This window comes from Nipponia nippon, unplaced genomic scaffold, assembly GCF_047370975.1.
Source record: "Nipponia nippon isolate SJK-2023a ecotype South Korea unplaced genomic scaffold, ASM4737097v1 scaffold_7, whole genome shotgun sequence".
Classification (NCBI taxonomy): Eukaryota; Metazoa; Chordata; class Aves; order Pelecaniformes; family Threskiornithidae; genus Nipponia; species Nipponia nippon.
Window position 1 is genome coordinate 34,054,286 of NW_028262391.1, and position 72,089 is coordinate 34,126,374.

Sequence of the window (72,089 nt, forward strand, 5' to 3'; positions counted from 1 at the left end):
GGGAACTAGACATTCCACACTTATTTCTCATTTGTTGATCTGAATGACCACAAAGTAAATTAGTCTTAAAACAAAGGAAACTATTAAGCTAGAACTTTGGAGGAAAACTGTAATTCAAGCAAAAGAGAAAGTCAACAGAATTTCTCAAAACTGTAATCCCATTGTTAAAGTAGGCATTTAAGATAGCACAGCAAAATAGCATCAGGCAATATGAAACTATAACTTTATTATTTGAAAGATGCACAACCCGAACTAGCACCAGTGTTACATCAATATTCTAGCATTACACAGGACACCAGTCTTTCACATGGTTTAGCACCACTCTAGCCAGGCTCCATTGTCATTCTGTCCTCCCTTCCCTGTGCTCTCAGCCTTCCCAGCTTCTTCCAAGAACTGGCACAGTGCTTTAGTACAGGACTTTTCCCCATTTTAATAGGGAGCTGGAAGAAGGCCACATTCCCCCTGTTCTCCTGCAATCATACAGGGTCAATGAACCTTCAGGAAGGCATAAACAAGAACTGTACTGGGACAAGATGTCCCATTAATAGGGATCTGGGGCACAGACAGGAGCAGCAGTCACTAGAGCTCATCTTTTATTACAGTCTTTATCATTTGAAAAAAAAGCCCTCACAAGGCAAGTTTCAGCCTCATCATTTTTTCTTCTTTCTCAAGAGTTATAAGCAATTATTTGTACTATAGGTTAGTACAAATCCAGGCCAACCACCACAGGACTTATGCTTGTCCAACAGGCTTTTAGATTACTTTGATAAGGGAGATAATTTCCAGAGTTTTTTGCCCTACAGAATCATCATCTACCATTAAAGTTTCTTCAGAGCCGCAATGCACTGTTTTTAACTGCAAAAAGATTGTTTCATACAGCCATGAAACTGTATAGTCAACATGCATGTGTTTGTGGATCAGTTTGGAAACCAACAGCATAAAGGCAACTGCAAGCACTTAGGATACTTCAGGACTGAGGAACTAATTTCAAAATTATTACCTGAACAGAAGCATCAGGCATCCCAAGAACTTTTTTTTTTTAATGCAAGATGAGCAAGAAAACAAAAGAAATTGAGTAATCTCAGTCCCACATCTCCATAAATTCAAGAACAATTAACAGAGAACTCCAAATGTACCACAAGACAGTAGGCGCATTTGGAAGATGAACCAAGAAGCAATTACTCTGAGAAAATGAGACACCAAGAACCCATGGGGAAGAAAAACAGCAACAAGTTGACATTCCATCTCAGCAGTGAGACAACACAGTATTCACAACAGGAGACAAGCTGTATTAGATCAACTTTATTATGTTATCAAAGTTTGACAATAAAATATTCAAAATCTATTGAATACATTCATACACAAAAAGAGCATATAAAATGCTAGGTCTCAGAATATGTTCCATACAAAATACTGTTAAGTGTAGAGCAGCAAAGTCATTGCCAAACATTCCCTGAATTTCACGGGGCCTTGAACACACTGTGCTCCAAGAACTACCTTAATACCAAACATTCCTTCCTTTGGTCTGCAAGTCCTTTGCAATTATTGCTAGTTATTGAAGCCTTCTGTTTTTAAACAGAATCACATAGTGACTCTGAACCTCTTCAGAAGTATTACAATGACAGCTGAAAGCTTCTTCAGCATTTTCTATACACTTTGTCAAAAATAAGAAACACATTTGGTCCCCAAGACTATTTTTGGTTTCTGAAAATATCCTGGAAGAATAAAACCAAGTAAGAACTATGGAAAGAGAGAGACATGATCAATATGTCTTAAGTATAACAAAGATATGTCAGTAAATTCAAACATTTCAACTGTGCAGTGTGGCAAAGCACCTGAGTTTCTCTTAAGTGCCACATTCTCCTCTCCTTAAAGATTTATTTCTTCAGACCACTCCCCCAAGAATCTAGAATACTCAAGTGCACGTGGCTCTAGCAGGCCTGTAACAGTAATGCTAAATACTCTTGCCATATAGAGGAACATGCCGTAGTGAGTAAGCACTTTCAACATGCCGAGTGAAGTGGTTCAGTTTCAACAACTAGAGTAATATAGTTTACTTGCTGCATTCACTTTTCAATGAAAAGTCCATCCTAATATGCAAGAAACTGAAAATGAAAGGGCTGAAGATGATTTGGCAGAAAAATCACAACTTTTGGATGTAAAACAGAACTATAGCCTGCAGAACGATCACACCAATCAAAATCTCACCAGAAGCACTGTGCTTGCTCTAACACAGTACTTGAACTCAGGTACACACATTCTTGCACAACAAGGCTTTGTAGTGACAAACAACATAAAAACAAACAAACAAAAAAGCCCTGAAAAAACTTTCAGCTTCATTTTACCAAGTTAACTAACACAAGCTTATTTAAACAGACACACTCTAGGGCTTGTCTACTAATGGAGAGCCGATTTACCAATCTTTAGGGTAAGAGATACAGTCAGCTGATCTCAAACAGTACTAGATTGCCAAAATTAGAAAAGAACAAGAGATTTCTTTTTTCTTTTGGTGCACAAAAAGTAGTATTAAGAAAGTAGTAAAGGAAAAAATGAATTAAAAAAAGGAAGAGCATCTTTTGGAATCATGTCTTTTAGAACTTCAAATCACAAAAACCCCTGAAGCTAAACTCTGGGTATGACACTGAAAAGGCCACCAATTAATGGGTAAGGATCTAATGAAGCTTAGAAACATTCTCCAGTTCAGGTTAAGAACTGTTTACCTATGTTCTTTTCCCATTTTTTCAGCCCTTGATGCCCATGTTGGTATAGAGCCTCCAGCTCCACTCATTCCAGTGCTTATTAACAGACATTCTACTTCAGCAAGAAATACAGATTGCGATAAGCTGTTTCCTGTAATTTCTTTCTGTTGTAAATGAGTAACATAGCAATTTATTCAAAAATTGAGTCAGACCACAGGAAGAGCTTTATCTTTGAGCAGTCTTGGAACACCAGCCTGAAGCTTGTCCAGCTGACAGCCCTGCATAAAATAGAACACTTGGCTAAAGGACTTTTTTTTTTTTTTTTGGAGGGGGGGGTTGGTAGTGTTTTTTTGTTTGTGGGGTGTTGGGGTGGGTTGTTCCCCCCCTTCCCCCATTTCAACAGTTACCAATTCCAAATGGCTTGGGGCAACTCAGTACTTACTCTGGAAAAGTCTAGGCAATATTGCTGCTGAACTGTAGGTTCCTGGACAACTGAGGACAAGATAAATGTTCCATTTTAAAAATCAGGAAAATGTGTACTCTCCCTCAACAAAAAGTAATAGGGAAAATGCAGGGAGAAATTGAAGCTACATAAGGAAGTTAAAACCTAGGAAGATATTTAGCTTATCCATGACCCTAGTTCAAGTTGTTCTGGATTTACAAGTCATTTCTGAATTAAAACTTAAAGCCTTAAACCTACCTCCTGTGCCAAAGTGTTTGCATTCCACAGTAACAAGAGTTCAAGCCTGTCATTTCAACACATCTTATTGATACGTTTAATGGCAGCAAACATTTTATGCTTGCTACCAAAATAGTTAGAAACTTTACCCTTTAGACAACTTCAGTTTCTTAAGTAATGAATCCTCAATAGTTCTGACAAGTTTCTGAAACTCTTAAAACATTTTTCTTGGAGGACCTAGCATTTTTAAAGCATTCAAAATTGTGTTTTCAGAAAACTAAGTGCAGTCTAACTGGGTGACTGGTTTTAAAGCAAGCAAAAGAGAATCTTCAGGTGAAACTATTTCTCCAACAGGACATCTGTAATCAAGGTCATTACATATAATGGCCTTTAGGCTATCATTTCTGTGGAGTTCAGAGTTGACTTTTTTTTAAACATTGAGTAAAACAATACTGTAGGAAATTAACAGAATTGCATATTCAGCAATTTATAGAAACATTTAAGGAACAGTGTATCCCAACTGCTTGAACAGCAATAATGAAACTTTTAATCTATGGGAAATGAATTTTAGTCTTAAAACAGAAAGTTTCTTTTCAGCTGAATGCAATGTTGATCCAGTCACTACTTGGTCAGTAACTGGATCAGAGCCTAAGTATTTGACTGAGAACAAGGTCTATACCTCGTACTGTATTATGCTGGCTTCCATTCCCCACCCCATTGCTGGAAGTTCACTTTTCTTTTTGAATTAAAGCCCACCATCCATTATCATTTCCACTACAGGAGATCATTTTTCACCCAGAAATGCAATTCTGCACTGTATGGATTGTTTGCCAGTATTCAATTCAATTAGCTTTAATTTATGTGCTACTCCACACAGCTACGGTTATGGCAAGCACCAGCCACTGTTTAGCTTCTTTCCCTCATTGATAAATAAAGCACAAGGTTAGAATCCCTCAGACTCCAGATTGTATGTAATCAGGTTCTACAAGTTGATGAGCAAACAATTTCTTCTTCTTTAAAAAAAAAAGAAAAACAAGATGATACCTAATAAGAAGCTTCAAGTAATTCACACATCCATCTTTTTTCCCCAAAAGCTGTAATAAAAGAAAGGCTGGATTATGACAAAGGTAGTACAGTACCAGGCAGACCTCTTCCCTATCTTACCTAGTAGATATGCACATTTACAAACTAAGGTACTGGGAACTGTGAATCAGAATATGCAAGACCCTTTAAAAAGTTTGCTGTGCTTCCCAAATTAATATCATGCCCTTGTTTTATGGGCATCTGAAATTGCAATCCTTCCTAGCCCTCCCACTCTGAACCCTGCAAAGGCCACACAAAGGAACTCAGGTATCTATGATTCTATGCAGTATGTGCCAAGGGGCCGCACAATCTCCAAACAAAAGTCTGTATGAATATTGGACACAACACCAAAGGCACCAAAACGCATATTTGACCAAATCTGCAGAATGTGAAAATACCATGAAGTATCATAAACACAAACCAGAGACAAACGATCATTTAGGACACCAAACAACTTCTTGAACACAGCCTTAAAAAAAAAAACAATGAAATAAATAATATCTAAATATCAAGGGATTAAAAAGCATTTTCCCATATTTAAGGGAAGGCATCACAGGTGAGGAAAATAACTGTCAACACAAGGTATCACAAATCAAAAAGCAGCTTTTTCACATAGGAGATAGTAGTATCATTGGATAGCATTTGAATATGTTCATTTCCTGAAAGCTCAAAGATCACCACTTCCTGTTTTTGCATGTCCACCCACTTTTGACATTGCAAGGCACTCTGTAAGTTCACTGTACCGTCCCCATCGCTGTAAAGAATCTTGGGTTCTTTGTCAGGAAAACTTTCATAATAGAAGGAATCAGGTGTTTCCACGCCAGTACCATAAAGGCAGTGTATGCGCACACCAGGCGGTGTCATCTGGTAGACCAGGGGTTCAGTGTCTTGTCTCATGAGCCAGCCATCTTCAAAATTGATGTCCCTGTAGAATTTTTGGTAATCCCGAAGAGTGTAGTTAGCTGTAGGTGTGCTTACAAAGACCTTATCTGGAGGCCATGTGTAGTTGTAGGGAAGCATCCAATTTGTGGAAACCGCTGATCTCTGCTGGTCTCTAATCTTGAGTGAACTGATAACAGGTATTCTATTATTGTCACCTTAAAAAAAAAAAATAAAGTGGAATTCCATTATACAGAAAGCAATGCATGAATCTCAACCAGCAGCAATTATTACCACGCACAGTGATAACATGAATAAAAAGATTACTCCCTTTGCTTACAGTGACAATTTGAGAAGTTTTTCCTCATCTATGATTGTCTTGACAATTAACTTCTGCAAACTAACTTCTGATAACTTACAAATTTAAATACAAGTTCACGAATGAATGACTGACAAACCAAAGAACACTTCTCGTTTTAAAGGAGAAAATATTTCCTATATTAGCCAAGAAATCAGCTTTTATTATGCGTTATTTATACTATTTGCAAGTTTTGTCTTAAATGCTCTTCTGGAAATGTGTTTTACAGTGATTCTGGTACCTAGATCATGTTTTTGCTTAAAGAACAGATAAATACTGCTAACCACACACAACTCATGAAGAGACTTTATAGTTTTGCACCTTCAAAACAAGCAGAGTAGCAGTACTTCATTCAGGATAGCTATAAAAATTACTATATGGTTTATTTACCATTTGGCATAGTGTTTTACCAGTTTATGCACTCCCTTCATAATGAAGCCTACCAGAACATGCCTACAATTGAAAGAAAATGGCAGACTCTTAATAGTTACCTAAAAAGATAACTTGTCATAAATGGTGACAGAAGCAAAGCAAGTATTACTGTCTCTGCTTATGCTATCATGTAAGAATGCTGCACTCAATCACCAATTCAGTCTCTACAGGTAGTACTTTGGCAAAAGAAAAGGTAGAGCTTGCTAGCTTCTGGTGGGAGCCATGGGAAGTTGCCAATATCAGCATCTTCCCTTCCAGTCAGCATTTCAAGACCGCTAAAATACTTGTGTTGCTCAGAACACGGGTTTTCTCTAATGTAGCACTAACATTTTCTAGCAGCTCTGGTAACCTAAAGTACATCTTTGCGGGGGGAGGGCGGCAGGGTGCGCATAGACAAAACCAACAATTCTTGAAAGACCAGTTGATAACTGCTATACTTGGGAAATGTTTTAAGGTGGCCAAGCTTTTCCGAAGCATTATATTTTCTTAATATAATATAAATCTAGAGAGCTAGAGCTTATTATCAATAAAGGTTTTAAATTATCCAATATTGAATAAACCACAAAATTGCTAAACTTTACCAAATTTAGACTTACTCTTTTTACAGAACTAGTGTTTGACCAAAATATTTCAAGAATTTTTTTGTAGATATCAAGTCCATTGTTTTCTTAGCAGTTGTTCCAAAGATGGCTCAAACTAACACATGACTAAGTTATAATTTATATGCATCTTCCTTCATATTTTAACCATTGTTCTTGCATCTTCACAAAATTAAAAGCTGCTTAATAAATGGCAGTTATAGTGATTATTAGAAACAAATTAAAAAAAGGCCCTGAGACAGATGAGTTTATATTCATGGTGACTGTCTGATCAGACCTATTTTCCATTATCACAATGGCTGGCACACCTCAATTCTTTTGTCAGCTGAACCTTGAATCAAGTTTTCCATTATTAGGTGCAGGTGGTTACAGCATAGAGTGATACAGGTCAACCACACCACAAAAATTGAAATACTGAAACCAAAACCGCTATTCCTGAAATAGCTCCAAAGTATATTTTTCAATTCCATAAGGTGGCACTATTGCTTCAGCAAGGAGACCTAAAGCACAGTCTTTAATGCTGTCTTTAGGAGGACTATATGGAGACATTGCTAGTATAAGTCTGAAACAGATAACAAGGAAATTGAAAAGAACACAGCAAGAATCACAAAGGTCCTGAAAAATGGGTTTCATATTACTGTGTGGTATAAATACTTAACTGTGCACGCTCACCACTAAGCTACTCAATACTACTTGGCAGTTTTCAGCAACGAAAGCCCGAGTTCTGAATTGAACAATGAGATGAATGTGTACAAAATTTATTTCCAGTAGAATAATCAAACACAGAACCTGCCTATTCCAGCCTTCTCTTACAGAACTGTTACAAAATGCTTATCAAATCCTTTACTTTTCTCTGAAGTGCAGAAGTACCATATGGCCAAGACCACGCTTAAGTCAGCAGGCACAAAACTCATTGACATTATAGTGAACAAAACATTAGGTCTCAGGAAGACACTGCTAGCATCTCAAGCTGACAAAAGAAAAAAACCAAACCAAAAACCAACCACCACAGTGAACTTTATCTTTGCTCACTGTAGTGGGAAGAACACCCTCACTTTATTTGCCTGGAATTGTAACGATACAAGTATTGATCCTGCAAAGCACATCAATAAGTAGCAGAAAGTATCACAGAAGGGCTAGAGAAAATAATTCCACCTGTGTACTGTTTACCACTTTGATAACACAGCTGTGGATTTGACATGAAGTTCCTAGCCATTACCATATTATGAACAGGAATGGGAACACAAAGAATGCATTTGTAGCTTCTCTTGTCTTTCCTGCAGCAATGTATTATTTTTCTTTAAAGCAACAATTCTTCTGCATACTAACACACTGATAATGTCAATTTTAGAAACTCTTTAATTGACTAATGTAATCCAAGTGTTAAGGCCTGATGATGGTGATTTACTACAAATATTTGAGTCTGAACGAGCCTAAAAATGTGCATTCTGGTATTATGTTCTGCCCATTTAACTTTCCGACACGATTCTTAAATTTCTGCTCTGAAACACAGAGTTTAGTACAACAGACATACAGATTAAAAGATGACTACATTTTAGTAGAAATTTAACTATTTGTTATGCATTTGTATAGCTAGCCACTTTGGATGAGCTGCATTATAAGGATAAACAAGTACGAAGCACAAAAGGTTAATCCAACAGAACTCTGGGACTGTGGAATTTTGTTTAATCATGTGGAATTTTATGAAGGTGATATTAACATTGATCACTTCCTGACATTTCTGTAGCATGCCAACTTGTCAGACAAAGCCTGTGGGAAAAGGGAAATCAATTTTCACAGTGCCATTGCAATAGATTTAACAACATATAACTCAATACAAACATCCAATTTAAGTCTTCTAATTAGTAACTGAGCTGTGCACTACTATTCAGAATCAAATGCCTTTGCTAAGCAAAGTATTCTTCCATCTGTCCACGCACGGCTGGCACTTGCTGTGTGTTCTGCATTTTGATCAAGTCCAGTTTCTGATGTCAGCTTTGTTTAGGAAGAAGATAGTGATATCCAAAGCTAGCAAGTCAGAAACAAGCTAAAATAGCAAGCCAGAAACATCACAAACTAAATGCCAAAGCACATGAAATAATTATGGTATCACATGATGGGGTAAGTGAACCTTTTTCCATCAGTCATTTGCCATTACTTAGTGAAATACGTTATGCTTTATTCATTTTTTTTTTTAGTCTCAGGCATATCCAGTATGCTAAACCCAAGATCTCAAAGATTCACTTTCCTTATCTGTAGAGTTACAACTTTAGACAGGCATTTGTGCTATGGGCAACGCTTCACCAACCATGTCTGCAAGTTTCCCTTAATGTTAACCTCAAGCAGCCGTATGATCTTTAATCAAAGGAAACTACTGAATGCTCTGGAGTCCCTATTAGCTTTGCAATGCTGAACAGAGAGCAATCAGGCTGGAGGCATAAAAGCGATAGAAATAGCAGACACCAGGCCAAACAGCAGATGACAACAATCTGCTGAAAAGAGGTTAGTAGAGGTCAAGAGGGGACACAGCTCCTGGTTAAGGCATATAAAAACCTGAGTCCGCTGCCATGAACATAAAGAATGGCAGTCTGGTCACAAGGCTTGAAACATCAAGTTGCCATCACTTATGAAAAAGTTATGTTTAACTTCACAGTACCTTAAACTCTCATCCTCCAGTCTTACAGTTAAAAGTCTAGTTAGTATCTTGCACTACTAACAAAATACATTACAAACCCTCAAATTACCTACCTGAAGCCAGCACACGGAGAGTTTTAGCCACTCCTCCCCATGGAGCGCCTAATGACACATAATCCTTTATGTACTTGTCTTTCCAATCCTGACTCTGATGGTTGAGGAAGTAGAGGGTGTACATATTACCCATACTGTGGGCAATTAAGACAACAGGACTTCCATACTGCTCATACATTAACTCTATCATCTTGCGAAGGGCCACAAAATAGTCTCTGTTCTCATCTAAAAGTAAATATACACAGGTTACAGAGTTATAATTATTGTGAATGCTGAACTTCAACACAATTCCTTAAAAAGTTATTTTTTGAAACTGTCTGTGGAATTAATAATGCAGAGCTTAGAAATTCCAGTATTAAGGGGGGTGTGGGAATGTGTTTTGGTGGTGTGGGTTTTTTGTTGTTGTTTTGGTTTTAAGCAAGTCTTAAGTAGCAAGTTGTTTAAAGCAAAAAAAAAAAAACCAAAAACACCACACCACAGAGCTTTCATCTGGGTCTTTAAGTATAATTGTACAGGTGGGATGGGAGAAGGGACCCAAAACATTATTTGCTGGCTGGGAAGAGTCAAAATTTTGTTCAAGTAACAATGTTATTTACTTGGTGCCTTTCGCCAGTCATAAGGTGCTCCTCTTACATCTTCATCACGTTTGTAGCCCCAGTCCACTAAACTTTGCACCAGCATATAAAAGTAACTGCCTGTAGACATCAGATAAGAGAGAAACAGAACAGTGAGAAGATCAGCGTTAGAAGCAGCTATCAGACACTATCGTGAAACAAACTAGTTCTGGAGGCATTATCTCTGATACTATATATAGACATGAAAACTGTAGTCTTAGTCTTTGACAATCTAGAAAGCTGCGTATTAAACAACATGAGTTATGCTTGCTGTCCCCTAACAGTGAGAGAATACCATCATTAAAACTTCTTACTAGTTGGCTGATCTATCAAACAAGTGTGGGAGCAAAACATGGCATACAGGAAACGGGTAAATTTTCCTCAGCAGAAACGTGTCTTACCCTTGAACTGTAAAGAATACAGCTCGGAATTACTACATCGGAGTCCTAGCTTTTGTTCATTGCCAATTAACTTCAGGTAGGGTATATAATGCATTCATAAAGGTTGGCCTGGACTTCACCAACATTTATTCTTGGAAACAAATGCTTACAGTGTACCCCAGGGCAAAATTCTGGGAACTACCTCAAAACTATTTTTCTGTCTATCAGGTAGTGGATGAAGACTTAAGTAATTGAACCTAATGCTTTAATAGCAAAGAACAGAAACATTTGCAGACTGGCCATATATTGAAAGATGTTACATATTACAAGCTTTCACTCATAGGATGTAAAAGTATTACCACTATTAAATGCATCTAGTAACAGCTTGAAAAATTAAGTGTCAAAACCTCCTATTGAACATGGCAGTCATATTGAAGTTTTGAGCAGAACCTCACTCATTAGTCTTGGATGCTTATCATATAGTCCCTGAAGTGACCATAGGCAATTTTAAACATGGCCCTGTTCTAGTTATAAGTCATCTAGTGATGATTGTTAAGCACATTACTGCCCTTTTGGGGATTGCTCCCTACAGAAAAGACAAAGAAATCCATGCTGTGAAGCATGTGAAGCTCAGTGCATTACTAACTATTAAATTACTTAAGTCTTCAGCCACAGCTAACAACAACTCACAAAAGCTTATTAGATTCAGTGTTTTCTGAAAGATGACTTCTACAAAAACACTAAACAAAAAACCTGCAAACAATTAATGAAGAAGTCTTTTGCAGCAAAAATGTAATTATATGATTATTCCCACGCTGACAAAAGACAGGGAACTACAGAATGTGGTACCATATCTCCCAAGCCCATTAACTCATTCTTAAGGACAAAGAACATCTTACTCAGAACTAAGCTGAAATGAAGTGGTTTTGTTTTGTTTTTGCTTGTCAAGCTTCAGTCAGAATTTTTAACTCATCTCATTTTCCAAAAGTGTCCATCTTCAAAGTACCTACTCAAGTTTCATCCAGAGAACTTAAATTTGGCACAAGACTAAATAACATGGAATCGTCTTGTCTCAGTTTATCAGGCCAAACAACAGACAAAACAATACAATGCAATGGAAACACTTAAAAGCAAAGTGAGCCATGTGCTACCCTACTACTACAAAAAACACCAACCTGGTTTTCTACTTCTAAACAGAACTGCAATTTGAAATCACATTTCAGTAGCTTGTTGTATAAAGACACACTAGAAAAATCCTACAAGTGACAAAGCACTTCAGACACAACTTGTACATACCAACACTCCTTTTACTTGGGTCAAGGAATTCCAAGGAAAATGTCTGCCCAAAACCTGGGACTCTGATATCCACTCCATCTGGTGGTTCTGTGGTCTTACTTGTTCGATTATATACCAGCCTGGGGGGGGGAGAGAAAAAAGAGAGAAAAACATGAAACGTTGTATTACCACAACTCTGAGCTACACTGGGTCTTACATTCTGAGAGCAGTAACAAGAACTTTAAGTGCTATTACCCAGAAAGAAAAAAAAAAAGCAGACACAATAAAGAGTTACACAATGCAAACAATCATTTTAATTAGTTTAATGGTTTACATGCAGATTCTGAGACTTATCTTCTCTATAAAACTGAGTATACAGAATTGCGGCTGAACTTCAACTTTAGAATATAAGGTACTTTATACAGTTCTATACCATTTCACTTTGCATCAAGTCACATAATGGAGAAAACTTGTCAAGAACATAAGAATGCAGTAGTAGAAAATAATACCTGTAAAATCAGATATCAGAAAAATTCAAGAAAAAATAATTCATTTCTGTTTAACTAGAAAACCAATACCAGCATAACGAAATACTTGATATTTCTTGACTAATAACAGTTGGTACCTCAGGAAACACACAGAGATACTGAGTGTTTTATAGATACTTCTCAAATCAGTTTGAGATATGAAGAATTTGGAACATTGAGTCAGGGTTGGTTTTTTTTTTTTTTAATTATTGTTGTTGGGGTTTTGTTTGGTTTTAATACCATATCAATACAATTGCCATTTCTGAATGCAAGTTTTTACCCCTAGATGGAGTCTTAGAATCTGAACTGATACTCAAATCTTCACACACCAAAAATATGTCTAACCTGTAAGGCATGTAGCAAGACTTAAAGCAGAGGTACAACTACACAACAGCTTGATATATTCACGTAAAGAGCAACATGCCAATACAGTATTTTTAAATTGCACAAGCTAAATATTTCTTGTTTTCATAGAGATACTTACATGATTTTTTATGGGAACATTAGTGAAGCAGATTGAACAATGAAATATTCTGGAAGCTTTAAGTTAGGCAATGTTTTAAACCAAAATAATTCTGGAGAGAGACTTCCAGACTGCCCTTGAAGGACCCCATGTGTCTCAGCTGCGCATGACACTGCTCTCTAACGACACACCGCCAGCAAAAGTGCAAGCTGATGTTCCTCCTGCCTGTCCCTTCTGTGCTGCCTGATGTACTCCTTCCCCCTTGCCTCATTAAAGCTTAACTCATCAAAAAAGCAGAAAGTGTTCTGCTTTAGATAAGCCTAGAGTTGTCTGGTAAGTGCCCAAAACAACACTGGGTAACTGGTAGGAGAGAAAGTGGAATAAACTAAGAACCTCTGCTTTTCATTGGTGATGAACAGCTACCTCAGATGCAACAGAGCCACATCTTCTGATTCATCCTGTTGCTCTACCTAGCAGAATTCCAAGTCATTTCTCTCACTGGTCTTGAATCAGAAAAGAAAGTTTAAGGCGGCCATTCTGTACAAGGCATGTCAGGCTAAGGAAAGGAGGTAACTGCGAAGAGCAACATTTCTGGTCTTACCTGATATTATCAATCCAGCAGTCAATGATGACAGGCAGAAGCAATTCTAAATTCAGCCAGAGTGTAAAATAACTGTCTGTCTTCTTAGAGCAGAGATAGTGCACTACTGATGGCTTATCTAACTTTGCTTCCAACTGATTGCCTAAGTCCCCTGGAACTGTAAGATATAAAAAGGAGACACTTAAAATTAAAGTGTATAACATTTTGCATTCCAATATACACATCTTAATACTGTAGCCCTCATGTGCAGCATCACTGCATCCAGAGATACCATTAGGTTTTGTAACTGGATAAAAAAAATATTACATAAGAACCAAGTACCACATGCACATTTTCCACTGAAAATATTTAGATTTTCAAAAATCAATAGCTGAGGAACCACCATGTAGAATAATTCTGGATCACCAGTTCATAACTTCAAAGAGCAGACTATATAGGAACAGGTCACATTAGGCCATGGGTATGAAAAACAGATGGTCTCAGACATTATCAAAATTAACTGTGTTTTAAAGTGCGAACTGCATCTTTCTGAAAGAATTTTTTCTGCAGAGTATTACAACTGCACATGCAAGTCTTCCCGTTCTCCTTAAACAGTTGCCTGCAAACTATCAATTTGACATAAAAAAAGTGAAAAGTGAAAGCAGCTCTATTTATGTTTTTTTATTTTCACTTCTTCACCTCCAACCACACTTTCACCACACAAGATTTAGTTGGCTAGCATAATAATCCAATACATAGTTTCCTGTCTTTTCCATTCAGGTTTGGATGCAACAACAGTTTTAATGTTCACTTTCTTTTTTTGATACATTATATCAGTAATACTTGGAGGGAAGGGTCTTGTATTTGCACCCTCTCTGAAGTGCACTGTTCTTAAGGCATATACTAAGTGCCAGTAGTCCTTTGATGAAGTTTTGTTTTCCTTTATTTATTTTAAACACTAGATGGAGACAGGAATATTATTTCTAAATTAGAACCAAGCTTAAAAAAACGCTCTTCCAATTTTCAGCAGCAAGTTTCCAGAGAAACTTCTTACATTCTGTATTCTGTTAATTGTTTTTTTCCTCAAGAACCAGAAAGGCAAAGATACTTCAGTAACTGAGAAGTTTCTCTGTATTAGAAAAATTTAGGAGTTAGGCACTTCTTAAGGGTTCCCCCTGCCCCTTTCAGCTCCACACACCCCCACCTTTTTTGGGTGTGCATAACTGTATCCTATTTACTTGTCAATATTTAATTTTGAAGTTCTTTTAATGCAGGCCTACCCATACGGTTCCTTCCCCCCTTCAGTAAATTATTTAATCAAAACAGTTTTAAGCTCTATAGAACACTGATTCTTTGCAATGGCTTAAAGAAAGAGATAATAACCTTTACTGGAACACCTAATTTACCTGGACCCCTAGATACGCTTTCAGAGAAACACTTATTGCAGAACTGAAAAAGGAGAGAACTTCAGACTAAATACATACCTGGACAAACACAGTCTTAAAGCCTTCAACCACTGCAGGTTATGTCCCACCACAAAAGATACACATCAGGATTTCTTTATTAACTACCCCTACTTTCTCGTTAGGTTTTTAGTGTTCTTATTGCTGCAGTCTTAAGTGAAACGTTAAAAGACCCAGTAGCTGACCACAGTTTATTTTAGGTTATATTTCAAGGACTCTGATATACTGGAAAGCATAGTAAGCGAGATTATAGTATTGCATCACACCCTAGAAAGAGTTTACTGAAGTTCAGTCTTGTAACCTCATGAAATGCCGTTTAGTTATTGCTTATTGAACTATAAGGCAACAGCTAGTTCCACAGTCTCGTGCCTGTGCTGTATCAGCGCTCTTAATTAGAAAAGGAACAGAATGTAATTCTATTTATATCAATCATTCATGGCTGGCCAGTTTCAGTAGCAGACCTGCCAAGGACAGAACAGGTTGATTTTGTCTTCAGTGTCAATGCAAAACAAAGTAGAAGAGTGACATTCTGTTCTACCCTGGAATCTCATTTTCTTGGGTAAAAATCAAGTTCTTCCAGCAAAGATACCTTTCAAAAACCTTAGATAAACATCTGGAGTATCAGAGTTTTAGGAACTTGCTGAGGCTTCCAAATAGCACTGAATCATAAGCACTCCCGCTCAGAGTAGGAAGACTCACAACTGAAGAAGTTTAAGATTATAATCAAGATACATTTATCAGCAAGAGTACTGAAAGCAGGAAACTGTACGAAGTCTCACTTAGACTTAATGGAGTGATCTTAGATTAACTGCAAGTTTAATTTAGTTAAGACATTTTATCCTCAAGCTTCTTGAGGACAGAGGCTGTGCTCCTGTGTCCAATTCAGAGCAGAAGATGAGAAACATTACACATTAATTTTTACCCAAGGGATGACAAAGAACAAGTTGAAAAGTGGTAATTAATTTAATTCTAAACAAAAGATAAGGGGCAAGTTCCACCTGTGCCAAGATACAGTACTGCAGTTAAAAAATAAAGTCACATGTACAGATGTGATGTCTGTTTGTTTATAAAGCAGGGATTAACAAAAAAGTTTCAGGTTTACATTTCCATATTAACAGCGAAACTACTAATCACCAATTCACAACTCATGTTTTATTTTCCGAAGTGTATTCGGCAGGCTGAAGAGGGTTCATGATGAAGCTATAGGGAACAAAATGTAAATTTTGATTTTTCAGATTATGGAAAGAAACATGCAAGATCTTCAATCCTCACCCCACCCAATTTAAGTGTTAATGATTTACATTTTGGCTGGAGAACTACTTAGTGGCTTTTTGATAAGTTACAGGTTAAAAAAAAAATCACATTGAAGATTAATTCTGTAGGATAAGGACATACCTTTCTGAATTTTCTGTGATGGAATTTGAAAGCAGTAGAAAAACGTATTTCCTTTTGCCATACAAAAGACCATACACAGAAAGCATCTGTGGGCAGGGTAATCAATAAGTAATTCTTCTCCTCATCCTCTCATCTACCAGTATCTGTAGTTTCTAAGCCTTTTTGCTGGGAACATTATAGAAAGTTCTTACTTTTTAAAGCCTGCAGACTGACCCCATAAATGCACAAAATAACTGACAAGTGAAGTTCTGCAAAATACATCAGCACTGGTTAAAACTGGATGTCCAAGAAAAGACCTCAAGCAGAACCCTTGCTTCCCTTATTTGCAGTTGTGTAATATGCGTATTGACTTCTGAACTGTGTCATTTGGAAATACGATGAGATTTCATATCCAGCAGAAAAAATTGTTTTCATCAGATTTGATGATGTATCAGTTCTAGCATATTCTCATTTTTCACAAAGATGGTAATCCCAACAGAACTCATTCTAACACATCGATGAGCCCAATTCACTTCCAATATTATAGTATCCTTTGCCTTTTTTTTTTCCTCAACTGCCATGACAAAACTGGTAGATCTCCTTCTGGGATGTGTTCTTGTTTGATTAAAATGTATGCAAAGCACATTTACAAGTTTCATTTGAGAGTTTAAAAGAGGTCACAGACCTTTCCAAGTGTAGGAACTACAATAGCAAGCTTTAGGATACACTGGTACTCCTGCCTATCACTAGCCTTAAGTCTTAATGACTGATTCACAGTTCCCAGCAGAAGACAATAAGCAAATTGCACCCTGGAAAGTGACTTGCCTTAATACTCCTGAGGAAACAAAGAGAAAAGAACATTCAACAAAAGCCTTAAATAGGGGGATTTTAAATTTCATTTGGAAAAAAGAAAATATAATACCTATATAGTAATGGGGGGGGGGGGGGATATGCTATTGTTTGTGTGGCAAAGAGGCCATCAATTAGTACTTTTTTTACTACTTTTATCTGAAATGCAAACGCCTTTGGATATATAGCAACTATCTTAACTTTTTTACTGGTATAATTTCCTCAAATAACTGACATCATCTTTTTGGTTCTATAAATTAGCCTTCCTTCAAAATGAACCAAGTTTTCTGGAAAATTAATTTTAAACTCTGACCACAGTTCTCTAAGGAAAATGTCTCAAAGTAGGCAGACTCAGTGACAGACTGCCACAGAAAAGGGTTGTGTTTAAAATTAGAAACAAGAAAGCAAACAACTTCTCACATGATACTCCTAGATACCTCAGATCACATGAGGCATAAACATTTAAATCACTCCTGACATCTAGCCAGCTGACCATACAAACACGCACACCTCAATTAGCAGTCAGCAGGAATTCACAGACAAACCTCTTTTGCATGAAAATCAATTATTAACAAACTTCATTTAGGTGTCTTTCTAGAAAACTTTAGCCAAGTATCTAACAAATTGTTTGCAGAAGGTATCAGAACATTGATATAGTAATTGTGTTGAGTCAGCTCTAAAAGGTAAAGAGTTCAGTGAATCCACCGCTGATCTTATAAGGACAGGTTATCAACTTCCAAAATTGATAAGACATGAGATAGTATGCAGTGATTATCGATGGACTATATGAGAAAATGGAGAAGAACAGTCACAAAATACAGGAACTTCTTATTGCGAGCATTAGAAGACAAGCATGTTGAATATATAACCAAACTGATAAGAGAAGTGCAAAAATACCATAATTGCATGTAAACATGAAGCAGATATCCAGAAATACTTATACAGAATATTATACGTATATTTTTATAGATGTTGTCAGTAGAGCAGAGGTATTCAGTAGGTTGTCCTGGTTCTTAAAGGAGACTTTCCTCTATGAATATATTGTCCTGGCTGAATAGGAAACTCTTAAAAAAAAAAAGGCCTGAAGGCAATTCAGTATCTTAAGTAGTCCCCTTTTCCCCAAAAACACTTGAGAGAGGAACTCCAAGACAATCACCTTACATTTTAATGAGCATTGTGTCTTCGATATCAAGCCTTTGGACAGGACTCTGGAAGTAAAGTTTTGACTTTTACCTCATATTTCTTCTCTAGTGCCACTATTATATGAATACCCTTTGATGCTTTGTTATTTAAATCTCAGGGAAAAATGAGCAATTGCATTGCAGTATTTTGCTGTCAATTACTACCCATGTCAAGTCTGGTCCCTGATCGTGCTCCCTTGGTATGCACAAACATGATCTTCAGATAAGTAGCTCCTGCTACTAAGGCACCATTTGATGATGCACAAGCCAGCTTAAAAAATAACCTAATCCAAATGGCACATTCCTTGTGCCAGCTCCTCCATTAAGGTAATTCACCCACAAAATTAATCACTTCTTCCTAACGGGTTAATTTTCTCATGCTTTACCAAGACAAATGACTCCACAAAGTGGCCAATAAGCAGGCACAAGGAAAGCTGGGGGAGCACTAATGAGCTATTAGATTGGCTTGGCTGTTTCACAGAACCACACTTCACCTAAGCCAGTTAGGGGGCTCTACAAACCTGCGATCTGTTGCCACCACAACTACAGCAGATAGTTACAAGGTTGTACTGAAGCAGCTCATCTGTTTTTGGATTTGATATTCCTAGAAGCAGTATTTTTGTTAGTACCTACGGAGCAGAACAAAGTTACCCATATATAAGCAACGTCCTATATTTGCAAAATACCGCTCTACTTCCTCCTCCATTACTTGGGTAAGCACAGGTTGCAACTGCAAGTGTGGTCATTACACAAAAAATTTGAGAGCAAGTTACACTGGGTCTTGCAACTATCACTGGTCTAACACATTTATGCAGTGATCGTTATGTTGATGACATTGCTTTAAACAGCATTCCCTCTTTCTTTATTCCTTAAGATCAGATGGCCAACTTGCCATGCACAGAATAAGACCAAACTTGTTAACCCCCCTTTCTGTTTATGGGTTTTAACTTCCAAACAGACCAAGAGTGAAAGCTTAGATCATGAGACCACATTTACTACAAGATAAAAACATATTTAAAATCTGAACACATATGAGGAATTAAGGGTCTAGATGCCAGCCTGATAAGTCAGGAGGATGAACTCTGTATTTTCCCCTCTCGTATGGGCTCCAAAACCATCTCGGGCTTGTACAGGCCTGTATAATGCAGCCTTGCATGCACCTCCCAATCTCCTTTTGCATTTGTGATTCCAGGGCAACATGTGTTTTTCCTCCCCTCTCCCCAACACCTGTGCTAAGCCAGCACTTAGAATTCCTCTCTAAATAATTCTCCTAAACCCTTCTACCATCCTCATCGCAGTAATTCCTAAAAAGCTTATCTTAAACATGTCACATATGCAAGAAGGGTGAAGAAAAGGTCATGAAAAGTTAACTAGAATCGAGGTGAGAACATGTCATACAGCACCAGTGAGTGACCGACAGTCACTCCTTCCTCTCCTTTATTTGTTTGACCTTCACTGCCCATGTCACATCTAATTGAAGCTAAGCGCTTAGTGCAGGTGTTTTTACAGCGACAGTCATTTCTATACACCAAAAAAACATGGTATTTTACAATAGTGAGTTACAGCAAATCACTCCCTAAGAGCGCCTACTTTCTCAAACATACAGACAACCCAGAAAAATTATTTCTGTTAAAAACCCATTTACTCTTCACTTTCTGAACAGGCCAGGACTGGGCAGCAGCAAACAGCAAGTTTTAAAATGCAGACACTGACTAGAAGAGTAAGAGATGCAAGTTCTGTAGTGTTCGATGAAAATTCACTTTAGCAGCAAGAAAGTCTGTATTTTAAACCACTCACTGATGAATGTGTGCTCAGCCACGCAGTATTTACCAGAATCCCTTAGGAAAACAAAACGTAGGTCAGCCATGGTTTTTAAAAGCATCCTTAAGGAACACACATACTTAGAGTAGTTCCATCAATAGTAACTCCATACTTCTATAATCACTGTCCCTTTATCCCAATTGCTTTTAAGTTTTCTTTGATTCCTTCATAGCTGGAGTTGAACACGGGATCAGCAACTAAAACACTATCACCTTTTTCATCAAAAAGTTTGCACTCGAATAAGTGCAAACCTAATTGCAAAAATAAGCTAAAGCTTATTGCTAAAACCCATCACTAGAGCGGAGAGATGGGTTAAAGATTGCTTCTAACCTTCAGACAGAAAGAACTTTTGTTCACGTTTTAACTCCAGCCCTGAGGACATCCTTTTGCAGTTTCTTCTTTCAACTCTACATCCTCTCAGTTAGTTCAGCCATCTATAAAGAACTGTGAATTTGTACCCGGTGGTCCCGAGATACACAGCATCTTTTTAAGAGTTCTTGTTCCGCATTTACCCTTCTATGTCAGAAGTTTGTAACAGTAGTAATAAAGTCAACAGCAGAGCCTAAATTATTATAAATAAATGGAGCTTAAACTGAATGACATGCCAGTGATTATCCTTTTCCCGGTATTTTTCCCATTTTCTTACTTTTTCTTCCCCCTTTATCATCAAGGTTAATTACATAATAAGAACACCCAGCATACTGAATACATTCACAGGACTGACTGCAGTATCACCAAATGCACTTAATTAATGTATCGGAATGCTTAGGAATTACAATTTCAGTAGACAAGTTACTAAAGCCTTTAAAATTTATTCATGATTCTTCTTATTGATGGACACAAAAAGCATCTAACAAATATTACGTAGCAACCATTATTATATGAATACTTTCTACATATTTGTTACAAACTATTTTGTGTTAACAGGTAAAGCCACAGGCCAGTAATCAGCGTTCATCTCCTGCGTTGTGAGAAAATAAGCCTATTCTTTTTAAAGTGCTTGTCATTTGTCTGCTGTAACATCCACTCACTCCTCTTCCCACACCGAGTCCAGCCTCTTTTATGGAAAGTTCTTATAGAGTAAAAACTTGAGAAGCGAGGGTCTGGTGTAGTTAACGAGCCAAGAACGTACTTTATCGAGCCCTGCTTTCCCGTGCCCGCTGACAGCAAAGGCAGCCCGACACTTCCAGCACGTTCCTGCCCCCCGTGCGGTGCGAGGGGCCCGGCCCCCCCTCCCCGGGCCTGTATTTTTCGCTTTCGCGGCCGGGCCAGGGACGGGGCAGAGTTACGGAGAAGACGCTCCGCGCCCAGGGCCGGCGCCCCCCGGTGCCCACAGCAACCGGAGCGCTCGCAAAGCGAGACACCCGGGAGAGCAGGGGCGGCGGCGGCCGGGCGGGGCGCGCACCCCCGCGGCTGTGCCCGCCGCGCTGCGCGCCGCCCCAGGCCTCCCGCCGCCCCCCTGCCAGGGGCGCAACGGCAGAGGCAGCGGGGCTCGACCAGGCTCCGCGGCGCCAGACGCACGCACCGCCGCCCCCCGCCTCTTACCGAGCACCACGGGCGGCCCCGCGGGCCGGCGGCGCGGCAGGCACCCGCCGCCGGGGCAGAGCAGCAGCAGGAGAAGGAGGATGAGGAAGGGGCTGCCTCCCGAGCGCGGGAGGAGCCTAGCGCCGGCCGGCGGCACCATCACCCCAGCGCATAACCCCGCAGCCGGGAGCCACCGCCGGACGCACCGCTCCACTGGGGCTGCCGCCGTTGTGCAGCCCCGCCGCCCGGCCCGGCCAGAAAAAGGGCCGCGCCGCCCCGCCCCGCCCCGCCGGCAGCCGGCCCCGCCCTCGCAGGCGTCACCAGCCGACTGCGGAGAGCCCGAGCTGCCGCGGGGCCTCGCTTCGTGTGGCGGCCCCCGGTCGCTGGGCCGGGCGGCCTCGCCTCAGGCTGCGCCGGCGGGAGCCCGCGCTCCCGGCAGCGGCCCGCCCGCCGCCCCCCAGCCGCAACGGCCCAGCGCCGCAGAAACCTCTGTAAATGTGGCGGCTCCCCCTGCCTTTCGGAGGCCCCCGGCTGCCGCGGGCCTGGCCCGGCCGGTGTGAGGCAGAGCCGACAGGTAGGGCGCCCCGCAGGTGCGGGCAAGAGGCCTGTGGTCCCGGCTGGCAGTACGCACGTCGGGAGGGAGGCGTGCTGCGGCAGGAGTGCGTTCGTCCCACGTTACTCCATCTACAGCTGTGTGATCGTGAAGATTTCTAAAAGTGAAGTAAGGGGCGTTTGCTAGAAAGCTTACGCATAAAAACAGGTAGCGCATAAGGAGCGTGGTCAGAATGGTTTAAGGAAAAACAAAAATACTTAGCAGAGCTGGGAATTTTAGCATTACACTGTCAAGGGACTGGGCATCCGATATAAAAGCTTGTGGGCATAGCTGTACTTCAGGCAACACCTGACTAATGTGACAGCTAATTGGTACGGAGTATCACTGAGGTCAGGCATTTGGCAATACTAAAAAAACAAAAATCATTAGATCTTTATACACATAGCAAGAACAGGCTCGTAATTACAGTAATTTAAAACCAGAAGGGATATAAGCCTTTGTGCTTCAGCAGTACCAGTTAGTAGGAGTTACATGCTCAGTTTGAAGCGCGCGTTGTTTGGTGGGTGTCTGGTTGTCGGAGGGGAGAAAGAAGGGTATACAGAAGCAGAAACTAACCGGAGAAAAAAAATGGTACTTGGAACCAATGTAATCACATCTCGTGATCAGTCATGACTGTGCTGATGGGCACGACAAGGTTTCCTTGGTTCGCTCATATTATCTACTGGTGTGGACACACACTTTCTAAGCCAGGTGTTATCAATTCATGCTCAAGGTAAAGCTTTTTCTGACAGGGTTACTTTGCAACAAGGGCACTACAGTGTCTGCTTCACAGCTTCCTATCTCCCTCAGTGTGTCTACTATTTTTCAGAAATATTCCTACCTTTAACAGTTAGTACATTACCATGAACAATATCACAAATGGAGACATGGGAGTGAGAGACAAGTAGAAGTAGAAAACTACTTCTCACTGACTTGGTAACTCCTACCAGCTATACGCACTGTAAGGTATAAAATTGAAGCTGTTCTCACCTCACCAAATTCAGTATTGAACAACATTTGTACTTCCTGCAGAAAGACGTCAAAAAGGTCTGTGCGTGAAGGCAGAATCTGGTATAACAGATACACAGCCTATTGACAGGAGTTTAGAAAAGTGATGGGGCTGGCTTGGCCTTGACATAGAAGGAGGAGGACACATCTTATTTCAGACAGAGGAAGAAAATGCAACAAATCACTCAAGGAAGCTAAGGCTAAGTCTAAATCTAGACTTGCCTTTTTCAAGGCAGCTGCCACGCCTTGTATATTTACAATGCAATGGGAAGGTGTCAACATCCAGCAAACCCAAAGGCCTGTCCCAAAGCCAGGTGCTTAGTCACCATGCAAGTGTTGACTTGAAATGACCTGCTGAAACAAACTACAGGGTGTGCAAGTATGACTGTAAAACTGATTGCAGTGTTGATCCTAGTGTAGGAATGAAATGTTACAAAATGCAGCGAAAGACCTTATGGAAGGGTAAAACAATATTTAAAGAAAACTGATTTCAGTCACTCACAGTCATTCTCTCATACTCCTGTATTGAAAAGTCCCAAAATGCACATGTCCAAATAGTCAAGCCAGGATCACTTCTGCTATGACACGAGGTTCAAGGAATGCCAGCTGTCAAGTCCTCACTACATCTCTTGGGTTGCCTTGAGCAGCAGCAAAGCAGTTTTTGTACAGATTTTCTATGCCTTTTAGGAGTGGGTTATGATGATGTGATTTTTTTGTCTCAGTCTCTTATTTCACCCTCTGTAAATTTTGGGCAAGCTCACTGCCTGTTGTCTGTGTTCCCTCCTTTTGAAGTATCTGTCTGTCTTCCTGCTGAGCTAGCAGAAAGAGGAATGGCCTGTATGACTTACTGTAAACTTGTCTCTATCTTCCTGTTAGCAGAAGGCAGGTCTTCTGCTGATAAGGCATTTCTGCTGTAGGCCTCTCAGAGCACAGGCCTTTTGGTCTTGATGTAAACACTGCATTTGTTAGCGTCTACCAGTTTGATTGCTCTTATTTCTGTCCTTGATTATCACATATGTGTCATTTTTGTGACCCTTGCCTTATTGATTCTACTCATGGTATCACACAGAGACATTTCCATACTCAATTCAAACCAATTTTAATATTTCTTTTACAAGTCTCTATGCTGTTCTGGCAGCTGGGAGTATCTTCACACTTCACTAAAAACCTTTCCATCTTCTTCTTCTCCAGGGAAAGCCTGCTAAGCACATAATGGCTATTCCTCCTGCTCTGCAAGCCCAGGCCCTTTAGATAATGGTCTGTCAGCTGATGAATCAAGTAGTGTATGTTAGTTATTTCTTTTGTTGTTTCCTTTTGGGAGATCAGGACCATTCACATCCAAAACCCAAGTAAATTAAGCTCTTTGCCTTTGTAAGGTTGTTTAAATATGCACAGCAAATTTCTGTTTTCGTACTGAGCGCCTGGTCCTATCGTCACTTGCACCAGCAAACTCGAGGAACCATGACACTCTGAAGAGTCCCTTAGCATTGCTTTACAGTTGATGATACCCTGCTATTAATCAGTCAGTGTAAGTATTTCTAAGTGCTGTTTTGTTAGAAGGGCAATCCAGCTCTTTCTCCACAGAGAATGACTTGACAGGGAGGCATTTGTAGATTAACAGCAATTCGGGAGCCTGACCATGTGTAGCCACGGGACAGAATGCTACTAGTCATCATCCAAGGCAAATTCAAGAAATAACAGAACCAACTACAAGTCTGAACTACCAGTAAAATGCCAGCAAGCTTATTATTATACAAAGTATATGCTATATACTGCTTCCTTCACATGTTTTGTATCCAAAGCTGGCCAGAAATGAAAAAGGAAGATGTTACAGTTGAAACTACTGATAAAAGCAGTACTTTTCACTTATATATGAGGTGAAAAAAATCATTATACATACTCCAGAGGCCAGTTTGTTACCACTGTAAAGAATTTTTTTTAATGTGCATAATCAGTCTTCTAAGAAAATATTCTTTACTTCTTTCAAAAAACCCCACCAGAAATAAACTATATTAAACACTAGAAACTACAATATCAGTAGCGCTATCTTTGTTTAAGACTCCTTGAGGGCTTGCACTGGCAACTTGACAAAAACCATGAATTGGACATGAGTTTGCACACTGGTTATTTGAAAGACACAATCCTTTCCAGAAATCTAATATTTGCTTAAACATCTTTTATTTGATCGAACAGAATTCTCTGTTTGCTTCTGATCCTTGCCATTTAAGTAGTGTTTGTATTGGCTCACATACCCCCAAACACAATTGTGCTGAGCTAGACACACTAGTAGAAAAGCAGCAAGTTTCAAAGACAAGACGTGAAGGCAACCAAAGTGTTGGCACAGATCTACACTGTAGGCAGAAGCCCATGTCAGCACTTCCCCATTGTTAATGTGTTTCATTCAGGAATTTACCAAGTTCAGGATATGTTAACACAATCATCATCAGTCGTATCTTTCAGAAACTTTACCACCTCACAAGATTTTACCAGCCATCCTAATTTTTGCGTTTGAATTTGCACCAATACAAGTTATCCCTGAGACCCAGAATCCAACCTTAATGAAAATGAGAATAGTGAAATACAGACACTCGCAGAAGCCTCTTAGACAAGAAAGAAGGTAAAAGATTTTGTAAGATGCTTATTGCTATGTATACAAAAAGTAGCATTTGGATCAATTTGCAGTGTTTTGCTTTAATCATCTTCCTTGTTACTGAGCGTATAGACAGCATCTGCTACCCGTTTCATTTTTTCCTGCAGACATCAGTATGACATCTCTTCTTGAATTCCCAAAAATTCTCTTTGTCTTTGGAAAATATTACAATACAGATCTGTGATATTTCTTTCCTTCCAACCCCCAAACATCACAGACCAGCCCAAGTATTCAGCTTTAAATAAGTTATGTTCATATGCACAATTTTGAACTGGTGCCCAAGGCCAGGAAGGAATCAACTAGTGAGAATAAGTCAGGCCTACCCAGAAACCTACATAAGCCTATGCATTGCTAAAAACTAACATATACACAGGTATAAGGAACTCAGGAAGACTAGAGTGATACATTTTGGTTTAGTTTGCCACAAGTAGTCAGATTCCACAAAGTTCACCTTAAGAAGAGCACACTTGTTCAGTTTAAAGCTTCATTAGACAATACGGATTTTTTTAAAGAAGCCGGGAATTTTTTTCCCCCTAATAATTCTTCTATCTGTACCACAAAGATTTCCAGTGCTCCTTGACATAACAGATTTACCCTTATAAGTTTTCCTCCATCAATAGGAATCCTGGCCATTGTTTAAGCATGACTTATTTTGAAAAAGCATCACTAAAATAAAATCATACAACACCACTATGATCTTTCTTCACTATCTATAGATCAAGATAATTGGTTTGTTGGGTTTTTTTTAAACAAATATTACCCCTTAAAACTCAACTCAGGAGGCAAAAAGCAAGTTTAATCCCTTCCTTCTGAAGAATGGTTTGAGGCCAGTTGAAGTCAGTCATACCTGTACAATCTATTTTGGTTTTAGTACACTTGTGACTGACCTGTAATAATACTTACATGTTGCAGCTGACCTGAAAGGGGGACAGTCATAAACATGTATTTTTCTTAAGAGCTGAGTGTGCATTGGAAGGAGGCTTTTTTTTTTTTGCCTTTTTTTTTTTTTTTTAAATAGCAACACTGGGTTATGTAATAATATTTCTTCAGAGTAAAACTTTAAATATAGAAGATTCCATAAATATACCAGACTTTCCATTCAATTTATAGCCCAGTGTTGTTAAATTAGCCAGAGGGGGGTTCCACTTCTGGACTGCCTGAAGGGGTTATTGATTTCTTACCTTTAGCAAAGATTTTTTTTTTTTTTTTTACATCCACTGTTGGACACGTTAGCAGACTTTTTAGAAAGTCACTGTGCTTGTTAAACAACGCTTGTTAAACTCAAGCTGTACTTGCATATAAGCACATCACATAGTTCCCAGAACACAATCTGACATGCATGTGAACCAGGGCTGCAAATATGCTTTCCTTCTCCCTGCTTCCTCAGCACTTCACATTCACTTCCATATTGTTCCCCATGCTCACCAGCATTAGGACAGTAAACAAGACTTGAAATTAGTTCCTCAGTCTCTTTCAGGCTGAATTTGGTTACAGTGCTGTCCCAGTTTTGGCTGGGATAGAGTTAATTTTCTTCCTACCAGCTGGTATAGTGCTGTGTTTTGGATTTAGGATGAGAATAATGTTGATAACACAAGTTATCAAGTTTTAGTGGTTGCTAAGCAGTGCTTACACTAGTCAAGGACTTTTCACCTTCCTGTGCTCTGCCCAGTCCACGAGAAGCTGGGAGGGGGCACAGCCAGGAGAGCTGACCCAGACTGGCCAAAGGGCTACGCCATACCTTATGACGTCACGCTCAGTATATGAACTGGGGGGAGTTGGCCGTGATGGAGGACTGCTGGTCAGGGACAGGCTGGGCATCGGTCAGCAGGTGGTGAGCAATTGCATCGTGCATCACTTGCTTTGTATATTATTATTATTATTATTATTATTATTATTATTATTATTATTATTATTATTACTACTACTACTACTACTACTACTACTACTACTACTACTATTTTACTTTATTTCAATTATTAAACTGTTCTTATCTCAACCCATGAGTTTTCTCACTTTTACTCTTCTGATTCTCTTCCCCATTCCACCAGGGAGGGGGGAGTGAGCGAGCGGCTGTGTCGTGCTTAGTTGCTGGCTGAGGTTAAACCACAACAAGTGCAGAACAGGGCCAGAAAGAAGGGAAAGAGGGCAGTTGGCTAGTGGGAGTACAGAAATGCAGGTTTACATGAATGTCAACCTAGAACATCAGAGCTTAGCCATTTGCCAAGGTAGGATATCCACAATTAATAGATCCTGTGACTGTCATCTCTCCTATGTTGAAACCTTTAATCTGTATAATAGAGATCATATTACTCTTTTGGCTCACGTTTTGCTAAAGCAAATCAATTTGTGCTTGTAAACCATCCACATAATAGAGCTTCATAGTAAATTGTAAGGATCTAGTGACTAACAGGCTGAATTGCAGAATTCCTGCTCAGTTAAAGAGAATTTTGTTAGAATCTGGGAGCGAGAAATTCTTAGCAGGAATGCTGAGACTTAAGGTACTGGGAGTTTTACTTAAGATTTACTCAGAGTTTGTTTTCTGGGTTGGACCACTGAAGAATTTTGAAATTGAAGCTAGGCAAAATATGGAATTAAAAAAAAATAATAAAAGGCGGCACAGGAAGAGGGAAAGGGGAGATGATACAATTTTGTGTAGGATGTATATATGAGGAAAAGAGTTGAAAATATGATCTATGTTGTGATGAAAACTGAGGAGGTTGAACCCTCAGGGACAGCTTATGTCTTGCACAAGTTCCCGTGAATTACAACAACTTCCCAGCACATTGCGTGAGTGGTAGAACCTGACATTTTTTGCTGTACAGAGAAACTGTTTGCACAGTCTGAGGTAGAAAGCTAACAAGGTGGTTTTGATCTGCAGGCAAGATACTTTTCAGGTGAAGAGAAGATTTAGAGAAAAAGCAGAATTCAGCATGCTGTTATTGTAAGGCTAACATGTCTTACGAGACTGTAAGAGGGGCTAGCGCACAGTGACATACTTGTCAAAGAAAGCAAAAGAAATCTTGTTTGTCATGTGGCATGAGTCAAACTGCAGCATTTCAGGATTCTAGCCCACATATAATGAAAAGGTAAGGAGAGCACTATTCTTCTGTTTAATAAGCAATTTCATCCAGTGTCACACCTTGTTTGGTATCCCAGTTGGGCAGGGTGTCAGGGAAGTTGCTGAGAAATACAGGGCTTAGGAAATTTGCTAGCTAGCTCAAAGTTACTTCTAAAAAGACACAACACTGCTATTGCTAGATCCAACTGATTACTGACAAAAGTGAATCCATTTCTGGAAACACAAGTGTGTCCAGAAGAACTGAAACTGATGTCAGTTATTTAGTAATTTATTGAGGGGAATGTTGGTCTTTATCTAGTCTCATTAAGGTTTCACTCACTCATTTGCAGTGCTAAATTGTTCAAACACCGAAGTATGGAAAAAAATCTGACTGATCATATTTGTTGAGACACTTCATTTCAGCCTATAAGAAACAATCTGAGTTCCTCTTTAGTGGGTGCATTAAAAAATGAACTGATGAGAGTTTAACTTAGTGTAAGGGATATATAAAGATTTTTTTTTCGTCATTTTATAATTATTGTTCTTTGGATCTGAAACATGGGTGCAGTCCCACTAAAAGATGCATCTATAAAGCAAATGGTGGTCTTGGATGTGGAGATGTAATGTACATAGACCGTTAAGGTACATTAACATTAAAAAACAAAGAAAATCAACAAGATTAACCAAACAAATTGTTCAGATCTGAGTTTTGACGGTCAGTGCATGTGAAAATAAATGCCTGATCTGCTGTTTGGCTGATACGACTTTCCAAAGAAAGAAGTAGAAAGCCTACAAATGCATCTAGATTGTGCACAGACACTTACTATCCCATCCCTTGGGCATGTTAAGTTAAAAAGTACTGCTTGATGATTCCTGTAAGGACGTAGTTCCCTTTTAGGCTGAGGGACGCAGGCAGTTAGGAATGGTTAATCATGGGAAAATGGTTTCATCAGCAGCATCGTGAGTAGCATTGTGTCAGGCAGTCTCAAACATGTCAGTGCAAAAATATAGGAAAATTAAGGTTGGAAGGGCCTTTTGAAGGTCATTATTCTAATCCTTTTGTTCAAATCATAGCTAGGATCAAACTTAGATCAGGACAGTTATTCTGATAGTTCTATTGGGCAAATAATACAAGGAGAACATGGAATGAGAATTCTAATAAAATTCCACCATTTCATTTAACCCATTTCTGGGATTAACACTGAGTGAAGGGCATTTTGAACAGGGGACAGTGAACTAACCTGTCATGTTTTAAACTGCAAAATGATACTTTAGAGACATTCGAGCACTTGTGAGAAAGGGGAAGCTTGTCAAAGACTGCCTGGACACAGTACTTTGAGAAAGTGGATTTAGTGGAACAACTTTTTTTTAATTAATATGCTATAAAAAGTTTGAGATGCTTTAAATATTGCTACCATGCTACATGGCCAATATGTTACTAGAATAACACTCCTAAGAGTTTCTTCATGGTGTGGTGAAAATCATTTGGCTATCAGTGTTTAGCAGCTGGAAGTGAAGCTGCTCAGATTACAAGCCGAAGAAGTGGTAGAAAATGAGTACTGCTATCATGTGTCATAAAAACAAATTTTCTGCTGAAAGCAAGAAATATATGAGCCTTCATGTGGCATTTCATTTTTAAATTGGTCTCATGATTTTCTGTTAAAGGATGTACTATTATGAGGCAATTTCAGCTATTCTACCTGGAGCTCACCCTAACATGATCTGTGAAAACAGTTTTGCTGTGTTTCTGGGCTGCAAAGATGCCTTGATTAGCTGGAGAAAACAATTCTTTCAAAGCTTGTATCTTACTCTATTTTGTTGGATATTTCCTCATTTTGGCAAGCTGCTAGACAGTACTGATTTTTTTCTGTTGTGCTTACAGAAGATGACTGTTCTCAGATAACATAGAAAGGCTAACAATTTTCAAAATTTAAGTTCTATTTAAATGTCTGGTTTTATATGCTTTAGAGTTGTCTTCTTGATATCTGTATAAACTTGTCTAGAAGATAGTATTGATATGATGATAAACAATAACCTAGCAAACCTCCTGAACTATAGATTCAGCCTAACATTGTTCAAAACCTGAATCAGAGAAGTAGAACTTGGATAAAGTTTGTGACTGGATCTGTGATTTGTCATGGGGGGGGACCCCTAGTAATTTGATCAGCTGATACTCGGCAGCACTGTCTAGCAAGAGCCCTAGCCATGTTTTCCCTACTATGATGTAGTCCGTTTTTTCACTCAGTAACAGACCTCAAAACGTGTTGAAAACCAGCACTCTGTATCAGGATATATTGCATATATAGTAAACATTTTGCTATACCAACGTGAAGTACATCCAGCTAATACAGAGGGAAACCAAGGCAGCGGAGCTGTAGCAATGGTTTCAGTAATATTGTGGTCGGATGCCACACAGCATGGTTAATACGTAGCAACTCAGAAGCCAGGAAAACAGCCATCATGAAAAAAGTGGTCACGCATTTGCTGTGTAGGGGAAGAACAGATATTAAAGAGGTGCCATTCAATACCATCAAGGACTAAATGCTTCCCACACAGATAGGCTTAACAAGACACAAAGCTACCAAGAAATAATGGCATATTTAAATCCTACTTGACTCTTAATTGTTTAAGCACAGACTAGGACATACAGCAAACGGAGACACAAAGCTCTGCCAGACAGAGAACAACCTATGGTTTAAGGATTACAAGGTAATTGCATCACATGAGGATTTCTATGATTGTGGAGCATCTGGAGTAAATGAAGGAAGAATGACACAGTGACCTTTGGAACAAAGTCTGCTAAATGCTAGAGCACAGAGTGGCATTGAAGAAAAAAAAAGCTAATTACTATTTTTGTGATTTGAATGTAAACTAATCCCCAATTTTCAAAAGATAAGGACATTTTTGACAGTAGTTTAAGTATAGACAGCCAAGCTATGCTCCTTTTTACACTGTAGCAGGGTGAAACAGACTTGAGAAGAGGGATCTTAGACCTCCATGTAACTTGGTTTCTTTCATTCTCCCTCTGCAGCACACTGCAGTTTAATTGAACTCTTAAACTTCAGAACTAGTCTGTTCCTCTGTCTCAAAGAGGCTGTAAAAGAACTGAATGAAGGGAGAAAGGCAACAGGGATGATGACAAGTGTAGAATGGTTTCTATATAAGGATTGATCCTGTATGCAAGAACTCTTCAGTCTGGAAATAAGAAATGACTGACAGATGTAGTGTTTAGTCAAATAAGGACTATGGAAAGGATGAACAGGGAGCAGCTATTCACTGTTTCTTCCAACATAAAAACTGTGGGGAGCCAGATGAAGCTAACAGGAGACCAGCAAACAAATGGAGGTGGTTCTTCACACAGCATGTATCACAACTGCAGTGCTAGAAGTTTACATGAGTTCAAGGATAGACTTAGGACACCTGCAGAGTAAATGTCCGCAAAGCTTTATTAAACACACAAACCCATACCTGGCTCAGGAAACTCCTCAGCTGTAATTGGCTAAATGCCAGAGAATATGTGGGGCAAGTATAGTCACACATGGCTTGTTCTTATATTCTTCCCTAGGCACCTGCTTTTGGCTGCCATCAGAGACAAGATACTGGGCTAAAAGTACTTCTTGGTCTGACTCAACACTAGAACATTAGAAATAAGAATGCCTAAACCCAGATCATGTTATTGGGCTCAAGAGTCAAATGTAAGAATAATATGCAATCAGATGACTTTAGAGTCTGTTAGCCTTACATTCTATTAAAATCCGTAAGTAATTGGATTTTTAACTAAGAAAATGGTGCTAGCACTTTCTGCCAGTGAAAACACTTGCTTCATTTAATGGAGAAGTCATCATTATTCACAGCCATTTCTAATATTAAATAAAAATTCTACAGAAGCAATAGATCACATTACAGAATGATAGAAAATTACCTGTGCCTGAAGATTGCATATCTTACCCTTTTTCCATACAATGTATCATGTGTGCATTTAGTAAATAGCTGTTACCATAGCTGTGTGTGGCACCTCAGAATCAATCCTGACTACTTTTTATTTCAGATTAAAAATGCTTGGACAAGATAATTCTGAATAGCAACACAGTACAGTGCGCTAGCCTCTCTAGCTATGCAGAACAACATGCCAAGTATGCTAATTACTAGGTGACTGAGGGCGTAGGCGTTCCTCTACAAGTTTCTTTAGGTAACTCACCTGTGGTGGCTGCTACAGAGCAGGAGAAAATCCTTGTATTCCTCATAAAATTAGTACAGTCTTTCTACCTTCAGCACAGTTAACCCATCTCCTGATGTAAGGCCACAAAACCAAGTCTTCATGTCACACTAGAGCCCAAGATAGTGGCTCAATCTCAATGCTTGTGTGTTAAAGGAATTAACTAAGACTCGGAAGCTGCTCAAGTCTGCTGAGCAGGGTTGTTTCACAACATGAGAGATCACAATTTGATCTGCTTTTCAAAGAAATTACAAGAACACACTAATGGAAACTACACTGAAGGAACGATTGTTAATATCCTTGCCAAACTTTCCAAACGTTCTTAGTTCAGAGGCATAGAAAATTAAATCAGATTCCAAGTTATTTTTGTTGCGGAGGGAGCTGCCCTTATTGTGTTAGTTACAGCAGAATGTAACATGGGAAATGGACATATATCAAAACATAACTAAGAGAGCTAGAAATAGGAGTATTTAGGAAATAACGTGATCTGCAAGACAGAAAAGACATTGTGATTTTTATCTATAAAGTTATCAATAAATTAGAAACAATATTGAAATTTAAGTCACAGTCATCTAATCTGCTTATGCAAAAGAATCAGTTCTATGGGTCTCGGCCTCCCACGCGGTGCGCCACGAGCAGAGAAAGCCTACACCTCCATGGCCTGCAGGCCTAGCCACAAAACCAATAGATGGTTCCCCAGTGCCGCCCTGTGTTCAAAATCCATAACTACGACGGACTGATCCTTTTACGTAAGACTATGCTATAGGAAATAGTGTATGCCTGGTTTATGTGCAAAACAACAGCTACCATCTGTTGCTGCAGCACGTGCACAGCAAAGTATGGGTTTGTGGCTTTTTTTTTTTAATCACAGGTCCTTCACTAAGAGATGCACTGCTAAAGCCTTTCTTTCATTACACTGCTGAAAAACAGAGACGTTGATCCTATAGTAGTATAATATTTACATATGATCCCAGCAAACGAGGTAGGAATGGCAGTAGGTTTAGCTAAACAATAAAGAAAAATCAAGTAACTTTTGGCAGCAAATCATCTATTTGACATCAGTAATTTATTACTCTAAAGGAAGAGTATGTAAACAATGTATTTGATTTACCCAGTAGCAATGGTGGTGCCAGATATGGCTTGTGTAGATAAGGATTTTGGCTAGCAACAGTTTGTGTACATACAAATAGCAACTTAGTGATAGCTGATTTAGAACAGGCCAAAGTCTCACCCTAAATTGTAACAAATCTATACATTTACTGTCTAAAAGCTTGTACTATGAAGAATAGGAAATTAAAACTATATACATTCATAATAATGTTGAGAAAAGATATTTTTAAGTTTTTCCATAATCTCTGCCTAGTTGTTATTCATCCTGCTTGTAGTCAGAATTATAAATATAGTGCCTTGTAAGCACTCCTCCTATCACAAGTTCTAAAGCAGTTTTCCCTGAACATAACAAACAGGAAATCTTTTCTCTGGCCAGTCATGTAAAACTATCGTTATTTGCTACTCAGCTGGGTAAGGTATATAAGTTCGCGACATTATTAGAAGACTTCTTAACAACAATGCACACAGCACAGAATATTTCAAACTTTCTATTTACAGTGCACGGTACACATCTTTTATTATGTTCTGGAACTGATCCCAGGGTAGCTCTTCACTAAGTTATTTTCTCTGGTGGTAAAGAAGCACTGAGACTGTTCTCATTTGTACTTGCTATCTCGTGGGCTGCTGTCACAAACAGTGTTTGTAAGAGCTTAGAAGTGTTGGTACGTGTCTTTTCCTACACTTTTCCTTTGCAGTAGTTGCAGAGCAGAGACGTTATTAGCTTCTGCGCACCACCATGAGATCCCATTTATATAGGAGACCCTCCTGTAATCAAGAAAGCAACATTTAGATCAACTATGAACTAGCCCATAATTCTCTGATCAAGGCGAAGTGTGCCGCTTTCACACTGTCGTTAATAGCACCATTGAATTGAGTTTGTTGTAAGACTGCTATACCAATCCTGCAAATACTACCTTGTTTCAATGGCTGAAGAACTAAGAGGTTTAGACCAGTAACTTCCTCCCTTCAGCATTAGCAGGCAAACAAGGTTACTAACATCAGTTTACAGCATCTCAGCAGATATGTGATACTTGGTGGTCATTATTCTACAGTCACTTACTAAACAGACATCCAGGGGACCCTTCTGAAGACAAAAATTAGAGAGGATTTTAAAAGTCTTTTTGGTACAGCTATTCATACAAGTTACATGGTATGGATTTCCCATGCATCAGCTACTCTTTAAATTGTTACAGGTATGCTCTTACTGCATGGAGGGGTGGATGCACTTTGAGCAGAGGCTGTTAGCCCAAAGACTCCCAGCATCTTGAAGTGAAATTCTGATTCTCAGAATATATATGCAAAAGCTGGAAATATCAATTATAATTTACATTTAGTGGTCCAAACACAGCTGTCTGAAAGTGCTCAGTGGTAGTGTAAATTACAGACCATCCACCAGAGGGAAGCTGATGCACGCACACAAAGAAAAAGAAAGAATGAGTGAAATACCCCCCTAATATTGAAGCCAAACCAAATTCTATTGAAGATGTTTCTTAGCAGTAGCGTAGACTTCTTGAGCTTGGAAAGTTTTCAGAAGTTGTTTGCCAATCTAAAGGTAACAGACTTAACAGAAAGTTTCCCATGTTAATGACTGAATTGTCGCACTATATATAATATGCATGCATACAAAAAACTTCACAAATTTAGACTTTTTTTTAAAAAACACAGAAATGCAGCCTGATGTCACTGCTTTTAATAGAATTAGACCAGAGCTTATGTGATCAGAAGTCCAGCTGCGTGTTCATACGTTAAAAGCCCCACCCACATTTGGTCACTAGAATGACTAAGATACAGAGTTGTTTAGCCACTGTTGTGTTTAGCATGTTATTGAACATACTACACTGCTCCCCTTGTTAATGGAAATATTTGTTAAATTTCCCATAAAGTTTGTGTACTACTAGTGTAAATTTGACAGATAACAGTCAGACACTTTTAGAGAATATTAAAGACAGCTTACAAACAGTCTGAAGTTTTTGTAGTGATCCAACAGTTACACCAAGCTCTTCAGAAACATGCTCCCTAGCTAATGTTAACTCTAATATCTGTGATATTAAGTAAGTCTAATGGCCTGTCTTCAGAGTCTTGTTTAAGGAAGTCTTAGCATTTCAACACTTGTCTGGGATCGCTTTTGAAACAGAAATCCCAGGCTGTTGCTGCAATTCTGAGATTCGTTTTCTTGTTTAAATGAAAGATACAGCCAGAGGCAGAGGCCATCTGGCAAGCAAACTTCGACCGAAGTGGAGAAACATGTTGCTGAAAAATGTAAGGACAGATGCTTCAGAAGTTCAACCAGATCCATACACCACTGGATTAGAACTATACTAATACCGATACCAATAGTTGTACAGACAACTGCTCTTTGCCAGCAAAAGTAAAGTTTTAAAGAGGAAAGTCTTACAGAGGTGTCACCCAATGCTACAGGAACATACAGGTTCTTTTGGGGATCCTTGGTAGAATGAGGACTGGCCACAGGGTTGTAATTACAATTAGAGCTGTACTATGACATAAAAATTTTAATTATCAGCATAGCTTATTGTTATCTACAATTTCTAGCAGTTAGCATAGCTTATTGTTACACAGAATTTTTAGTAATTATCATAGCTTTCAGTTAAGCAGAATTTCTAGTCATCAGTATAGCTTTCTTACTATCTAAAGTCTTCAGTTACCTGGGCCCTCTGCAGATCAGGTCAAATTCTTAATAATCAGCATGTGATACAGTAATCATAATCTAGATTCAGACTTTACCTGAAAGAACATGCCTGTCCCTGTAGCATCAGGTGACAAGAAGTACTGGGCATCTCTCCTTGAATTTTTTTTTCATTAAAAAAACTTAGTTCAATCTAGATATGCCACTGTCAATAAAGTATTAAAGAGCCCTTCCAAAGTTACTTTTGGAAAAATAATGATGTGTATAAAGGTGATTTCATTAGAAGAAGAGACATTGCCCCGCACTTCCTTTCATTAGTTGATTTTCACAAGTGGTTTTCAGAAATTCCCTTTAGAATACAAACAACTGTTTTTGGTTTTTCCCCTACCCAATCTGTGTTAAATGTAGTTAAAAATAAAAGGAACTGGAATCATATATCAGATTAAATCCAAATTAAAATCTCTATTACACAAATAGTATTTTGAAGATATAATACTTGACTTCAGTGGGGTTATTCTGGATTTGCTTTTGATCTCATTATACTCTTACGAGATGAAAAACAGCTAAGCTGATTTGGGGGGGGGTGGTGTTGCAATCCTTTTTCCACGGTGAAAGATACTTTTCAACTTAATATTATGCACTACATTTGCCACGCTTGTAAAATTCTACCTCAACACTTAGGGAAATAATCTGTACCACAGTCTTAAATTTAAGAGAGACCGCTATGCATAACTCCTTTTTTCTATGCATCTTTCTTATGGAAAATACCCTTCCAGTTTCACTTCTGTGACTCTTGAATGTTTCTGTCGGTGCTGCTGTTTTAGTTCCTCCTTTAACTTTTTAGAAATGAACTTTAAAAGAAGATGTTTTGGCATGAGAATAACAAAATATTTTCATATTCTTTGGCCAGACACTGAAGAACTTAGGATTCACACAGGATTTGAATACTGCATTGACTACCAAGTTTCCTAGCAGATAAAGTCCTAGCCCATTGCTGGCTCAGCAAGAGGACAACGTAATAATATATTTTCTCTCTGACACGGAGCATTTCCTCCTCTAACCCTATATTCCAGACTATTCTGATGGTTATTGTTTGGCTAAAGGACTGCAATTTGCCAGAGCATTGGAAATACAACTCCAACCCACTCTATTGTACCAGTACAGTCTCACTATAGGACAAATGTTGATTTCCTTTATGCCAGCATATTTCTAAAGCACGATGAACCATTTTCTGCTGAACTAAAAAAGATGACATGAAGGCAGTAAGCACAATTTTTTTACGCTTTGTAATGGAATTTCATGTCAAACATATAATGCACATCTGTGGTTTATCTGCTACCACTCTTTTTTTGGCTTTTGTAAAATAAAATGTTGAGTTATTGAACAAATGAGTAGAATAGCGTAAAGAGGGTTTCTTTCTCCTCATAGCTGTTGAGTAGATCAGTAACTTTAACGAAGTAGCAAGCTTCTTTAAATAGGGACACTTTTGAAAGACCACCGACATGCTTTAAAATCTGCTGTAATATGGTGGATGTATAACTAAAAGCAAAGTCACGTGCTGCACTGTATTTTTATTTTTGCTTTGTATGCAGAAATGCACACTGTCTTCCTAAACAACAGGAACTACCATATCTGGTCAGATGTTTGTAAGAGTGAGCATTAGGATGTGAGCTCATATGCCCTATTAGTCTACAGAATATCAGTTAGAGAACTTCCTTTCTCTCGAGTAGTTCACTGACACCTTCAGAATAAAAGCAGAGTGCAAAGCACCAAGGATATTGGCAACCAAGAACTGAAGAATTTCCAGAATGAGTCAAGCTGAGGAAAGCAGTATCCACTCGACGTGGAATATTGTGAGGTCAGTAGTCTGCATAATACTGAGCTTGTCATTTATTATTGGGACCCCTGGAAATTGCATCATCATCTGGACTGTTTGTACAAAAATGAAGCAAGTATCTCCTTCAGTACTGCTGATCTTGAACCTGGCCATTGCAGATGTCCTTGTACTGATTACTTTACCAATTTGGATTTACTCCTTCGCTGACTCATGGATTTTTGGAGTCATCTTCTGCAAAGTACTGGTTTTCATTATTTACTGCAGCATGTACGCTAGTATATTTCTAATTACAGCACTCAGCTTGGAGCGGTTAATGGCTGTGTTTTACCCTTTCACGATTCAAAGATACAAAACAAAAGAAAAGATTTCTTTAATCATATTCCTCATTTGGTTCTTGTCTATTACTTTTGGCATTTCTGTCATTCCATTTCAAGAGACAGAAGAAATGAACGGTGGACTACTATGCACATGTCGCAACTACTCTTCTAATAGACAGAAAGTGTCATATCTTTTGCTGGAGACTCTCGCAGGTTTTGTAATCCCTTTTTTAATTATTTGCACTTGTTACATGTGTGTTGCAAGAAGAATAAGCAGAATGACTTACCAATCTAAGGAACGATCGGAACGGCTCATTGCCAGCGTTGTGGTGGCATTCATTTTATGCTGGTTCCCTCATCATCTCTTTAACATCCTAGATATTATTTCAATTCAGATAGAACTCTCTAATGAGGAAATGTCTTTGGCACTGGATGAAATTGTAGGCAGAGGAGTGTACATCTCTGGAGCACTTGTATTCGTCAGTAGCTGTATTAACCCTCTACTTTATGCTTTTGCTGCACGAAGATTTCGGAATCACCTGAGATTTGCCAAGATATCAAAGCTGTTTGAACAGATGAGTCAGACTGTAACAGAAGAAGACAAGAAGAAAAGTTTGGTTGTAACCAAACAAGAAGATACTTTAGTGAGCACAGAAAATCTCTAACAAGGAACATAGACTTAATGAATAATGTGATTCTGTGCCATTCCTTCAGGAGTGTCCTTTCTCCTCATACTCTCAGTTTCGCTTACTTACACGTGAAGCTAGAGACAGGTAAAAGTTATTAGGGTTTGTTTTGTGTGTTACAAAAGAATTGACATTGACAACCTAGTTCAGTTCCTAAGTTAGTATCCACATCATGAAATTAGCACTACTTCACTGGTGCCGAGAACCTCAGCAAGGTGGCTAGAAGCTCAAAGTGTAAAGAATGCAGCATTTTTACTTTCCATTAAAATTATTTGTGATTTCTAGAAAGTCTGTGTGCAGAAAACAAAAAAGGACTATATGTGGAAAACAGAAGGTTTGAAGGTTTAAAACCAAGTTTTCCTTCAGAAAAATTGTCAGATGCTCAAAAATCCTTATATAATCTAAAGTTTTAAGAGAGCATACTTAAATTCTTGGTATGGGTAAGAATGGTTTTAAAGTATATTAACAACACATAAAACTCTTTTGGGTAGATGGAAAATACAGATATTTTTATTCATTGCTTTATTTAGGTTTGAAAATAATAAGGGTTGTTTACACAGTCAAGCTCATTTACTGAATTATGTCGTGTTAATAGGTTTTAACAAGTAAAATGTGAAGTGTGACATGCCTCTTCAGAAAAAAACAGGAGGTACAAGAATTCTGTGTTGTATGGCAAATGTAGTTACAGACTTCATGCTATATTTGATGTCAAATACATTGCATACTTCACTGGCAATTAAACTATTGCTATATTAAATATACGTACCATGAGTATCCTCAAAAAGTTTGATTCAGTTAAGCTTCCAAGATGTCTATTAAATTATGGAGGAATTGGATCAGGCTCTGGTGGGAGGGAAGGAGACATCCTTGATAGTATTTTTTATGTGTAAGAAAATTATGGTAGCAGTACAATGTGTCTAATGTCATAAGAACAACCTTGCAAATAAAAGCATTATTTTTTCTTCTCTCATAGAATAGAGTGGATTTTGCCATAAGAAACCAATAAGTTTAGCGCTTGTAAGGAGCCTATTTTAGTTTTGTGAATGTGTGCAAACTCACTGTGGAAAAACTGCATGGCGTCAAGTGTTTGCTTTTGAAGTTTTTTTTATTTCAGTTGTGCCTAACATTTTTTATGCTTAGTCTTGCTTATTTTCAAGTCAATGATTTGTAATAAGATCAGGATAAGTACTGATGACTAAGAAACATATTGTAATTTCCTGTACCTTGTTCTGGACAGCTGCTAAATAGGTATGTTACTCACATCTACAAAGAAATTACAAATACTAACTAGAACTTAATTTTCAAAATCTGATTGTGTAACAACCAAGGATATTTGAGTTGTATTAATTAAGCTTGTAAACCGAAATCAACACGGGGAAGTAAAATCCTTACCTGTTAATGGAAGAATATTTCTCTAAACTTTGCGTATGTATTTGTTATTCCTGCTTGTTATGAAAAAGCTGGTTTTTTTCTTCTCAATATGAGAAAAGTCCACACCACAGGGGGCTTTCCATCAATAGGGCTTCTTCACTGAAATTAAAGTAAATAAAACTTTATCAAGACCTTGTCTGCAGCAAAGAGGAAGCGGCAGATGAAATCCCTTAGACTTTATGCCATCCACCTACCACTCTTTTTTCACCCCACTCATGGCTCTTTAATTGCTATTAGTATATTCAATACAGCAATGTGGCATTATCTCACAATAAAAGCAGCAACTTTATCTATCTACTCCATAAAAAAGTGAAGCTGTATTTCCCAGTATGTTCTTGAGATAAGAGTCACTCGCTGTTCAACAACAACACAGAACAGATGAGGAGAAAATAAGCACATGAGCACTGCAACTGAGCTGGGGTTCCAGGCCACAAGGAACCAAGCATTTCACAGCTTACAGGTTGGGAAAAAGACTCAGACAAAACTTTAGTACAAGCTACCAGACTGAAATTTTCCTTTCTGTGCCCTATACCTAGCTATAATCCATCATCTTATTAGGAATTAGATTAAACCCCTAACCATCTCTCTGTGTGTATCATCTATCTCAGACGTGAAGCAGTCTTTTTTTTTTTGTGCCATTTGCTATTCAAGCCTTTTGGGAGCACTGACTGCATGTTAAGTGCCTTATGCTCAGCTCCAACTAACCCGGGACAGACTGTAAAGGGATCAGTGGCCAGATATAGTCTGTGCAATACTGCCTACGGCAGCGGTGTTTGGTTTTTGGTTGTTTTTTATAAATCAATGGGTAAGGAATAGTGAGTCAGGCCTTTTTTCTTTTCTTTTTATCCTGTCACTCACATACAAGTGAACTTTGCTGCTCAGGGTGCATCCTGCCCAGCATCCAGGAATCTTAAAGAGCAAACTAGTAACATCCACAGATCAGTAAGTACGTTCTAGGGAATAATGACATTATTAGTTAAGGCAGTTTTGAATTGAAAGCTGTTACTCTGAGGATTCAGAATCATTTACTACCAGGTGCTGCTCTTCCACTGAAATTACAGTACTTAGTATAGAGACCTAAACTAAGTTAACTAAACAATGAGAATTTTTCTTATGGTCTACAGACCGAAAAGCAGCACATTAACTATATTCTACTTTTGTGCTTTGACAGTAGATAGCATGAATATTCTGCCTCAATATTCAGTTCTCACATTTTCTCCACTGCTTTTTACTCACAACTGTAATACTGAAGTACTTGTAAAACATGCAGTCCATCAAGGAGCTAGAACTGTCCTCTTATGTTCATATTAATGGCCTTGGATGGCTGTGTCCAGTAGTCAGTCATCTTGAAGAACTATGTTTCTTTTGAAGGCTGTTTGAGGAGTGGTAAAAGATGCTAAAACAGCAACCTTAACTAATTCCACTTTTCCACAGGGCAAATAGAGTTAATTCTTGCAAACATTAGTATGCACAGATAAGAAAACCACTGATTTAATATTTTTGACAACACAGCCGTGATATAACTGGTCCATAAGAGTCAATGTAGAAGTATAAGCTGATGACACGGTTGACTGCTTCTTCCTTTAACAGGTATACATCAGGCTTATCAATGTAGCAAGATTTACCACTTCGTCTAGGCTAACGTGCTCTATCACAAAACTACACAGATTCCAGTAGGCCCGTTCAGCCAATGGGCAGTGGATATTCTTGTCTCCTAAAGCACTGAATCCCAGCCAAATCTAAGACCTAGCGTAGATGTGGTCCAAAATGCTGCATCTTATGATAGTGTTACTTCATACTTCTTGTTGACTACACTACATATCCATCTTGGATATGTAATCAAGATTATCTTGGAAGATTGATAGAAAGCAAAGACTTTCCTTGGTTGTTCAAGCTAGTTCAAAGCAGTGACTTGGAGGTGCGAGCAGTCTTACTAGGAACTCTTGAGACAGTCGGACCCCTCTGAGAAAAATAAGGTTTCATCTCATTTGAGTTCCTCTTATTTTTCTTACTTCCTAACTCTTCTGTCCTTGTTTATGAAGTCTGTGTCTGTGGTTTCAGCATCCAGCTATTTCTCATGACACAGCCAGGAAGAAGGCTGAGCTAAGAGAGGGCCGCTTCAGTCACCTGAGTCAAATCACCTCAGATTACACTGAAGTACAGGGAACATTATGTGGAATCAATGCAACGCTGCTTAGAACACTGAGTACTAGGAGGTGACCAGGTGGTTTGAATTTCTCATGTTTGTAAAAAGTAATAATCTTCTAACAATTAATAATCTTCTAACATTAATCTCTAACATTAAAGTCTTACCCAGCCTGAAACTTGCTGTGAACATTCCATGGGTATACATCAGGAATTTATCACATTTACTGTAGTAGGATCATGCTGCATAAAGTGAATTCATGCTGTAGTAACAGGATTGAAGGAGAGCCTGCAGTATTTTTAGTTCATACATAGCCAATGTACAAGAAGGATAAAAAAGAACACAAAGAAAAAGTATCAATCTCACACCTTTTGTTGCCTGCTGACATCAAAAGTTTTCTGTAAGCATCATGGTAAAATAGTTATTACAGAGGTCTGGATTAAAACCGTGGAGCTTTGTGGCTATTAGAGGCAACTTGTAATTTAAGAGGTAACACAAGGAAAATCACAGAGATCCTTGTTTGCAGCCAGAAGCAGGGCAACTGCATTATACTAAAGAAAATTTATTATTTTCTTTAACAAAATCAGCAGAACATTGTCTAGGAAGAATTAGAGCAAAAGTTAAGAGACATTTTAAAGACAGTTAAGACTGCAGTTATGGAACCCTTAGGATTACTATTAACAGGACTAAAAGATTTGCATGCAGGACTTGGGTGAAAGGAGTAAAAGAACCTGGAATCTACCAGATGGCATGGAGACTACATAGGCATGCAAATTCTTTCACATTTAACCAAGAGTCTGATCTATAATAAATATTTTGGAAGATGAAGAATTAGCAAATATTAACAATTGTGAAGTTTTTCTCTGGTTTTATATCCTACAACTCTTATATTACTCCCTTTTCTGCATGTGTAGGGAAAAGGGAAGAGTAAGGAAAAACTTATAGTTGATTAGAGTGGAAAAGCAAGTGAGAAATAAGCCAATTAAGATTATTAAGAAAAACATGGCCTTAGAATGAAATTGAGAAGTTCAGCTATGAAAGCTGAGTATACAAAGAGAACAGAGAGGGAAATGAGAACTACTCTGTTGCAAGGCAGTTTCAGGTTTTTGTAAATACTTTCTTGCCAGATCAGTTAACCGCTAAAATGGTTCTTTATTAGAAAACTCCTCAGCTAGATCTCCACTGGTTCTTAATAGGTTAAAGAAAAAAAAATCCAATAAAACACAGTTTACCAAGACATAACCCTGTCCTCTGAGAGGGTGAGTAGCTTACGCTGCTCCTGTTAGCATTAAGAGTTGGGTGTGACCAGGGCTATGATAACGGCCGCTAGGATTTCAGAAACTTTACAACACTGTTTACAGTACTAAGAAAATTCTTGCACCGATAGGTATGGAGATAATAGAATCATATGCTATTTGATTCCTTCATGTCTTCTTTCCCCTTAAACCAATTATTTTAAAAGTCATGCTGGTGGTTCTTCATAAGGATTCAACATTTTAAACTAGATTCATTTAAGTTGAAAAAAAGGTTCGGATTAAAAGAAAATTATTTTTATAGAAAGTTTGAAGTCGGTGATTGAAGTGATGGAATTAATGGAAAGGATGCTATAAAGTCTTCCAGCACAGGTTAAACGATCACAACTCTTAAGTTAGGAAGATTACACATCTCCTACAACTACAAAATCCACTTATTCTTACTTTAATAGAAATCAGCTACCTGAACAGCATCTTGATTGCAAAGGTAACTGGTTACACTCCAGTTTTGACTGCAATTGTGTAAGTACTAACAGTGTGTACAACTAAGTGCATCACTATTTCCATTGGCTATTAACTAAAAACCAGTGCTAACTGTAGTGAGACATCTAGAAACATTAGTGTATTGCAATTATGGATGTCCATAAAGTGAAGTCTATGTCCAGATGGTCTTAAATCAGAGGATTAGTAGTTTGGACTGCTCTTAGTAGATATTCAAGTGAAAAATCTGACTTTTCATTTTTGTATAGCAGACCTGTTCATGATGTAGCACATTACATAAAAAATGAAGGGCTAAATATTTCATTTTCAGAGAATTATGAATTTGAAGCACCATTTATGGCCTGTCATTAACCTGGTAGCATCACCATAAAAGTGACAATAGGGAAATAGCTATGTGAAGATCATTGTAGTCATTGACACCTCATGCTGTGATAAGATGTGGCAGTGTAGACAGTCTAAAAACATGTTGCCGATTCCATATCTTAACTGTACTATATAACTTCAACAGTTATTGTAATATTAACATTCACTGTATAATTCCCTGTTGAACTTGGTGAGTTGTATCAGAAACTCAGAAGTCATGGACATTTTTTTTAAACATTGTAACTAATGAATTATGTTTGTGTCCCTTAGACTTAAAAATATAGCTGTGAACCTTCAGCTACACTGTAGAAGGGAGCATTATGTAGTTAAAACTTAAGGACGCATTTAGCAGAGCAATTTTTTTACATGCCTTGTTCTCTCCTGCCACCGTGTGGCTCTTCCATTTAAAAAAGTTAGGCCTAATTTTAATACTCTTAAAGTCACCGAAACAACTGGTGAGGAACTTTGTTCATTGTTTCAGTCGTGAAGCGTAACTTAAGGTGCAGGTCATTAAGACAGAAAGGCTGACAAAAAACCACAACAGTATATTAAGCATCCAAGTCCTACTCATTTTAGGGTGATCTAGCTGGTTCTTTTCTTACTCTTTGGGAACCCAAGCCCACATTATTTCAAACACTGCATAAATTAGGCAGGCTGAGAATTTTTGACAGAATAGAATTACCTCATGGCGGTTTGTGAAAAGCCTATGCTGAAAATTACTTCCCCCCCCCCCAACAAAACCATTGATAAGCATGTTGAGCTAGACCCTAACTCTTGAACTTGAGTAGCTCACATCTCATCCCAGGTGACAGTGTTGACTTCTAGGCTCTTGGTAGTTTTGAGGTGCCCTCAAAAGGTTCTGACTTCATTGTGATAAAATTGGGAATAGTTTTTGCAGTCTTAAATATGTCAGTGATAAGAAAATCACAAAAGCTTTGCCTTTAAGAAAAAAGAAGAAGTGTTAAGAGTAAAGCAGAAAATAGAATCAAAGAGATTTGCTTCCAAATTCCCTTTTTCTCTATTGCAATGTTTAGTCTCTGTATGCTTTTAGAGTCTGTCTATGAACAAGGCTTGGCTTAATCCTCTTACATTTGTCACATCGAATAGCATTACACTAATTGATTAATCCTACTTTTAAAAAGATCAGAATCAGAAGAAACTGATTTTTGCTGAAGAACTTCTCGTAAGCACTTCTAGGAAGAAGAGCACATGAGTTGAAGGGTTCTACCCATGTGTTTCCTTAAATATCCATTCTACCCCAAGACTTGCATTGAATATTACACTAAAAAAACCAGCCATTTTACATTACGCACCTTACTTTGCTCTGCGATGACTAAAGTAACGTGAAAACTGAGGATTTTCTTTCACTATGGGTTCACTCAGGGCTCCTGCTTGTTGTGATGCAGACAGGGCTGGTCCAAGGGTCAAGCCAGAAAGTCAATCTGTATGTCAGGGTCAGGATCGGGTCCACTGAGAGTACCCAGCATCAGATACAGCCCCAGTGATCACCAAGCAGGACCTCAGTGGTCAGTCAGGACTGGGGTCAAGCCAGGAAGTCAGTGCACAGATCAGGGCCTGTATCAACAAGGTACACAGCCAAGCACAAGCATGGCTGTGGCAGAACTCAAAACCAGCGCTCCAAAAAACAGAGCTCAGGGAAGGGCTGAATATCCGGGCCTGAGGTTATATGGACTCCAGGACCCATAGGCAGGGTCTGTGGAGTGGTGACCTCAGGTGGAGCTAATCGGGGTCATTAAGGGTTATTAGTGCACTCAGGGACCTGATAGGTTCTGAGCAGCAATGGGAACACCAAAGAACAAGAACAGGATAATGCAAATTATTCGTTCAATAATGCCCATAAGGCTTAATTGTCATTTTATGTAATGGCTTCGGTTGGGCAACTTTGTATAAAGAGGGGGAGCCTCAAAGAAAAAATTATGTTGTTTTTGCTATTTCACATTTTAACATTGCCACTTTTTCACTGATATTTATGTTCCTACTAAATTTATGTAAATTTAGTGTTACATCTGAAGAAGAATTTTAATAAAAGAACTTCAGAGTCTTCTTCCTACATTTAACCCTTTTTCTTACCTAAATTCTTCACAGTTTTTCTGTCTTTGAAACACAGAGAGGTATTTTGCTTCCTCTGAGATATAGAAAATTAAGTCTTAACTTTTCACCATTGGAAATCCATGGAAATTCTATAAGAGAAGGAGTTAGAAAAGCATACACTGTTGTGATCACAAAGATGTTATCACAAACTGCACTGAGAATTTCACCTGCTTTGGATCACTGAAATTTGACTGGAGTTAACTAGACGATTAAAATAAATAGCCCAATATAACTGTCAGCTTGGCCATGTGATACGATCTTTCATTTCATTTAGATGAATGCCATTGGTTCAATAAAGTTAAATATTTAGCGTCCTGAGCACAATAGCAAAAAAGAAAAAATGTTTGGTATGTGTTTAAAAACATAATGATGCATTTCTCAAGCATCAAATTTATACTGCATTAGCCATAAAGTACACGTTCCCTTGTTGCTATATGATTTTACACACATAAATAGTTTTAGGCACACTGATAGTTTCACGGAGAGGTAGTGATGATATTTTAATGTCTTAAATTACTGGTGTTATCCACAAGTATTAAGCTATATCAAAGGGAATGAAACTATTGAAGAACCCAGAGAGTATTTTTCTGCATTTGTTACCAATAGGTGAGGGAGCTGCAGGAGGTGAGCAGGCCTCTGGCCCGAGCTGACCTGACAACACGATGTGTTTTACACTTTCTTCACACACACATTCCTTCTTATATTAGTGGGGATAACACCCCTTTCTGTGTTTCAGCTGCTATTATAGTTGCTTAGTTCCTAAACGTTTACAGCAGCTTGGAAACACCATTTCTGAAGGAGCTGGGGCCCTGCCACCCCTGGCCAGGGAGCTGCCCATGTGGCTTCACCCTGTGCCAGACCTCCCAGCTCTGCAGCGGTGAGTTTGATTTCAGGTGTACTCATTTCTAGCTCTTTTTCAGCATGTCGAAGTAGCATAGTGAGACAGTGGCAAATAGATATATACCCAAATGTCCCACTTTGCCGTTACTTTTTTGTATGCGAAGGAAATCCCTTCTCATTTTCTACATTTACAGGCAAAATTAAACACACAGAGTGTGGCATTGGTAAGCTTGGGAAGTGAAGATTCATACTTTCAGGCTAAGTGTAAACATAGGCTTACTTTTCAACTTAACTGCTTTAGCCAAAACCGCTTCCTTTTCTTTCTACTCCTTCCCTTTTCCACATGCAATGTAGCTCACCATCATTCCTGTTTAAGAAGTACGATGGTGTCTCTGGTCTCTGGTATAGGCTGTAACTGTGATGTGGAAACATGCCTCAGATCATTATTTTTCTGTAAAGTGGGCCACAAAAAAAAGGGGGAAACCAAATGTGGTTTGCCTGAATCAGAAGGTAAAGATTAGCCTCTTAAGCTAGCAACTTCCCATATTTTGATTAATCTTATAGTTTATTCAATTCTTCAAAAAGAGCTCTACTAAAGGAATAGTAGTTACTAAAAAATCCAATAGCAGGAAAACCTAAGGATTTATCTCTTTTTCTGTAACGTCATGAACTGCTTTGAACAGTTAATTATCTATCTCTAAAATCTGTTGTTTAAACACTAACTCTGGATGTGTAATTAATGATTACATGACAGCAAATAAACCAATACAGCATAAAAATATCTTTTTTCAAGGAAGAAGGATTTTAACCTGTATAAAAAGAGGCTCAGGAAATGGAAAATTGCCTCTTTGCAGTGGTTAACAGAATTGAGGAGACTCCATTCAGTCAAGAAGAAAATAGGGGGATGCCATAGTAAGAAAGGCAGTAAAACTAAAGAAATATTTCTCTACTAAATTTATAGTGTATATATATATGTATATATATGTATAGTGTATATATATGGCCTATGGAAACCAGGGCTGCAAGCGTTCATGGAAATAAGTAGAGTTGCAGGAATTTTAAAATGCTTTCATTTTATGACCAGTTATACAAGGTAAGGGAATGATACGAAGTAACCCTATCTACTGCCTTAGGATGTAAGCTGAGGGTCAGGAGGGCACTCCTTTTAATGCCCCAACATTACATGTATCTCAGAAGAAGATTTTTGTTTGTGTTTTTCCTGAGTGGAATTCACATTCCTAGAAACTTTAGACAGTTGACAATTCTGAACAAAGAGTTCAGTTTTGTATTTAATATAAAACATTTCTGTAGAAAATCCATCATGCCTCAAAATGCAAGCCAAAGGTAAGAATGGATTACAGATGCTGCCTTGGTGACCTGCACGCAAGCAAAAACCCTCTGCACAGCTGACAGAGACTGTGCTGTTTATGAGACTAGTCTGTGCTATTATTACTCCCAGTTTACAGGTAGGAAAATGGAAGGTGAAGGGAGGTACCCAAGGCTACACGAGAAGTGTCAGGGTAAGAGTTAGAAAAGTGTAAGAGTATATTACCATAGTTAAGTATAGGTCTAACAAAATTATCAACATGCAGCACAGGTAGGCAAAATACTTCAAAAATTTTATTATTAAAAGACTTTGCTGGCTTTTTATAGAATTGGTATTTCAGGAAGGTAAACTTCTTAAACTGGTATGGAATTACACTTAGTAGGGTTTTGCAAGTGGCTTCCTGGATTGAGAATAATGAAGAAATAATAACAGAGAAAGTTACATTAAAATAATACATTAAAATTTAAAAATTAACACTTAAGCAGAGTATAGTTAGAATGAACAAATAGTTATATATATAAATTATATGTTAAGTATATAAATAATTGCCTTTACAGGCAAAGCTTCCCACATCTTAATTAAAGCAGAAGTTTAGCTTTTGATTGCAAAAGTCTCTAAAGAAGTTTTAAACAAAAGCAAGGAGTATATAGTCACAAAGCAATCTCAAAACAGCAATTTTTATCTGGAAAAATCATTTTGCAGAAACTAAAAAATCACAGTCTTCAGAGTTAACACTTACTCTTTAGGTATTTGATTTCAACACGTCTCGGAGGTCAGCTGGGAATCCCAGGTTATTATTTCTTACATTTACAGAGAAGATAATACATAAACAGTTGTTTGTGTCCATCACATATAATCCCTCCTTTTAGAAATGAGCCCAGAGGCTACCTTAGGATACCTTAAAACCCACAGAACAAAAGCAGTGTTTTTTATTCTAGTTTCAGACTAGAACCAAAAAAAACATTGTAGACTCAGGCTTGTAACAAATTAGAATGCACTCTGAAGGCTAGCATTTTTCATTGAAAATTCAAGCTTTGCTTTTTAAAATTTTTAATATATTAAAAACCTCTGTTGTATCAACCCTGATTTTTACTTTCTGAAAGTATGTTTTCTGGTATGCTGTGTCATGATTTGTTGTTTTAACATCAGACCTATAAAATTATGTTTCAAATTGGTTATATGTTTTCCATTTAGATGTAATGAGCACAATAGTACCGGACAGATTTTTTGTAGATTAGTTTAATTTTGGGCAACTTATACTTCAGAGAAGCCAAAGAAGGTGAAGGCTACATCTCTTATACATCCATCTAAAACGGATTTCCTTCTCAGTCTACAACATATTTATCTCAGGTATTACCTTATTTTCAGGTATTTATCATTGACAGCTTTCTTCAAGAGTTTACACATTGTCTCCAAGTCAGACTGCCCATTATGAATCATTGCATTTAGAAAAAAACAATCCAATGGGAAGGTAATTTTGCTGATGTATTATTCATGCCTTAGCAGCTTTCCATTTTTCACCCTGTTGCTCAGTATGTTGAACTGGGCAGATGCTGCAGATGACACACAGCTCTTTCACTTAGCTGTCAGTTTTCTGTAACACACCTATCTCATCGCCTCTGGCATTTATTTCTTTTATAACCTACAATATTCACATATTCACTAGAATACGGAGATGATACGTATTTGGAAAAGATTTAATGAGCTAATGAATCATCATTTTACCTTTTGCTCAATCAACACAAGGAACCAGTCAGTGTACAGTAACAGTTTGTATTTGTGTGCACACATCTGTATGCATGCGCATACACTGTTGTATGTAGGGAGAGACTGTGTATAGAGAGAGTGTCATGCTTTTTCACAGGATAAATAAATTGGTTTATTAAAGTTATAAGTCAATCATCAAATATATATGTTATAAAAGCAAGGAAAATCCCTACTTGTGCAAGGAGTTTGTTCCTGCATAACTGTTGCGTGCATTATTTACTCTCATTGACTTTAATATGACCACTCCCAAGCTTAAAATTAAGTATGTGGTGAATGTTTAGATCTTCAGAGATACCAGAGTATAAAAATCTTCCTAAACGGAAAGCTAGTTTCAAGGATTTTTTTCTTTTGGAAGAATTGCCTAAGATGTATTTTACTCTGCCTGATGATATTTCTGATACCTACAACAGTTTCTTCACATGTATAGTCTATTGCCATGTGCATATGTGTTTGAAATATGACACGCATCTGCTTTGTAAAGATATTTAAAAGTTGTAACTCCCAGAAGAAAATAATTTTGTATATTAAGAAAGAAGGGCCCGGCATGGTCACCTACCCTGAATATGTATATATTGTACACAAGCTGCTGTTGGCTAACAGAGTATCATAAAGTCTGCTTTTGTGTAGTAACAGCACATAATAAACTAGAGAAAGAACAGGTTGCAGACAGCTTCTGCAGAGCATGTGATGTGCTGCATGTTCACACCCTAGCATGCCCTGTAGTAGCTTGTTTGTACATCTGTACCTATAGGCAGTAGAATCCTTGTTTCACCTTTTGCTCAAACTTTATTTAATAGGTGTAAGCAGACAGGATAGTAGAAATAGAAAAAAAATTAGTATTAAATTGGCTAAATTTAGTCTGAATACCATACAAAGCCTTCCTGACTACATATATCAAAGTATATATAAGGTATATTAAAGAAGCAGGGAAATTTTTAATATAAAACCAAAGCCTCTATAAACAAGAAAATGGTGAACACCACTGAGAAATGAAAATTTGAAAATGCAGATTCTGATCTATTTGCATAACGTAAGGTTTTGAGATTAAAAATAAAACCAACAGGCATAATGAGATTTGCAATAAAAGACACAAGTGTGCAAATGTGATAGTAGCTTCCTCTTGAAAGTATATAATACTTCAAGTACTATAATAAAAAAGCAGTGCTGTGGAGCAAAATAGGAAAGGAGAGCCTGGGAATTGAGGACATATTACTAATTTTACTTTACTCAAACATTTGGGGGCATGATTTGGTTAACATTAATAGAAAAGATATGAAAATCTGAAGAAAGAAGTCTGAAAAGTGCTGAAGAATACTAATAGCCCCTCTCCTATATACATAAATGATGGCAGCAGCACAGTTCTCACCATCAAAGTTAAGGTATTTAACCAAGGTGGTTAAATTACAAAAGTGGCTCCCTATGACTTCAGGAGATGTCCTAAATTAAATTAAAAACTTGATGCTGCCAAAAAGGACTTCTCTCTTCACTCCACCCTTCTCCTGTAACCCTCTCTGCTCTCGGCTACGTGGTCCCACCGCTTACCTTGAGCCACCTCTGGAACTCATCTGACTGCAGGTTGTTCAACCTGCTAAAACAGCAAAAAATTATCCTTGCCCACCTTCCAAAGGTGTACACTTTTGCCAGGTTAGTGAGTTTAGTTGCCTGACCTTGAGATCAATCAGATAAACTCCAGAGGCAACACAAGAAAGATGTGGGAGAAAAGAAAAAGAAAGGGAGGACAGGACTGGATGCCCTCCATCCAAGGACTGTTAATTTGTCTCTTGTAACCCTCTGGACTCCCTGTTTAACTTGTAGAAAGAAGTTAGTAGCTCCTGAAGCAATTTAGAAGAAGATCTTATTTGTCTATCAACTATATAAAAAAAGTAAGGAGATTACTTTTCCAATTTATCTTCTTAAACTAAAGGTTTAACTTTATGTAGTATAAATACCCCACCTTCATCTTCCCTATTCTAAATCCAACCTCCAGAGCAAGCTGGAAAATATTCTATGGCCCTCAATGACTTTTTTCCATTGTTAATCTTTTCTATTTGGCATCTCTCTCATCTTTCTGGTGGCATTTTCTCCTCTCAGTACTCCTTTTGTTTACATTTCCAGGTGTGGGGGGTTTTTTGAATTTTTTTTCATTCACTCAGTACTTATTTTGATGTTTCTTTTAGTGGGTGACTTTGTTTATAATTCTGCCCACTGCATCATTTGTATTAACAATATATCTTTTGTTCTCCTCTTCTAGCTATATAATTGCTTAGTGTTTGCATTCTTCTGCAGTTGCTTTGGCTACATCTGTTTGAATTTTCTACTCTGTTGGCTATTTGACAACATAGTTCTCTCTACAGTTGCTTACTTTCTGTATAACATTTAATATGGGGGATTTTTTCCAATTATATATTTTTTTCTATTTCAGTCTTGTTTTTCCAGTAAAAAAATGCAGGAGGTTGTAACAGAGCAAGACATCACTAGCAAATAGGAAAAAAGCCTCAGGAAAAGTAAGAGACAACACTTTTCAACAAGCCAAACTTGTTCACTCATTTGTTTAAACCCTGTCAAATAGGCCGAGTCAGAGATTTGACTTTTCCCTGGTGTTACGGATCTAGCCAAATATTTGGTTCAAAAGATGCTTCCATCAACCTAGGGATTTTGAATCAAATGAACAACGTCATGTCCTCATGCCATAGCTGACATAGCACAGGTACCTCAGTTCAGATGTTGTGAGAAAGTGCTGGGACTGGAGGCTGGAGCCTTTCATGCCTCACTGGGACTGAGAGGTGTCTGTCTTCCAGTCAGATGAGGGAAGAAAAGGGAAGCTGGAGCACTGCTCAGCAAATGCATGGAGGGCTGGCTGTATGAGAACATGTGTTCGGAAGCAATTGCGTAAATCTCATTTTCAGTGCATGAAACTTAATAGGTCTGAAGATTACTTACAGAGTTTTATATTCCCGTGTTGCCTACCAGATAAGCATTCTTTCTGATTTTACAGAAAGAAAACATAGTAGATTAAGTAAGCTCTTTAGGATTTTTTAGAGCCACAGTAGGTAATTTGGAACTAGAATCAAGACTTTCTGATTCTATGGCAGCTCTTTTCCCATTAGATTGTCTTTCTCATGTACATCATGCTACTCTGCTGATACTATTGGTGTACTTGTTCTTTGTATCAATGTGTTCTCTTTATATCTCTCTCCTGAGAGTTATAACATACATAATGATTTTTAAACTTTTTTTCCTCCTCCACCCATACTCTTGTTTCCTCTTTCCCTTGTTTCCTTAGTCACATCTTTCAGTTGTTCAGGTCCCCCCATCAGAGGTTTTACAGCACCTTTGTCATATTGGTGCTAAAAGAAGGAAGCTCACAATATAAAATATTGGAAGATGGATAAAAAAAGATCGGTTTGAGCTGTTGTATCAGTGAGGCATTAATATAAGTCCTGCTAAACCTGTGTCTTGTAAAACTATCCCATAATTTTTCCTTCTGTCATAACTTGAACTTGCAAATGAAAGGAGACTCGCATAGTATTTGACAACAGAGCCTATACTATGACACAGAGCTAATTAATTCTGCTTAGTATTTTGTATGTCTGTTTTCTTGCCTTTTGTCCTCATAAATGTATGACATCATGCACAAATTGAATAGTCTTTCTAACCAGAAAATGAATCTGCTTTGTGACTGTCCGTGAATTGTTCTTTAACACTGTGTGAGCTACTACTGCAATAATAAAGTTTATTATCTGTAAACTATGTCGCAATCTATTGCTGAGTAGAACATAAGTTCTTTTGGAAAAGTTACGGGAGCTTTCATGTCTATTGACCCTGTACATCCCTGGCATACTAAGGAATTCCAAAGAATCTCCTAACAAGCTATTTATCAAGGTATTATTCATGTAACAAGCCATAAAGGGTTACCTTCTCTTCTGGGCCAATGTTTTCTGGGCCAGTGTACATAGGTAATGCTTCCATTGTTAATCATTAACATAGCAGTGCTGAAAGAATTGTTTGATCTATTAACATTCAGAAGAGTTTTAACTTGCTAACATGCTAGACTCTGCATGTCTATAGATTCCCCTGAAAATATGCAGAAATGGCATACATTCACAGGATGAGGAGCATCCCTTTTCCAGTGTGTGTATGAACATGCACAGAAAATATATTAGAAATCAGGACTAAACTAAGTTTCTGCTTATAAAATTCAGGGATTGGTGATTTTCTTCCTTGTACAGTGTAATATAGAATCAGATTAGTTTATTATGGTGAAGCTTAGTTGATCTGATAGAGTTTGGTCTATTACATTTCCTTTCCTGTTTTACAGATGACTGAATTTTTCCCTTGGGATATGGAGTGAGGACTGAAGTAAGAGACCTGGCTTTGGTCTTTCAATTCCTTTCCCAAAGTAAAGCAGATAAAAGTAAAATTTACTATATCTGACTAACAGCTTTACGGAAAGAACAACTTTGCTTCTAAATTTAGTTAAAATCAGTATAGATTTAAAAAAAAAACCAAAACATGAATTGTGCACAGCACTACCATGAATATAAATTTAATTAGGCAACTTTGCTCCTGGCACATGGCTATTACTTAATACAACCACAGTATCAAACAGAAGAGAGACAGCAATAGCCAGCTTTCTGTAATAATAAAATTTCATAATAATTTCTGTAATAATAAAATTTCATCATACAATGCACAGATATTTATTTCATTTAGTATATTGCAATAGCTGTAGCAAACTAATGTAATGGAAGAAATAAGAAACAACACAGAGCAACAAGCCTAGTTATTTGCATACTTAGTAGACTTCCTGAAGCTGGAAGTAAACAGTGTTTATGGTACCAAAATTCCCTGTGTGCAGTCTTCCTCTCCACTGTTAGCTGGCAGTTTACTGTAACCATCAAAGTAAAAACATGTCTTAAGGTTGGATTTTAAGTTGAATACTGATTAATTTGAGCTGGGTTTTCTGGGTTTAAGGGGTAGTGCGAAAGGCAGGTTTTGGCATAAATAAATAAACAAGCAGCAAAAACTGGCATCTAGCTGGAAATACTGGGATGACAGGTGAAAACAACTGTGGAGGACCAACCTGATTGAGGCCTGTAAATGTAAGGATGAGGTTGGGGCAAAAAAGAAAGATGTTAGCAGAATGTCTGACTGATTTTAACAGCATTTTTGAAAGATTTAATTTAAAACATAAGAAGTGTATGCCTAGTGTATAAATGTGTTTTGCAGGCGTTCTGATTAGTTTTGCTAGTGTTCTGGTTATTGCCAAAGCAAGAGCTGATTGTGCCCAGTCAGTCCACAGAAATGTTTAAGAAATCAGGAATTTGGACTGTGGGTGCACAGTTTTTTCACTCAGTTGCAAAGGCAGTTTACAAAGTTTGCTCACCTTGTACCTCTATCATCGTGCGTGGTCCTTGGTGGGGATAGTACAACTGTTTGTGAGCCTACATGGTTAAGCAGATCAGGGAAATTATCTGTGTTAAAAATAACTCTTTTTCTTATCTTAACACTTAATATCCTAAGAAAAAGGGTTATTTTTGTCACAGATCAGTTACTTGATATGTTTCACCATGCAGCCCCACAAGCAGTTGTATGAACCATCGTACCAAACTCCAGAATGGGAGCAGGGAACTCTTTAAACAGAGTTTGCTACAGAAAACACAGAATATCAAGACAGTCCCTTTCATCAAGCATTTAAATTAAATGTTTGGTTTCAGATTTTTTCAGTGTAGAAACGTGCTTTATTGTTTCTATGGAAGCCACTAGAGAGCAGCAAATGTTTCAAGAGTGATCAGTTGTAAATGTAATTGGTAAATTGATATCAAGATGATCAGTCAGGTAATTATAGTAAAATAAGCACAACTGGGACATTACTTGCCGATTTTCTTACAGATACATTCTATTTGTTTTCTTGGTATAATTGCAAATAGACGGTACACATTTTCAGATGTAGTTCTACAGGTTATTTCTTTTCAGTGACCTTCAAAATTATATCTATTCCATTCACAAGTTTAAGCAAGTGCTTAATCGTCATCACAAATAACAGTTCACCAGTTTGAAAGGCAGGAGGCATAAGAACAAATCCTTGCTAGTGAGAAAGTTTCTCTAATTGGAAATTTGTCAGTCAGTCTTAAAATAGGAAGTAGATTACAATCTGGTTTATGTCGCTAAAAATTTTTCATAGATATTGCTTATCCTTAAGTGTCCTTGCTGAAGAAAAATCTGCCTGAACTGGCCCTTTGATTTTCAGCATCAGCAGAGAGATGGAGCTTAAAGGATGTAGAAGTTAAATCTAGCCTGGACTATGACAGATAATGTTTTATTTCCTCTGTAGACAGATTCAGTCTTTAAGAATGTAATTTTACGCCTTTTAAAATAACTTTCTTATTTAGGTCTCCAGGGTAGGATCAAAAATATGTATGATAAAGCCAAGTTACACTGTATTGTTTTGATGGTGAAGGCTACATGTGTACACTAACCAAGCTTTGCCATAGCTAGGAGGCCGGATTGCTATAGTATAGTAAGAACAACGCTAATGGTTGCAGTCACAGCATGCATTACCCTACCCTACTGCTGTACCCCCTCATCTTTATTGGGGAAGAAAGGGAGAAGAATGGAGATGACATGGAGTTTTACTGGGGGTAAATAGCAAAGAAGAAACAAATTTTTAAAAGGGAAATTTAATGTTGCTAAATAAAAAAAAAGGACACAAGTTCATTTGTTTGCTGTTCCAGACCACACACTGCCCAAATTAGAAGGATGCAAAATCTTGGTAACACCACTCTGTAGAAAAGACTATTGAACAGTTTTCTGTTCCATGATCCCATTTGCATCCAACAATTTCATGAGAGTCCAGATATTTAATAATTTTGCTTCCCAGATCTCGGATGGCAGACTTTCCTAGCACTTCCTACCTTGTGAGAATATCCCAGCCCACCAACCTGGGGTATCAAGAAATAAGAAGAACAAAGCAATGACAACAGAAATATTCTTTAACTTAGCACAAATAATACTTTTGAAAATATTTAATGATTCTGGATTTATGAGCGATTATTTCAGAACATTATGAAATGATCTAAAAACATGAAGCTTGTGTCACCCGAAAGCAATTTTGCATTATGGATTAGAGAGAGTTAACAGCCTCAGGCTGCAGTGAGGCTTCAGAAGCTCAAACAAGATTTTTTTTTTAGGGGTTCCCTGTATCTTTTATAGAAGTGGAAAATCTTGCAAAGTTGGTATCCCGCTTTTAGAGTATCTCTTTGGTCCACTGTTTTGATCTCTTGAAAATGGGTCTCAAAGTAAGAAGAAACCTTCATCTTTTTGTTAATGGGATCACAAGCTTTCCAGTGAATGTGACTTAACATACCAAACATATTTGCATGCTGACAAGTGGGGTAGCTATTCTCCCCTTGGGGCAGGGTTAGTGGATCTTAGGTTGTAAGTAAAAACATGTCTGTTGCAGTGAGTAATTGCTGCCGGGAAGAGCTTGCTTCAACAGTAGTTTTAATGAGGCTAGCAATGAAGCTGCCTCTTCCCTTCGTGTCAATTTAGGATGAAAATTAAAGAGAATCAGCTGAAAAATCTTTTGTCAGAATCCTAACCAGACTGAACAAAATGGTTGGAGCTTTTGAGAGTTTAAAGTTTCAGGTCATCAGAGGAATTATTAACTAGGTACTTTAAATACAGCTTTCCTTTTTCACTGTGATTATCACTAGTTTTTACATGTGAACTAGCTCATCTGGGCATAAAATGAGAAGAAAATTACTTGATTCTGTTCTTAGCTTTACCACAGGACTTGGTTTAATGATCTGGTCCAGCTGACTTACGGGATCTTTAGACCTGTGTATCTGCTGCTATCTCTACTCAGAGGATGACTGACAGCTCGGATTCACGAGCAGGGACACTTTGCTTTGGATGTTTGCAGTTGTTCACACCCATGCTCTCCACCTTGCTGGTCTTCAGCGATGCTGCAGCCATTCACGTAGCGGTTGCTGAATTTGTGCATATTTTTGGACAGATTTTTCTATATTTTACAGCCTGCTATGTTAAAGAACACCAAAATCCGTGATATTTATCTTCGGTGTGTCGGATTGTAAATTGCAGCAGTACAGCTACTGCTTCACAAGCTTCACAGCTGCTTCACAAGCAACTGTGCTGAACCTCTACAAAGAACAGGGAGGCAGGATGCACATCAAGCTTAGCTTTGTTAGTCAGAACTGCAAAGCCACTCTCAGAGCACCTCCTAGATTGCAGTTTGTAGCAAGGTGTTCTGAAACTACAGTAGGTCAGGGGCTGATCCATAGGCAGCTGAACCTCTATGCAGCAGAAATGAACATACCTAGGAACAGTATTTACATCAGCATCCTAAGCTCGTGCGTCCCTCTGACTATTTAGTCACTTTCTGGTAATTCGATTAACTTCAGGTGTCTCATCTGTGACATGGGCATAGGAAAGAAACACGCCTAAAATATTTTGATTAGTAAATAACACCGGTTCTGCATGCTCACATGATAAAGTATGTGGGTCCCAATAAATTTAATAGCAAGTGTAAAGATAGTAACATAAAGACATTTTAATGGTCAGAGCTTATAAGCGATATTATTTTCATCTCAGTTTAGAAGAGAAAGCTAGACAGATAATCCTGATTCTGTGATGGTGCTGAGTTTCATTCTCTCATTGTCACACTAATGTAGTACTGGAGTAACACCAATTTTAGTGGGATGTTCAAAGCAAAGAAAATTCCCAAATAAAAACTTTACATAACTGATGTCTTTTCTTAAGCAAATAATGACATTTTATATGTGGCACTAAAAGACAAGATACTTATTCTTTCAGTCATACATGGGGAACCAATACATCCCTGAGCAATGCAGAACAGAATGTAAAGCCTGTCCTTGAACCCAAAGCCCTGCTGCCCGGCTCTTGTTTTCTTGATCTGTAGTGTAAAAAAATGATGCTAAAAGTTGAGTCATATTCATTTATATCAGTCTATCATCATAAAATAATTAGACATCATGGTTTTGTAAGTTTCTGTGTAAACCTGAAGCCATTTATATTAAATTTCCAAGTTAGTATAACAAAAAGTTAGAGCACCATGTTTACATCTATAAATATGTGGCGACAATTAAAAGGCCTTTATAATTAACTTGATAATTATATTTTTACATGTTTAATATATATTCAGTCTTTTGTATGTTGAGTATCTTTTGTATGTTACTAACTATGCTGTATAAAGTGTATGACTTAGCTCTTTATAAGACACTAATTGAGATCCCTGTCTTCCCAAGGTGATCATTTACCCTGGGTCAGGGTCCAGGTCTCTCAGGCAGCCTGGGCGATCCTTGGTCAGGGTCCAGTTCCACAGCAATTTAAGATAACCAGGATGATCTCTGTCAGCATAGTGGTAGCTCTGTCCCTCCCATCCCCTGCCATACGCATCCTCTCCCCATCAACCACAACCTTTCACTACCTGATTTGGGGGTTATATTTGCTCTTAGCTGTCCCTGTCAGTCAACTGAGTCAAATTTTCCCACACTTTTATCATTGATTTGGGCATTCTTACTGTAAATATCCAAATCATCTTTTTATATAACAGTAGTTTTCTGGAGAAAGACGTTTCAGTGATTGACATGAAAGCAGTTTTCAGTCATGAAGCAATCTGCTAAGTGGAAAGGGAACTTTCAGGAGCTGCCCAGATATTGCAGAAAGGGAGGCTCGGGGCCCAGTCAGTGGCTCTTTTCTTGTAATATACAAGAAATATATAAATTTCTTCAACTTTAAGCGTTGACCTCTGTTACAGCCAATCAATTCTTACAAACTTTTTAAAAGAATCTTAATGAAAATTAATTTTTTACTAAAATATTTTTGTAGAAAGAACTGTTCTAAACTACTTTATGTAAAAACAAAGTAAAAAATAAATGATAGAAGGCTTGTAGATTTTTTAAAAATGGCTTTGATAGAATTACATAGACTTATTTTTTCCAATTTGTATTTTAATGAAAAAACCTCAATTGTTTTTTGGGAAAAGGCAAACCCAAGATTTTTCTTACCTGCAGTCATCAAGAATCCCTGATTTCCTGTGAAAAAAGAGTGTCGATCCAGGTGTTGTTGCCAAATTCCAGTACGGTAACTACATTTCCTACCTAATTTCTCCCCTCTAATTTCAATTAGACAAGGTTTTCTCCACTTTCTGTGTTAAGATGTCTGTGTTACTGGTTCCCTCCCTTCAGGCAGCTGACTTAGACTTCAAGGGTGACCACATTTCAGTGTGGCACAGGCAGATCCTGTAAAGAGCGTGTACCTTGTAATTGCTTTGTAAAACTTCCTCTGTGTCTGGACTGCAGAAACGAAAAGCAATGGAAAGGTGAGATCATACTATTATGAACAGACAGTAGCATGGGAGTAGAGGCTGGTAAGACATCGTTTCACATTATAATATTTGGTACTCAGTAGTATGATAGTATTCAGTATTCCAAATATGACAAGGTAACAGAAATACACTGAAAGGCAAGAAAAGCCTAATAAAGAGCAGCTAATATGCAGACACCTTAACTTGCAGGAGATTGACCATCAAAACCTAAAAGTCAGTTCCAACAAGTTTTGACTAGTGGCTGGCCGGCGAGGAGATGATAAATAAAATCTAGACAGTTCAACCTTCTCTGTCCCTACCCGAGGGCTTGCCTGCTGATGGGAAATGTCAGTTGTGTTACAAAGCTATTGCGATCTACAGTCCTTGGACAGAACAAAGATCATGGAATATACTAGGTAAAATTAAAGCGGTTTTGCCACAGATCCCTTTGATCCACTCTGACTGAGGATCTGTGTTTGCTGTCATACGAGGGTCTAATCCAAGTTCAGGCTTTGCCTCTGGGTTTTTGTCGAGTTGCTCTCTCCTTCATCCAGCAAACTATGTAGCTACTTCCCTGTAATGTGATGTTCATGAGGAAAGCTGCAGCCCTCGGTGAAGGAAGAGAAAAGAATTATTTCCAGTGTCCCTGAATTCTAGCATTGTGTGTCAAGAATAGCACAGCATTTTCAGGGTGTTTTATGTCCTTTCCTTCTTGTTTTCACTTCCTTCATATTCTGGCAGTCACTAGGAAAAAGCTCTTAATGTCTAGGTATGTTGGATCTGAGTGTTTTCTGATTAGTACATTCCTGACAAGCTTGTCATGTTTGATGCTGTGCCTGTAACTCCTATGACACTGTCAGCATACCATTAGCCAGTCATCTGGCACAGCAGATTTGCAGCAGGTATCAGTTATTTGTGAACAGAAAAAATATTATGCTTGCCTTTACTGGCCGAGCCAAATCCGTGGAGAGTTGTAGGCTAGCTCACATTGCTGCTGCCCAATGAGTACTGGTTTTATGAATAAAAAAGATTTTCTTATCCTAAGCAGGAATCTTTCAGTAATAGGAAGTTTTATTTCAATTGTTGGTTTCTAATAAAGATATTTCATTGCTAGAAGAATTCCTCTGTCAAACTGGAGATGGCTAAGGAAAGGCTCTCCAGTTTTTTCAACATTCTAGGTGCCAATTTCAGAGCATTTCTCTGAGCTACTATTTATGCTTACAAAACTGTGAAAGAAAACAAAACCTGTTTTTCAGATGGAGAAGACTGAGGCACAGATGTTTACTGCTCTACCCAAGGTTCCATATAAGAATTAAGTGGCAAAGGAAATGAAACTGATATTTCTTGACAGCTCTTAAATTTTAATGGTTAAAGGATTTTTTCCTATTATATCTTCCTGCTAGTTTATGGCTGATTCTTAAGGGAACATGACTAATAACAGAGGTTGAATCTCAATTGCTTTATCAGCTTTCCAGAACATATTGTGGCAGCTGACCTTTTTAGTGAGTTTGCAGAACTCAACAAACCAAAGGGAGGCAGCTGAGGAAAGACCTCAGAGTTGAGAGAACATTCTCTGTGTTCCAGGTTTCCAGCCTTACCATATGCTTATGTGTAAAACTCATTATGTGCAGCATAAGGTTTTAGGGAGAAAAATGGTCACATAAGAACCTGGGGAGAGTTCCAATGGTGGGAAGAGTCCCTTTTTCATTTCTGTTGTTTTCTACAAGTAATGAATTTTCAGCTTTAAATTTTCTGACATTAAGTTTTAGAAAAAAAGGAAACCAATATTCCTGTCAGAAGCCAAATTTGGAGGACAGCTTTTTTGGCGTGTGATGAACCATTAGTTGAGAGATCAACCAGGAAAAAAGGCAAAATGAAAGATACGCTGAGATAGCAGAGTATGGTTTCCAACTTTGTTAAAGTGTGGATGAACATACAGATTGGGTTATGGGGAATTTTGAGAAACACTCTGTATTACACACAGTTTTACTGGATAATACTCTGAGAAGAAATAGTTTCTTTCTTTTTACATCACAGACTTAATATGGAGGAATCTCAGAAGAAGATCAGGACCAAATCAATAAATGTAATTCCAATTAACATAACAGAAGGCCTGTCTATGTGTACACACAGCTGCTCTATCAGGGTTCAGGGTTCTAAACCATCAACAGGAAGGCCACAAGGGTAATTACAAAGTAATTCAGTTCTTACCCATAACAAAGGACCAAATATCACACTTGATTACACTAATCTTATTATAGAGAGTCTGAGGATTGCTTTCTATGACAGGAAGAGTATTGGTGGTTCATGACGTGTTTGACATACAGAAACAAAATAAGAATTTTGCTGGCCTCATCATGAAAACTAACTTTGGGTCTGAAGCAGCTGATATATTTAATGATGTCCCCCTCTTTACCTTCCCAGTCCGAAAAACTGGGTTTTTTTCTTTTGTTTGTACATTCCAAACGTAAACAAAAGCCAAGATTTATAAAAGGGTCCCCAAAGTAGAAAAGTTACTGACTTCGTGGTTCCAAGATTGGCCTCAACTACAAGCAAGGTCAGTGACTGCTTTTGATTCCCTGTATCTTGATGCTTCAATGACATCTCTGGAAGAGGAAGCCTAAAGTTTAGGAAACTAGAAGATACATTACTCTCATTGAAAGCTCATCCCTATGAAGGCTTCATTTTAACTTTTTTTATGGCTTATTATTTATTTAAGTGTCTGAGTGCCTGTGACGGAAGTTCTCCAAGACTTATCCTGAAATTACCCGGCTCCCTCACAGAAGAGAAGACAGAAAAATGATCTGGTGTTTTCACCACAAAATGTGGACGTTATCTTTAACTTTCCTCAACGAATTTTTTTTTCATATGACAACATGATCAAGTCATTTGAGCCTGCTGGAAATAATCAGATTGATTGTTACTCTTGACCTCTGAGAGCTCCTAAAAATTATCCCGAGCAGCGCTACATATGAAATGAAAACAGAAACACTGGGTAAACCAGTTATACTGGTACAACTGGAGCCAGGTGATGAATTCTGGTAATCTCCTACCTCACAAGAGAACAGCATCAATTGTACATCTGAAGATTTTTTTTTCTGCACCTTGTAAGTACAAGTTTCAGTTTTATTCCTAATCCAGAAGCTTACACTCATAAATCACAGTTCTGTTATATTTTGGAAGAAAAGAAGTATTTCAGGAAAATAGATATGCATGTTCATTTCTCTTTGACTTAAATGTTAGTTGAGTGGCACTCTTCAGAGATTATTGTATATAATTATTCTTATGGATTTTACTAATAGAAAAATTATAGAATATTATAGGTTGGGAGGGACCTCTGAATGTCTGTGGTAGAATCAAGTTACACAGGGCTTGTCCAATAAAGATATGAATACCTCCAACACAGAGATTTCACAACCTCTCCGGGTCCATGTTTGAACATTTGACCACCTCATCATGAAAAATACATCTCCTAATATGTCATCAGAATGTCCTTTTCTGCAGTCTGTGCCTCTGTCCTTTTCCTCATCCTCCAAGAAGAGTCTGATTCTGTCTTCTCTATAGTTTTTACCCTTTACAGTTTAATTTATTTACAAAAATTCAACATCCCCAAAGCTTGAGATAAGCAATATCTCAGACAATTTTAATTCAAATGGTGAGTGTACATTTCTGATAATCTGATTTTACCTGTAACCATTAAGATTAATGCACATTGTAAATATTTTCTGTTTTCAACAATAAGAAGAGTGGTAATGTCTAACATAAGGTGATGATTTCTTGCTTTCCAAAACTGAAGGGCTTGGTTATTATAATATTTATTTTCAAAGAAAGAAGAGCATTGCCCCCAGGCTGTAACTGCAAATCGGTTAATATTTTTAAATTTTACTTTGAAATACAGTATTTAATGTCACTGGGGAAGATCTCAACTGTGCAGACTGAAGATAAGTTATGAGTGTTGGAGTACTGGCTGCACTGATAGGCCTTTATTGCTCTGACCAGCATCACCTGGCATCTCCACCCACACCCTTTGCCGGTTGGTCCAAAAGCCCTATTTCAGCTCAGGCCAGGAATAGCTTCCTGGGCCTGAGCTCCCTGTCAAGGAATGGCAGGAGTGGAGCTGCTCCATGTGTTTGGGAGGGGGCAGCAACCCTGGAGGCGTGGATGACTACTGCACAGGCTGCCCCTTTGCTGGGCAAGGGGTAGGCCTGCAATAACTGACTTGGGTGTGCAGAGGTTGTGATCCTTCAACAGTCCCACATGCAGCAAGTTAACAAGCCAGGGTCTATGCTGAGAGTCCCAGTCAGCAGCAGCAGGAGGAGATGGGGCCAGAGATCACACTGGAGAAGAGACAAGCTACCTATGGCACAGGTACATGTACAGCAGGGCTAAGGAAAGCACTTGGGGGCCCAGAGCTGAGCTGAAATGGACTCTTGGGCCTGTGAGCATGTTATGTAGATGGAAGCCCCAGCTGAGCTGAGTCTGGTCACCTAAGGCCTAGTAGTGTGTTTGGGGCACTGACAGTGAATACAGTATAGACAGAAAGTAAAAAAACCTTTCTGAAGTACCTTGCCACAGTTAATCTCCTGAATGGGTAAAATAATAGGTAAATCAAACTGTTCTAACAAAAGTGGAGTCTGTATGGTAAGAATCAGATTGGGATTGTTATCTGTGAAATCTGTGCATTTGGTTTTGATCTTCTTTCTGGAACAGTGTTCCCTATGGGTAAGCTATTAAATGAGGAAGGATTAGCATGTGAATAGCTCACGGTGCTGCAGTTCTTGCACTAAGAAGCAGGAATAAGTGTTCTGATCTGAAACATAAGATTTCTTGCACTGGCTGCTTTCTTACATGCTGCCTCATCCTGCTTACAAATGCAATATTCTTCCTTCAGGGAAGCATCAGCCACTCCAGTGCAGATGGATATGTAAAAGAATAGTAACAGGACTAATTTACTACCCAGTCTCTGAATGTAAATAGCTGAGAGGTCAGTTACTACCTGTGCAATTTCATTCTCTACAGGATGTTGTTCAACACTATGTGGCCTACCTTACGTGGGTCAGATACTGTTTCACTACTTCTGACACAGTATCGCAAATTAACTCCTAATATTGTGCAATTAGAAGGTAAGCAACTGGGGCTTATCATGCCCAGCAATAAGCTCAATTTTGAGCTTCAACGCATACCTTAAGCCTCCGTCTTTTCACATAATGTCTCCTAAAGATTTCAAAAGGTAGTCTAGCTAGTCTTGTGACCCCGACATCTCCAATACCTAGCTCTTCTGACTAAAACGAAAGAACAGCTAAAAAGACTAGCATAGTGCACTAGTTTACCTGTGAGCAATTGCTATATTTGTTAGAGTGTTGTAGGAGGTTCACTAATTGTAGACTTCTGAAGTTGCGAATGGAACAGAAATTCTTAGAAGACTTTCACATTAGAGTACGAGATATCTTGGAAATCTTGCATCTATTTAGTATGGGAAATTTGTTGCATCTTTGAAGAGTGAATACATAAGGTCCAAAATAAATATCACTGGCAGAATTTTTTTTTCTTCCCTTCACATAGTGCACTTGGGACAAATCAAACATCCTGTGGCTATTTCTTCTTTCTTTGCTTTGGCTTGGTTTTATGCATTTCCTGTAAGCCATTACCAGAATGTAAATGTTTCAGAATCAAGTCAACTTTTATGGCACAGAGGTCAATGTTACTGGATTATTATCTTTCTACTGTCTTTTTTTCATCCTTGTTCATAGGCCAGTATGTGGTCAAGAGCATCCTGGACAGCACTGTGCAAGGTGTGAGCAGGTACATGCTGCAACTGCAGCAAATGAAGTTGTAGCCTAGGGTAGCCTCTATGGTGAACCACTAGAGGCTGCTCAATAAACGCAGCCCACAGCCTCACCCCTTGAGGAGGGTGGATGAGATCGTGTGTACAACTGAAGAAAAACGTTACTAGAGCAGTTGCCTAAAAGACAATATGATCTTCCTGGTTGGGATAGTGAGGAGTTACAAGAATAGAAGTAAAAAAAAAAAAAGTGGAGATTTCCTTTTCTGATTTCTGGGTCATTTTATTTGCTGCTTATAAGCATTAACAGTTGAAGACAAGATCTTGATGACTGATGCTATTTGTGTTACATGTAGGTCATTCTGCTTGATTAAATTGAGGGGAAAACAAACAAACAAACAAAAAAATGTATGCACAGGAACAGGTTAGAATTCCAGCAAAAGCATCAAGGGCTTTCATCCTTGGCCATCCTTCCGAATAATTGCTTGGGGAAAAAAGTGTGTATGTATGTATATACTTATATAATTTAAATTTTATTTATATATTTTATATCAATCTGATATAAATAAATACAATTTATAAAATATAGAAAAATTAAAATTTAAATAATTTTAAATGTGTGTATGTGTATAAATATACACATGTTGTTGAGGAAAGGGTTCCTAACAAATCTGTTGATCCTTCTGTCCTCATGTTTCCACCGTCCACTGGAGTTTCTTGTTAAGCTCAGATGAGAAAGGGAAATTGTTTTCTCTTCACTGGAACTGCTGTTTCTTCAGTGTCTCTACCTACAGAATATTTTATTTTTATGTTTAATAAGGTCATACAGGGACTAAACCCTGAATCCCTAAACTTCAAAAAAGTTACCTAGGACCTTTCCAGCTAAGAAGAACAAAAACTATATAGATGTTATGAGTTCTGATAACCAGAATGAACTACATCATAGAATAGAAATTAATTGCATTTATCAGAATCTGGAGACAGATTCAAAGGAACAAGAGGTAAGAAAGCATCAGGGGCAAATGTGGGTTCTAGAATTACTTCCCAAAATGGAAGTAATCTTGAGTCCTGACACCTTCATCAGTAAATTTAGTATTGTGGAGCTGAAGGGACAGTAGAGTCAGAAGCTTAGTAGTAGCTCAGTGCTGATTCACCTGGGGTGTTAAATGTTGCATTAGTTAAGCAACAACAATTGAGAAAGAAGCTGTTTCCTGGAGATTAACTGGCGATGGGGAAGGCTCCATGGCCTGAGGCTGCTTTTGTTGTTAAAAGGTGAGATGGGGAGGAAAAAAACTGGCTGCATGGTATTTGTTAATCAGCAAGGCTGGTTAACAAATAGGGACAGGATGTTTCTAAAATGACTGTTCCAGCCATCAGATTGGAGTCCCTTCTTGAAAACATGAATCAATTCATAGCAGACTAAAATTATACTTAAAGAAAGCAGCTGTTCAAAAGAGTATGTCTGTGCATACTGCTATAGGTGCATGTTTGGAACTACCTAGAGAGAACACTCAAAATACATATGGGTCATGCACATGATATGTTGAAAAGATGATGTCCTTCATGAACACCTTCAGGGTTTTGTGATATTCTCAGAAACAAACACTGACATTCTTTTCCAAGATCAGTTTCTGTCTCATATGTTGATGGTATAAAAAGTTTAAGGATAGTGCTGTACTACTCTTTTTCCTCAGCTGTTATATCTGTTCTTTAGCTATCACTCTAAAAAGATTTGAAAATGTAAAATTCCAAAAGTCGTTTGAAAGACCCAGAGGCTGAAATAGTTGCTGTGTATATTTTAAAATGCTGCTGAGTAACTATGAGTGCACGACCCATTAACCAATGAAGAGTTTGGCTGCTTACTGTTTAATCTGACTCTATTGCTTTGTCTCCTTCTGTACATGCATCTGAAGTAAATAAGTGTTATATATTTAGATCAATATGGTCTGTACTGAACTGATTAGGATGTATGCCATAACATTTGAGTTATGACGCGTTAAGGAAGTCTGTTCTTAAGTCAGCTCTCATACTAACCTTATATTTGTTTCAAGGACCCTATAAGGGCATAATATGATCATTCTTCTTGGCAGCAGAGCTTGCTAAAGCAGCTTATACTTAAAACAGTATTTCCAGCCTCAACCAACCCCCAAAAAGAAAAAGGTTGTGGAACTGCAACTTAATTTAGCTAAAGGACAGTTATGGATTCACGGCTTCTGAAAATTCCCTGAAAAATTTACTTGCCAAAACAAGTTTTAAACTCCTGGTTACAAACACAAAAGCAGCTTTTTATAGTGTGTAAGTAATGAGAGGGATGTTGCATCATGGCTTTGGCCAGTCTTATGGTTTGCTGAAAGGGGGAGACTCTTCACTCTCGCTCCTGACCATATGCCCCTCTATTTATGTAGGCTCTGGCAGTAACAGACTCTGTAGAACAAACTCAGCCTGGTGACTAAAAGGTGTTTTACTGGTGAATTAACAAGTTGCATTGGCTCAGCTAGAGTCTGACCACAACCACAGCAGGTACAAAGAGATGGGATGCATGAAGCTGGGAAAGAGAAGAGTAGGCAAACAAGAAGGACTTCCCACTTCTGGCAGTGGCAAGCTGTCAAACCAGCTTAGCTGCAGTATTTAACTTCAAAAATTGTGTTCAGAAGTTTTGCTTGAAAGGCAAGTGTCAAATCAAAGATTTTTCTGAGCAGAGTTTAAGTTCAGAATTCAATTCAAATTTGCAGATGGTCATGTGAGCCTGTTGTCTGATAACTATTCAAGCCATTAAAGTTTTCGACTTGGGTATCATCTCTATATTAAAGTTTTTTAAATTTCCCTTGGTAATACCATGCAATGAAACAAAACATAGAGACTTAAATACCCTCAGCCAGTTTTGCAGTAATCTTACCATGCCCACTGAGATGAAAAGTAGCAGAGCAATGTGTCAGTTTACTATGATTTTAGCAGTTTCCTAAACTCTAGTCCACCATTATCTTAGCAATGCTGCTGAGACTATTGAATATGCTATCCCCCATAACCTGTTTTTTTTTTTTTTTGTTCCTGTCATCTGGAGCAGTTCTGAGCAGTAGAAAGGATCATGTGAATGCTCCCTAGTACTCTATGGGTGGAATCGTCCCAGATGTCGTAAAAGTCTTTGTTGGCTGTTTAAACTGAAGCAGATGACTTTGAAGGAAATCAGATAGCATGTACCTGCCCTTTCTGACAGTAGACCCAAGAAGGCTGCACTTTCTGCTGTAGAAGCTCTGAGAAGTAAATGGGATGTGGTATTGTTTTCAGCTGACAAAACTGTTCACAAAGTAAACTTTATATCAGGTCTAGAAACATTTTCCTTACTCTGAGGCTGAATAGATCTTTGAAATGATTTTGGCAGGCCAACGATTAGTACATACTTCTGTGTTAACTAGTTACAATTCAAACAAAATATTAAAAATGATTGGCTGTAGGCCACATGAGAGCTTAATTAAGTTGTGAATTATGTTTGCCTTCTGGATCATAGCTTGATTATCTTGATCTATGTAGTAGAAAATGTTCAGGCAGAGGATGCTATATTATTCAGCTGTAAGGGTTAATGTAGTAATGATGAAAGCTAAACTGAGCAAATAAATGGACATTTACCATTTAACATATGTGATGTAGTGTTTCTGTTAAACACTGCTACTGCTGAATGTTCCTATGGACTGTAAATTTTCCTCTTGGTTTTTCATAGCCACGATTCAAGACAAGAGACTCAGGTGTTTGTTGTGTGTTTTTTTTTTCTAACAAGTTGAAATACTCCTCTCCTCCTCCTGCCTCTCCTCCTGAGACAAACTGTACAGCAGTGCAACTGCAACAGCAGTATGTTTGTCCTCTTGCCTTGGGTGTATTGCACATTCACTGCTGAAGAACATTTTCAAAGATGACCTAATTCTGCGTGGGCTATAAACATAAAATACCTGTTTAAAAAGGGAAAGAGAAAGAATATCCATGGACTCTTCAAGGCTTCTGTCTATCACCTCTATATTATGAAAGTCTTGTATCTGATTCCCATGTGTCATTATTATATGTATATAAACATATTTTATATTTGAAATTGGATGTGTCTGTTATCCTGTGGTTTTCTTTGTAGTGCATATGAAGCGTGAGACTTACTACTGTTTGAACATGCCTCCTATATTTTTTAGATACATCAACTTGTTTTGATATTCTTCTTCAGGGTAAAAAAATTCAAATTGGTCCAGGGAACACAAACCTGGGGGAAAAGTCTAATCACTGGGTAGAATTTGACTGTCATCTTCCCAAGATGTTAAGGAGAATTATTAGAATTAAGTTGAAGGAAGCAAGGAGAAAGAGAAGGCAAAAGATATTGTGCAACTGTTGAGCAGAGATTTCTTCTATAATGCTTTGTAAAAGAAACAAAAGCAAGAATCTCTTCATGTGAAGTTAGTCAATTAAGACTGACTTTGCAAATCTGAATGGTGTTTGATCAGCACAGTGGTCCAATCATAGAAGTAGTCTAGGTACAGCTTAATGTTACATCTTTCTACTATCTTCTGAAAAACGTACAAATTAGTATGGATTATTACTT

General features: G+C 38.1%; 2 protein-coding genes and 2 long non-coding RNA genes across 5 annotated transcripts; 1 reads left to right on the plus strand and 3 right to left on the minus strand.

The window, feature by feature from the left end:
* Positions 1–1,287: 1,287 nt before the first annotated feature.
* Positions 1,288–21,790, minus strand: PLA2G15 (phospholipase A2 group XV). Its single transcript, XM_087740898.1, has 6 exons — positions 21,550–21,790; positions 13,338–13,494; positions 11,768–11,886; positions 10,074–10,172; positions 9,478–9,702; positions 1,288–5,558 (listed from the first exon to the last, which is right to left on the minus strand). The coding sequence occupies exons 1-6, from the start codon at positions 21,686–21,688 to the stop codon at positions 5,047–5,049; spliced, it is 1,251 nt and encodes a 416-aa protein (XP_087597024.1). The 5' UTR covers positions 21,689–21,790; the 3' UTR covers positions 1,288–5,046.
* A 12-nt stretch (positions 21,791–21,802) lies between these two features.
* On the plus strand, positions 21,803–40,407 carry LOC104016463 (leukotriene B4 receptor 1). Its single transcript, XM_087740899.1, has 2 exons — positions 21,803–22,102; positions 37,717–40,407. The coding sequence occupies exon 2, from the start codon at positions 38,615–38,617 to the stop codon at positions 39,623–39,625; it is 1,011 nt and encodes a 336-aa protein (XP_087597025.1). The 5' UTR covers positions 21,803–22,102; positions 37,717–38,614; the 3' UTR covers positions 39,626–40,407.
* On the minus strand, positions 34,100–39,385 carry LOC148050993 (uncharacterized). Its single transcript, XR_015700805.1, has 2 exons — positions 39,248–39,385; positions 34,100–34,927 (listed from the first exon to the last, which is right to left on the minus strand). It is a non-coding gene; the product is annotated as an uncharacterized LOC148050993 (long non-coding RNA).
* On the minus strand, positions 39,416–46,981 carry LOC148050994 (uncharacterized). Of its 2 annotated transcripts, XR_015700803.1 has the most exons (4): positions 46,654–46,981; positions 41,039–41,176; positions 40,413–40,489; positions 39,427–39,545 (listed from the first exon to the last, which is right to left on the minus strand). It is a non-coding gene; the product is annotated as an uncharacterized LOC148050994 (long non-coding RNA). The 2 variants fall into 2 exon arrangements; XR_015700804.1 differs by lacking the exon at positions 40,413–40,489 and having other exon boundaries at positions 39,416–39,545.
* Positions 46,982–72,089: the final 25,108 nt, after the last annotated feature.

Excerpts from the sequence above, each read along its gene's own strand:
- LOC104016463 (XM_087740899.1), top strand. The coding sequence starts at position 38,615 with ATGAGTCAAGCTGAGGAAAGCAGTATCCACTCGACGTGGAATATTGTG.
- PLA2G15 (XM_087740898.1), bottom strand. The coding sequence starts at position 21,688 with ATGGTGCCGCCGGCCGGCGCTAGGCTCCTCCCGCGCTCGGGAGGCAGC. Across the intron at positions 11,887-13,337 it reads TGCTGGATTGATAATATCAG|GCTGGTATATAATCGAACAA; the intron begins GTAAGACCAGAA and ends TCCCCCCCCCAG. Across the intron at positions 5,559-9,477 it reads TCTCCGTGTGCTGGCTTCAG|GTGACAATAATAGAATACCT; the intron begins GTAGGTAATTTG and ends TTTTTTTTTAAG.